The sequence below is a fragment of the Thamnophis elegans genome, chromosome 4, assembly GCF_009769535.1.
Source record: "Thamnophis elegans isolate rThaEle1 chromosome 4, rThaEle1.pri, whole genome shotgun sequence".
NCBI lineage: Eukaryota > Metazoa > Chordata > Lepidosauria > Squamata > Colubridae > Thamnophis > Thamnophis elegans.
In genome coordinates, this window is record NC_045544.1 from 75,199,552 (window position 1) to 75,271,640 (window position 72,089).

A 72,089-nucleotide genomic window follows, 5' to 3' on the forward strand; every position below is an offset into this window, starting at 1 on the left:
TTGCCCTTTCCTACAACATGCTCCTTTTATGCTGGGTTTAGAAGCAAAATTATCACAGTGAAGAAATGTGTGCTGTTCTAAGAGGTCAACTTCAAACAAAGTACCTTGGTGATTTCTTATCTTACTCTTGACCCCAAACCCAAGCTTATTTGATAAAAAAGCAGATTTATGTAAAACAGATATTCTTTGCAATGTTATGCTGACTACATAAACTGAAAGAGGAAAAATTATGGATAACTGACTCAAGCGGATGGAAGCAGATTACCAACATCCCTAGTTCTATGAAACTTTCAATTGGAGAACAATTATGAAAGCTAGTGATGAATATGGATACAATATATAGTGCATCAGAAGGCATTTCCTATTTCCCCTGTGAGCATTTCCACAGCATATTTTAGGATTGCTATTTTTGTGAGATCTAAGCAGATGTTCTCCTCTTGTGGAAAATATTAAATTAAGTCACTTCTAAGCATCAATTCACCTAATGAAAAACCTTTCCTAATGCAGTTTGGGCAACCAGCAGCTCATAGATACATATAACTACACAATGCTTTTTTGCAGTTCCAGAATACCTCTCATAGTGTGTTGCCAAACTTCATCGGAAGCCAGGTTTAACCTGAAGAAAACATTTACTTTCAACTTTTATTGCACAGCAAATGCAAAAACAAAACTCTTACAGCAAACCAGGTTTACAGAAAGCAAATCATTTATCCAAGTGCCTCTTTGAATCATGGAACTGAACTCACGAACAAACGAACGACGTTGACTTCTGCAACCAAGGCGTGGCACCATCAGTCCTTTTATCCGTAGAAGACTCTAACGAGCCCCAGCTGCATTGTAATCCTGCATCCTGAAATAACTACAGGATTCTGCTGAGTCACAACACTATCCCCACCCCAGGGCCCTTCCCCCGGTTCCGACGCTCGGAATGTGGCCCGGAAGGGTTAGTGACGGCCTCCATGGAACACAGTCCAAGACACTGGTACCCCCGCCGGGAACCTAGAAATGAAGTCGATGGTTTAAACCCCACACACAAACCCAATAGTGCGGAGGCTGAGGAAAATGAGAGCAGAGAATCAAGCTGCTCATTTTTCCACAACCTGGAAGGACAGAGGAAACGAGGCGAGGCGGCCTCAGGTGACAGCCTTTTGGAGGCGTCGCTTCTCGGGTCGAGCCCAGATATGTCTGTAACAAAGCCCATGGTAACATGGTTGCCACCGCAGCGCCAACTGCCTGGTAACCGGATCCTGCCCCTTTAAGCCACCAGAGGGTGGAACGGAGGCAAAGAAATCCTTTCCACCCCAACCTCTGGCCAGTTCCTCCGGCACTCCGCGGGTTGCTGGGTCCTGGAGCCGTTGCCCTTTCCTTTTCCTCCTTTCGCGTGCTCACTCCCCATCCCATGCGGGCGGCGGAGGGGAAGGAGTCTTTGGTGGCTGCAGCAGCAGCAGAAGCAGCGCCGGTGGCTGGAGCACAATCCAGGCAGCTGGCTCTGGCTCTCCCTTCCCCGAGCATGTCCCGTTGCTGCTGGCACTGGTTTTGGTGAATCCGGCTGGGCAGCGGGGCTCTTGCCATCGCTGCTGCTGCTACCGCTGCCGGCACCATCACCACCGGAGAGCTCGCCGTTCCAAGCCGCACTCATGAGTATGGCATTCAATACCATCATTCAGGTCCCGCTGAATGGCCGGCCCGGAAGGCATGCCGGCCCTTTAAAGTGCATACCACCTCGGCCGCCATACAGCAAAACATGTCCTGGTTTGTGGCCACGAGGCATGCACTTTAAAGTGCCAGTGTGCCACCCAGCCACAAACCAGGACATGTTTCGCTCTATGGCGCGCCGAGGCGGCATGGCTTTAAAATAATAAAAATAAAAAAATAAAAATGAAAAATAAAATAAATGTGCCAGCCAGCACACCAGCAGAGGTGAGTAAAACACACACATACACAAACACACTCTAAAAACAAATTACAATTACTTACATTACAAATAAATTGAATTCCTCTCCCCTGCCCCTTCCCTCTGACCCACATACCTTCCAGCTGCGTCAAAAATGCAAGATTTGGTCTAGCCAGGGCCAGGCAGGCTAGGATAGTTGCTGCTAGAGTCACCACGTGGATGGCTGTGCTTAAATGTTTTTAAAAAGCCTCTAAACAAAGTGCCCTCTGCAGGAGGAGGCGAGAGAATCACGTGCCTCATTTGCATAAGGAATTTTTCGCTTTTTAACCCTTGCTTAACTCTTAAAAGGTGAAAAATCCTTATGCAAAGGAGGCCCATAGTTCTCTCGCCTCCCCTACAGTTAGCACTAAGCAGACTCAGAGTCACTGTGACTTGGAGTCTGGCAGCAACTATCTTGGCCTTTTTAATTATTTTAAAAATTCTTTCCTTTTCCTCATGAGACTGGTGAGGCCCCGCCTCCCCTGCCTCCAGTGACTGCACGTCACTGAGCTACAGTATATTTCAAACATAAGAGTCAAGTAAAGAAATGTGTGTATACGTGGGGAAAATACTGTTTCACATCTGAGGTAAAAGAAGTTACGTGTATTTATTCCTGATGCTTGCACTTAGCATGAATATGTTATGTGGAAATGTTTCTTTTTTAAAATCTCTTAGTGTAAATAAGACTTGCAGCGTATTTTATATTTTCAATCCATTACCATTTGGCACTGGATTGCCAGTGCCAAAGGTAACATATTTTGAAAAATGAAACTTAAATAAAACTGTCAAAGTGTGAAGTCTAGGTGTTTGCCAACAGAAATTTCTGAGAGTATGTCATTGGAATAAATTAAACAATGTTAGCTAAGTATTTACGTATTTATAAAAATTTCTAACCCTTTTTATGCATTTCTATCCAGTAACCTGCTAGAAATATCTAGGAAGAAATATCTATTCCTTCCTTCCTTCTTTTTTCTTTCTTTCTTTCCATTTTGGTGAAGCTAATGTTATTCCTCTTAAATTGGCACTATTTCCTTTGCCATTTCAAAAATGACCAGGCCATATTTAAAACAGATCCATATGAATGCCAATGTTTATGAAATTGCATGTGTCAAAAGCTTGATTCAGCATTAGCTATGGTGAATGTTTCTCCATGAAGTGTGTCTCCAATAAATACAAAGTTTGTTTTTTACAAAAACCCAACTGTTACTGAATATTTTCCAGGCGTACCATCAGGGAGCCAAAACTATCATAATGTAAGCCTTAAACACACTACGTTTTAAAGAAAACATGTAGAAAGAACATTTGTATGTAAGAATTGATTTACTTGCTTGGATGATATATGTGCACCTGCCAAAATCATAGAGGGTATGGGAGAGCTTTAACATTAAAATAAATTTAAGGTAACAGTCAATGTTCCCTCTAATTTTTTTTCAGTGTGAGCAGAAAAGTATAGTGTTTGAGCGGCATATTTTCATGCCTGAGCACCTGATTTTTTTTCATAGATGTCACCTAAGACAACAACGAAATCAGTATTTGAAACTCAAAGTTATGTTTATTCAAGGTACCCGCTTAATTAAAAGTGTTATAATATCAGTATCACTTAGCAACGGTCCTGCTTAGCAACCAAAATGTTGGCTCAGAAAGTCTGGCATTTGAAACACGCAAATCTTAAAGCTGTTGTTACAAGACCCTCGCACCCCTAACCCTTTAGAAAAAAAACCCAGGGGTCTTCAAACCTGACAGCTTTAAAACTTGTGGACTTCAACTCCCAGAATTCGTCCTCCAGTCATGTTGCGGCGACGCTGAAGATGCCGACGAGCCCCACCACCACCAGAATAACTGCTGCTGCCTCCCCCTCCTCCTCCAACAGCACCACCACATTTGCTGCCCGGCGCTGCGGCTGAGGTGAAGCCGCCAAAGCTCCCGCTGGCACCCCTCCACTCGGAGCACCTGAGCTGGGCACCGCATTTACCCCTGCCGCCACTCATCCTCTGCCGTGCTTTTGAGAAGACATGAGGCCTTTTTTTCCCTGCTCCCGCCCCCTCTGCCGCCTTCCTACTGGCTCCCGCGGCTCATGGCTCCGCAAAAGCATGGCAGAGGAGGAAGGGGGAGGGATAACGTGGGGGCCAGCTCAGGTGCTCTGCGTGGAGGGGGAGGCACCATTTCCACGGGCGGGGGTGCTGACGGGAGCTTTGGCAGCTTCACCTCAGCCGCGGTGTCGGGCGGCAAATCCGGCAGGGCTGTTGGAGGAGGAAGAGGCAGCAGATATTCCGGTGGCGGCAGGGGCTTTGGGGGGTTACTTTAGCTGCAGTGCCAGGCACAAGCGGCTAGGATTGGCCACCCACAAAGGACCTCCCCGGGCTTGCTTTGCTGAACACAAGGGTGACTGACGCTAGTTTGAGCGGCCACAGCCGGCACAAACTACCGTCAGTCGCTCCGTGCTCATCAAAACAAGTCTGGGGAAGTCCTTTGCGGGCGGCCAGTTCTAGCTGCCTGCAAAGGACTTCCCCACGTTTGCTTTGACAGAAATCACTGCGCGGCAGTTAGAAACTGCTGCATGGGGTTTTTTGCCACGTGCGCGGCCGCGCAGCCGCGCACCTTAGAGGGAACAGTGGTAACAGTGACTACTGAAACTGGAAGTACAAAAAAGACCAGAATTTTGGATTTTGAAGTAGTTATATACCTATTACAAAAGACTCCCAAAAGAGTGATAGTCTTCATGAATCAAAGAGAGGTTGTTTTGCTTGTTTCCAAAGGAAGGTGAAATTGAAGAACTATTTGTTGAGGAAGTTGAAACACTGTATAGCAGGGCTGTTCGTCAAACATACGAACTGCGGACCGGATGTGTCACGCATTGGTCACGCCCATGCCTGGTTAGCAAAGGGGAAAAGTCACAATACATCACGTGAGTTTGACACCCTTGCTATATAGGCTCTAGACTGTTAGTTGGAATGTTTCCCATTGAAAGCAATGAAGTTAAAGATGTTAGATTTCAAATCCAATACCATGAGTGGAATATGTGTGACTAACATATGAGGTCAATCCAACTCATATTGACTAAAACAACTAAGGTATAATTGATTGAGGAAGAGGAGTATGAACAGTAACAACAATTTAGAGGGAACACAGTATTCAAATGGTTTTTTCTCAAGCATAATTTACATTGGGAATAGGTAGCATTCTGGACAGGTGAACACATGTGGAATTTTGAGAATATATACAAGCTTCCCCACAAAATGGCATCCTAAGAGTTCATGATCATGCTTGCTAGTTGTTTGTGACAAATAAAAAAAGGACATATACGACTGATTTTTCAGACTGTAAAACAAACCATCTACTACCATCAGGAGTATGATTGTTTATTGAACTCTTCAACAACTTATTACAAAACAAAATGAATGATGAAACATACAGACATTCTTGGATAGTGCTTGCTTTTGTATTCTACAAGGTGAGATTAACTGTGTTTATCAATACTTGGTCTGTGAAAACTATGAATATGACCCAATTGTTTATCTCAACCAACTAGCCAAGAATGTTGTCAAGTGCCTGGAGGCTACTAGGGGTTGGAAACTGAGGGGGCCAGGAGAGAAATAGGCTCGTGCTACTCTGCTTAGGGTTGGGGCTACCTTTGGGGCTGAATGGACTGCACTTTTTTTCTTAAGGCCTGGTCCCCAATGTGTGAGGGTTCCTAGTCTCTCAGGTTCTGCTTAAGAAACAAGAAGCATTTATATTTAGGGAAGTCTGCACAGATCCATCCTGTGCGCCAGCTGTGCCCATTCTTGACCCTCTGGACCCTCTTGACAGTAATTCATGCCTTAGTCATCACATCTGTAGACTATTCCAAAGATATTGAGTTGCCTTTGAATATCCCTTGGAAGCTTACAGGTGTGGCAATGCAAGTAGTGATGGACAAATATTGTTATGTTCATCTCTTTCAGGTTTTGTCAAGTGCAAGCTGCACTGGTTACTTCTAGGTGTAACTCAAGGTACTTATTAACATACAGCATTTCATTACATAGGGCCTAATTATCTAAGAGAACATGTATTCCCATAGTTCTTTTCCACTAGATACAATCAGAGATTTGCAAGCTTTGGATTCCATCAATTAAATTGTCATTGAGCAGGATTCGGGAAATGTGCCTTCTCTGTTGTAGCACTTGCCCTTTGCAAAAGCAACCCAGCTGAGATTTGAATTGCTCTTATTCTGCTTGTCTTAAAAGATCTTCAAAACATGGCTCTTTTTCCAGGTCTTAAGCTAGAGTGATTGTCAGACCGCTTTAAGTTGGGTGCTAAGTGAGAAAGGGGTGTTTCCTCTGGATGACTAGTGCCATTTTTTATGTTATGATGTTGCTTCCTTTATAATTTATAAACAACCCAGAGGAAGTCAGGTGACCCTTGAATTGTATTTGGTTAAAAAAATGTATTTTTCTATATATAATATATATATATATATATATATATATATATATATATTCATGTGTGTGTGTATATATACACACATACATACATAGATCCAAAATACATAGTTGATGTATTTGCATTATAAATATGAACAATTGAGAATTATTAATTGCTATTAAAGTACTATTCAAGTTTCATTTTGTGAATTGATTCAAAAATATGAAAGAGTTTTCTTCAACTATTTTTTAAAAAATCAAGCGCAAGCAAACTATCAATAAATACAGTTGGTTGGAGTCATACCTACATTATTTGTAACTTACTTTAACTGGATGTTTGCATCAAAATCATGCCAATAATTATTGATGCATTGAGATCTTTTCATAATGTAAAGGCAAGACGTGAAACAGATCATAAGATGGAAAGCAGGGTGGTTGTGTGAATGTGATTAAATCTAGCAATTCTATTGTATCACCATCACTACACCAGTGGTGTCAAACTCATGTCGTCACTCTGGTGTCACATGACATATTGAGACTTTCCTCCCCTTCGCTAAACTGAGTGGCGGGGTTGTGACCAGCACGTGATGCATCCGGCCCACGGCCTGGAGTTTGACAGCCCTGCACTACACAGTGGTGGCTGCATGCATCAGAATCCAACCAAAACCTTATGTTCACGGAATGTGTTTGAAATTCCTTCCTCTGCTTTTAAATATTACTTAGGTTTAGATTGTGAGTCTTTCCCCAAAAGAAGGCATGACAGAGCAAGTCAAGAACATTACCGGAATATTGGTAATTGCTTCCAACTGCTACTGAGTTGAGAACTTTTAAAATAAGGAGAGGTTGGCCAACACTACATTCCATTCCATGTCAATTACCAAGGGGAAAGATAAAACCTTTGAAGGACTGGCCTCTTGGGTATGTCTAGTTTAATGAACAGAAGGAGTAAGAGTGACAATATAGCAGTGTTCCAATATCTCAGGGGCTGCTGCAAAGAAGAGGGAGTCAAGCTATTCTCCAAAGTACCTGAAGGCAGGACAAGAAGCAATGGATGGAAACTAATCAAGGAGAGAAGCAACCTAGAACTAAGGAGAAATGTCCTGTTAGTTAGAACAATTAATCAGCGGAACAACTTGCCTCCCAAATGCTCCACACTGGATGTTTTTAAGAAGATGTTGGATAACCATTTGTCTGAAATGGTATACCGTATCCTGCCTGAGCAGTGGGTTGGACCAGAAGATGTCCAAGGTGCCTTCCAACTCAGTTATTCCATACCATACCATTCCATTCTCATTTTCTCAAACTTGGAGGTGTGAAAGTTTCTAATAGTGTAGAAGTAGTTAAAGGCAATTTCCAACGTGATTAGAAGCTGCTATTCTATTTACTCTCCCTAGCCTAGTAGGATTCTCAAACTCTCCTACCGCCCATTCTTCCAGAAGTAAAGACTTCACTAGCCCAGAACCCAGTGACCTCACTCCATCTCTGGCCACTCAGTCCTGTAGTAGCGCGGCCTCGGGTTGTCTTCCTCTGCCTCCACACAACCCCTAGCCCACGCCGCTCGCTCATCAGACAGGCGGAGGCAGCGCCTCGCCTGCTGCCATCTGAGCCGGCCTGCCTCTCTCAGACCGGCACCTCGGTTCCTTCTGCATTCTTTCAGCGGCGCTACTCTTGCTGACGAGGCGAGAAGAGGCAACTGCCTTCGCAAACCTGCCGCCGACGCCTCGTCTCCCATTCCCTCTTCTGGCGAAGGCTGGCGCCGAGACCGAACAGTTTTCCCCGTCAGGGGGCGACGCAGCTTCTAGAGAGTGAAGGGGAGGAGACAGAAAGAGAGAGAGGAGGAGGAGGAGGAGGAGAAAGCGCCGCTGAAGGCGGGCGCTCCTAGGTGACAAGCGGTCACAGGTGCTGCGGCCGCCTTGAAACACAGGAGAGGCGCCTCCGTGCTCCAACCAGCTGCTGCTGCTGCCGCCGCCACCGCCGTTTCTGCCTGCCTTCGGGTGGCAGCTGCCGCCGCCGCCGCTGTTGCAGTTCCTGCTGCTGTTGAGCCGGCGCGTGCAGAAGTGTTAGCGCGAGCTCGGCATCTTGTGCGCGCGGGCGCGCGCTCTCGAGAAAGCGAGAGATCGAAGGAGAGCGAAGCGGAATCCTGTAAGTTGCTTGGTGCTCCCGCCGTTACCGCTGGAGTTGCTGCTCTCGCTGGACTGGTGCAATTGGCTCTCTTTGCAAGGCGCGACTGTCCCTTGGATGTGTAGATATATATATATATTTGCCCGCCGATTTGCTGTTGCCGCACGGCTGTAGCTCAACCGGCAGAGAGAGAGAGAACGGGTTGGGGCTTCGCAGGTCGCGCGCGCCCACCGCAAACGGGTTCAAGACATGGCAAGGCGCTGAACTGACTGGCTAGGAGGGACGAGGACCAGGCGGGTTCTCTCTCGTCCGCCCCTCACCCCTCAATCCGGCCTGGTGGTAGGATATGATTTTTTTTGACAACCCACATTTCTTTTGGCTCGTGCAACTGGGAACGAGGAGGGCGGGGAGCCGCCCAGTGCTTGTAAGGATGGAGGTTGCTTTGTGTGCGAGATCGGTGGATTCCGACGTTGGGGATAACGGGAGGGGGGGGAACGGGACTCGGCAGGTGGGGGGGACGGGACGGGGAGACACCAGAGCAAAGGGAGGGGGAGGCTGGGGTGTGGAAAGAGAGTGGCAGAATAAGCACGGATTTTGCCTAGAGAGCTATGGACAGATGTATTGTCAGAATGGCCTTCCTCGTTTGGGGTTTTTTTTTTAGCCGTATTTGATTTTTAGCCGTAGAGGGCACGTGGTTGTGAATGGCTACGCTATCTGTTCACAGCCTGATGGGGAGATCTGATATTGTGCCTATGTGTGTAGTTTTCCAAACCGCACTTCCCTTCCTTTTGTGGAGCTAATGTGCATGCCCTTTTCACATCCAGATTTATAATGTAATAATATAAACAGCCGATGGTATCCAGAAAAAGAAAATATAATCAGTGACTAACTACTAGGAGATAAAGAGCCTGAGGCAATATGTATTGTCCACTCTATCTTATTTGGAAATTCCGGGAGCTAGTTAGGAGTTTAATCTGAAAGAGATTGATTAAAATCATCTAGGGTGGCTTTCAGCTGGGGAAAGATATATTACATTGAGCCATAATAAGATGAGCTTTATTTTTGCCTCTCATGATGCATGAGCTCAATAATAATGTTGAACAAGAAATTGATGTTTAGAATTCTGTGTGAACCCAGCCATAGCTCAGCAAACCTTGATTGGGGAATGACACTTAGCTTAGTAATATATCTGCAAATTAGTTACCAGCCACTATGCTGGGAAGTGCTGGAGATCAGCATTTATGCTCTACAGAGAAACATGCTTACTATGGATGACAGGTCCCACTGCAGCACAATTGCTTTTCTGTAATAAAACAAAGAGCGAATATGAGAGAATGTTATAACAAAGTTTACTAAGAGCCCCAAGTGAACATCTTCATCCCCGTTTTGGACATTTTAATCATCTTCCAATGGACAAAGCTGTTGTTGTGTTTGAAAGATACCAGGCATGAGGCCACTGTTGTACAGTGCTGCAGTTTCTTGGAATATTATACTTTTTTCCTAGACTTGTTCCATTCTCACAGCATGGAAATATTGGATTGATGTGAAATTCTTATTTTTTAAGCATCTGGGTAGGGTGAAAAATAACAGGATTAGCTTTGTCCCCGGACCTCAGTTTTGCCAACTAGATATTCCTTACAAATCTACATTATAATTCTTTCCTTCAAAAATATGTTGTTATTATTTTTTAAAATCCACACTGTAACTTTTGAAAGAGTGTTCTTTTTGCCATCTTTCTTTTTTTAACTCTGGATTTCTGGGTGGACAAGTTTAAAAATAAATGTCTGCTCAAACACTGGATTATTGTATAGCCAAGCAGCTGCCTCAAAGGAAAGGACAGAGAGCACAGAAAACTGAAAGTGAGCACATGGTCCAAATCCTGTAAGATAAAACTCAGATCTCATAAACCTAGAGAGATACCATATTTCTTCAGCTAAAGGAGCTGCCATATTTTTTTCAACCCTGCTGTGAAGGTGGTTAGCAATTTGAAAGGAAGTTTGAAATTAAAGAAAGGAGGTGTTATCTGAGTTCTGCTCACTGTTATTTTCATGAGCGTCTTGGTTAGAATATTTCGCCGTATTTTCAATTGTTACTAATGGCCATTTCAAAAAGTGACTCTTGGATTCATTTGTCCTTAAATCAATGTAAAATCTCCATGAGCTAAGATGAAGGCTATTTTGCTCTCTATCCTGCATTAACATTTACAAATGGAACGAATGGTCAAGAGTGGCTCATGAAACAGAAGTGTCTTTTGGGCCCAACATTCTGTCTTCAGCCTAAGTCAGCCAGATAGTCCTGGAAAGCTCCTGAATAGCTAGCTATTCTGCTTCTAGACAAAGAGAGAATAGATAGTTATTCTAGGGATCATGCAAATGCCGCCCAGAGTTGCTTCTTTTGGGATGGAGGGTCATAAATGTGATTAATAAAATAAATAAAAATAAATAGCTGTAAAAGAGCTATAAAGCCTATCCTCCGAGGTATTTGTGCTACTGCCAGAAGATACCTGATTTGAAATTTTGGAAAGTTTCTTGAGAAATATAATCCACAGGTGAAAGTTGAGTATTAGAGGCGTGACCTTGGTAACTTTGTATTACCAATGTGGTAAATAAAGGGTGTGTTTGAACCCCATAATTGGACTGGTGTAAGAATGAAAATGGTCTTACAGCAAGTACAACAACCTAGAGGTAGCTTGGACAGTAATGGGTTTCTAATTCAGCAACATTTAGGAGGTCACAAGTTTCTTATCACTGTTATATAAGAATGCTGGGCCCTAAACATTAAGGGTAGGGTCTTCTGACACTCCAGAGAGAGGCATCCACAGAATCCAGTGGTTTTGTCAGAATAACCAAATTAGAGTTGTGCCCTTATGAACATTAAAGACAATGCATATACAAAAGACTGAGGCTGAGCTTGTATCACAATGTTGCACCGTCCACCATGTACCTCCTAATGGATACCTATGTCTTCAGCAGTTTTCAATCATTTTGTCCTCAGAACTCCTTTACATACTTAACAATGATTGGGTTATGGTGTTTATGGGTTATATTGACCACTATTGTGCTACTGAACTAGAAATTAAAATTGAGAAATGTTAACATTTATTTGATTTTGTAGACCCCCTAAAAGATGATATCCCCCAGGGATCCCCAAGAGAAATTTTGCTGTACTAGTCCTTAGCTGAGGCTTTGGGGAACTGGAATTCAGGAACCTCTGAGAGTCACAGGATCTTCATTCCCAGTTTATTGACTCTCATACATTAATTGAGTTGGAACATACAGTACTTCATTTTATCTGTAGTATTTAATTTGTGTCATCTGAAAAATAATGATGTGTGTTCTTAAAGCTATTTGTGATTTTCTTGCATCTAGGTTTAGCCCTATTTTTTCCAACTTCGTAGCTGCTTTTAGATGCAGTATTTAATTATAGATGGGATGCAGCAATTAAATTGTCAGAGTGTCATCCTGTCAGAGTATGGGTTAATTTTATTCAATCGCCTATGGCAATTTCCCTATATTCACTCTCTGTTCTTGACAATTTAGTAGCTAGGCTTGCATTTATAGAGATGGCAAACACATTCATACAAATGACTCTGAATTGGAGGCTGTCAGTTAAAACAGAGGGTAGGAACAATAATGCATCTGGTAGATGGATCATTCTGTGCTCTTAAAGGAACATGTCAATTCAATTGTATATGTGGGTCAAGACCTGATCTGTTTATTAGTTTTATCTACTCTTCCATAATCCATCATTGTCCATCAGAAAGGGCAAAATCAAATTTTAGCTTGATGTTCAAGCAAAAGAATAAGTTTCAAAAATAACTTTAAAAAAATATTTGGCAGAATTTCATTGTCCATACTCATCTGAACTGATTACAATTATTCATCTTTATAGACTTCTAGCCATTTAAAATATGCTTCTAACCATTTTATATGCTGAGTTTAACTAAGTTTGCTTGGTGTAAAAATTGTCAAGTGTTCACAAGATACTGTGTCATAGTTCTCAATACAATAGGTTTGAAGAAAACCAGTAGATTAATACATTAATCAGTTAAGGCAGGAATGTCAAACTTGCGATATCACATTGTCGTCATGTGATGTATCATAACTTTCCCCTTTCGCTAAAATGGGGATGGGCGTCAACAGCGCATGACGCATCTTGCCTGTGGGCCGCAAGTTTCACACCCCTGAGTTAGGCCTCAGAAAGAGAGGAATGGCAGCTGTGAAGATAGGAAAGCATTATTAATGACTCATAGTAGTCTTCCTCAGCTTATGCCTGCTGTATAGGTTGAGGCCTATATCTCCAAAAATCCCCAATTAGTATGGCCAGTGGTTGTAATTCTGAAAATGTGAGTCCCATAAATGATAGCAGTTTGGAGAATGCTATCCTATGATAGTATACTCTGTGAACCCTAGCAAAGAACAGATGTTTGGGACAAATGTACATGATTTTTGTACATGACTATCACCAGAATTATTAAAGGAACAAAATTTGTGATAAAGCATTTTTTTTTAAAAAAAATTGGCCTGCATCAGGAAATAATTCATTAAAATAAAGGAAATTGTATATGGATGATCACAAAGTATCAAGGGTGTTCACAGGAAGGCAGAGACTGTGGTCTGAAAGATGACGTGTTAGTATCACAATAGAAGACTTGCCCCTTTTGTATGTGCAGGTGACATTAATACAGGTAGAAAAATGTTGGCGTTTAGATTGTGCCATTGCATTTATCTCCCTTCTGAAGATTTTAACAACCCTCACCTCCGCAGAGGCCACTACAAACTATACATTGGCTATATTCATGCTGAATCCTTAATAACCTTTTTATTTGAATATGAGAGATGAACTTCCTCTATGTACCCTGTTTCCCCGAAAATTAGGTTTCCAAGGATAATAAGCCCAATCAGACTTTTGAGCACATGCGCTAAAATAATCCCTTCCCCAAAAATATTGCAACACAACAGCAGCCACGAGGTAAGCACGCTTGCCGCCTCCTGCACCTCAAAAATAATACGACCTCCCTGAAAATAGGGCCAAGCGCTTATTTCGGAGAAACACGGTTGTTAATTTTTGGCTTGCATTGCACAAATCTAGAAAATTGGATTAATTGAGTACTTACTGTAAACCATGGTTTGTTTAATTATGGGTTAATATGTTTCAGGAAACAACTTATACTATATCATTCTGCTAGATTCTACTGTCTTGGAAGCCTAACAAATAGTAAGAATAGTCTAAGAAAAGGGATTGAGGGCTGTATGAGGGCTTATCTCGGGAGCAACGAGTGGTCCTAACTTTCATGCCCTAACTCATATTGGAGCCGAGTTCAAACTGAGATGAAGAGGATGACTTGCAGCATCAGAATGGAAAAAATAAGCCTAATGTACTCAATGGGCCTTTTTAACTCAATCAAATTTGCTGCTGTCTCAATAGCAATTGCAATAGTAGCACTTAGACTCATATACCACTTCATAGTGCATTCCAGCCCTATCTAAGTGGTTTATAGAGTCAGCATATTGCCCCAACAATCTGGGTCCTCATTTAATTGACCTTGGAAGTATAGAAGGCTGAGGCAACCTTGAGCCCCATCAGGATCAAACTCCAGGATGTGGGCAGAGTTTTCCTAAAATACTGTACTTTAACCAGGGTTCAAGGTTATGTTCTACTACAGTCTAACTGTAGTAGAATACATTTCATAAATAAATGCTGTAAAAGCTTTAATATGCAAACTAACTACAGCACATGTCAAAAATCCAAAATAAATTTATTAGTTTTGAAAAAATGAAAGTGCTTTTCTTTCCTTCTTTGAGTTGCTTATTTGGTGGTAGGAAACAATAATTCATTCCATGGTTCCTCAACATTTGTCAATAACAATAGGAGATGAAAGCGTAAAGCAATTTATAATTGTTTTCATGTTTAGGAAGTACTGGAATACAACAGTGATGAAAGCAAGAAAATTAAAATGAACCTACTAAACACATTAACTTAAGAACTCTGGCCTTACTAATTAAAACCAACAAAATTAAACTGTGTTTAGGGAGGCAACTTTTTTCTTGTTCCAAGTGTGCCTATATTTCTTTTGTTTTTCTAAACTCTTCCTGCTTTAGATAAGGTACTATATTGTCTTCTAAAATTAAGACTTCTCAGCTAGGTCTGATAAGGCTATATCTGTTTCACTTGTGTATATAAAGCACAATAGTCTATATTTTAGCCTAACAAGTTGTGAAAATATATTCCTTGTGATTACCTTATGGTTTTATATATGATGTAAATCTAGAAAGCTGAGTTGAATAACCATGGTTGAGTTAATTCTGCAAACAGATTCTACTTGGGAGCTACTATAAAATGTTTTTCTTCCTCTTTATAATTAATTGCTTCAATATAATACATGGAACAATTCTACCATTATTTCTAGAATGTAGAAGTGCCCATTTTAAATGTGATTAAAGTGAATGAAATCAACTCTTTGCCAACTTTATTGCTATCTTTGTATTTTCAAAGATTAAAAAAGGAGCTTGATTCAAGGAAAGTGTCAAAAGAATTCCCAAAATTGCAGGCGTGGATATTTTAAACATGATTAATCAAATCAGTAAAGAAATACAAAGAATCTCAGTAAGCAATGGATATGAAAACAATATTAGGGTTTTCCTTTGATAGTTTTTAGTAAACTATTTAGTATAGGAATTTTTTTTTTTTTGCAATGTCATGTCTAATATGGAACAAATAAATCCCTTTGATTTTGGAGTACTTGGATTTTGGATTTTGGTGCTAGTTTCTATTTTGCGTGAGTGTGTTCAAATCAATGTTGACTCTTGGAGATTTCCTAGAGGAGTCCCTGCAATTTCCTTGGCAAGATATCAGAAGTGGTTTGCCATTGCCTGCTTCCTATGGTTGAGAGTATGTCATTGACCCAAAATCATCTAGATAGTTTCATGCCTAAAGAAGGACTAGAACTCAGTCTCCTCATTTCTAGCCTTGTACCTTAACTTTTACATCAAACTCACTCTTAGTTCTATTATGGTGGGATCATAATCATATTTATAAAATGTGAACCTCTTTAATTATAATATAAATTATGTATTGTCTGCTTAGGTTTGTAGCTATCCTGATATTTAGGAAATAACTATTTTAACATTCATTAGTCTTTAAGTAAAACTATTCTGTTTAGGGTAATGTGATATAAATGACCAAGCTTTTTGCTAAGAAAACTTACCGTACTTCAGGATATTCTCACTGTTGCTGTAAGAGAAAACTGAGAGATATTAGTAACAGACGGAATATCAAAAGGCAAGGGCTGTGTTGCGTTGCCAAGAAAGTATCTCTTTTGGGAGCATAGTTTTACATGCATACCATATGAAACATAATTTCATATTTTACCCCTATAATTATAGAGGCAATAGCAGTTATAAACACTTAATTTCAGTGTGTGAATTGGTACCATACTGAAATCTAATTACCTTTTACTCATTTCATGTCATGAATTTTGTCAGCTGTGAAAACTTCAGACCAAAAGTATTACCATCTCTTTAAAAGGCTTTTATGGAATCTTAAATAATTTCTACACCAAGGTTTCTTCAAGGAAGAGAGGTGATATGTGATCTATTTTGGAGAGACCCACTTTTTGCTTCTTGATTCCTCTGAGAGCTATTCTAGTGTGAATTGCAAGCCTCTGTTGTGACCAGTGTAGTGGCCAGAGTGGGATCTGCTTAGCTCCAGCAAGAATGGTTGGGGGACTACAAAGGAAACTTATTGCCATCACCATTTTCAGCTGAGGTGTGGCAAGAGGAGCAATGCTACAAGCAGGGATGAGAGACTGCCAGGCAATTCTTGAACCTAGATCAGGTAACATTGGTGGAATTAATTGTGACAGGGTTATGGACTGAGAATTACGGTTACTGAAGGAAACAATTGACTATGGATAACTGCACAGGGAAGAACTGGGGGGGTCACCATCATAGATTTGGTCAGTAAATTCCATCATGGACAAGCTGGATCAGGAATTACAGAGTAACTGACCAAGAAAAAAGTAGCAGACGAGATAAGATTATGCGAGATAATGTGCTTCTGGGTGAAATCCAGAAAAATGCTCTGCAACTTTGGAAGTGAAAGGGGATGATCTCCTAGGGTGGAAGACTTTGATTGGTGATGGTTCTGGATGGCTTGAAAGCCCCGGAAGAAAAGTTTGTGAGGAATACTAGGGAGGGAAGGATAAATGGGAATAGTACAGCAAATTGTTTGGGGTATTAGCACAACAGTGTTAGCTGAGTCAATGTATTGATGGCTTGTACCAGGCTAGTCTGGTTAGTGGTTAAGGTGCTGATCTACAAATTATACAGACTGTGAGTTCTTAGTCCCATTTTAGGCATAAAAACCAGCTGGGTGATTCTGGACCAGTCACTCTCTGTCAGCCCAACCTACCTAACAGGGTTGTTGTGATGAAAACAGGTGGAAGAAGAGTACAATGTATGTTTGCCCCCTTGAGTTACTTACAAAGTAATAAAAGTGAGATTAAAATTGATAGATAAATAATAAAAAATTCTAGGAGCTGAAGTGCACACATTTTAAAAGTGTTGAGATTGAGAAACACTATTCTAGAAAAGTCATAACTCATTAATAGGGATTCTGCATTACCATTTTTTTCTTTAGTGCATTGTGGACTTCTCAAGTCAACCAGTACAGGTAGCATCATCTGTGTTCTAATTAAATCAGGAAGAACACTAGAAGTGGCATTATAAGTGGCAGCTCTACAGTTTCAGATTCTCTTCCCGTAATGATCTGTCAAATTTCAAGTGAAATCACTGAAAGAATCAATTATGGAATGGCATTGTACTGTGGTTAAGGAAAGGGAAGCAATTAAAAAGTAATACATTTTCCCAATCCCTTTCATGGTACAAAGCTATGTACAACTTTAAAGACAAAATTAAGTGGAATCTTTATTATGACATTTACAATAAAAGCACTTTTTTCTTAATAACATATGTGCAATATCCAGTTTTGTAATGATAAGGGGAAAGCATTTAGTACTTGCCCTTAATAAGTATCTCAGATATTGCTTGGCCACTGTTAAAAATATATTCCTCTATTGAGCCTTAAGCCCATATCTGCATATTAGAAAATAGTTCAGCTATGTCACTATATGTTTTTCCCTCTGTTGCTGGTAGGCATGGAAAAATGCACTTCAGTTTAATGAGTTATGCTGTCTGAATTTCAAAATCAAATCACCACTGACTTTCTGACTTTGGAACACAGCTTGACATGCATCCGATATACATATCCAGACACATCTGGACATTCAGCTCTTAAAAAGAATTCTCAGATGCCATTCTCTGTTATTGATCCTTAGCAAGATTGGCATTTTACATGCATTTTATAAACTCTACCATATACTGCAAAAGAGGTAAATTGCTGTCTGTATACACATTTCACATATTGTCTGAGAATCTATGAGAGAATTAGATGAAAATTATAGCTAAATTGACGTTATCATTTTCTCTAGCTCTATATGTCCCTTAGCCCCACAAGAAAAACATTTTCGAACAGTATAGGCAGTAGAAGGTGACTCCTCATGTTGTGGTGGTTTCTCTCTCAGTTGTTCCCTCTCCATCCTTCTTCTTGACTCTTCCAACAGTCGTGCAGTTATATCAGTCAATGTTAGTTCATTTCGGGTTAAGACTTCAAGAGAAGATACAAAAACATCATAAATCTCATGCAATGAGGAGAGTATGATATAAACTTGATGTAGCTCAGAAAAAAATAGTTCTTTTTCATGTAGCTTCTGGAAAACCCCTTTCATAAAGGTTAAATGAGCTAACATATCTCCACCTTTCAGAAGACGTGCCCTAAACAGTTTGCGTGTGAGATGTATGTGTGCACCTTCAATGTCATGTACATAAATCCTCTTCAAATTCTCCCAACATCTTGCAGCAGAATTTTCTCCACGAATATGTACTAACTGTTGGTCATTCAATGTTAGACCAATTATGCACAACACCCGTTCGTTGCATCGCTGAAAATCTGCTATCTTCTGGGCATCATCATCGTTATCTGGATTCCAAGCAGTTACATCCAGTGGATTCTGTACAGCATCCCATAAACCTCCCCTACGCAGAAGTAGACTGCATTTCATGGACCAGGAAACATAGTTTGTTTCATCCAACCGGGTTATCATAGATAGGCTTGTTGATGGGTGGTACGCCATCTTCTCCAGGATAGTAACAATCACTACAATAAACAGCTGTCTGTATACGGTATTGCATATCAACACCAACTCTCCTTTAGCTACGTCTGGTACACTCTGGGCCCATAACCAGTGTTAGGTAAGCTCCCTGTTGGGAGAGCGAGTATGTTCAGAGAAGCGTTGTGAGTATGTTCAGAGAAGTGTTGTGACACAAACCAGCATACAGAGACTCTGCAGTTTAAATAGGCTTTTACTTTCGTGGAAATAGTGGTATCAGAGTCCATCAAACAGTCCAAGTCATACACAGTTAAGATAGTCAGTCATCAATGTCTTTCAGTTAAGGGATAATCCAAATAACATAGTCCATAATCCTACAAACAGTCCGGTACTCAAAGTTTGCTAGCAGTTGCAAAACTTACAATAGCTCACGGCACTTTCTAACAGCCAGCTTCCAAAACACTCAGATCAGATCAGCCCAGCATCTAACAAACAGAAAACTAACAGTTATTCTGGCTCCCTCTTATGGCTGATTGAGGAAAACAGCAACCAATCACATTTTACAGTATGATTTAAAGAATTTAAAGAAATGATTTAAAGAAACAGGTACAATATTGTTACATGATTTATATATTGCCAACCCAACCGTTAGATTATATTCCTAACAAAAACCATTCCAAATTTAATTCCACTGCTTGATTCTTCTATTCTCCAATTTAGATTAATTTTAAGTTTTTATAGGCAGTCTCTTTTTAAAACAGTAAAAGTTCCTCACCAGCTGGAAACACTTTCTCTTTCCTTATCCTTCCGTTTTGGAGCCGCCCCGACTTTGTCAGCCATGGCTGGATTTTTGTTGCCGGCTTGAAGAACTTCTCTTGCTTCTTTCAGGGATTTTGTGATATCAGCAAGACGTATTCTTCCTGTTCACCGTCTCTTTGGGACGGTTTAGGTCCGTTTGGACCAGCCAGCGGCAAAAGTATTGGCTGCGGTCTCAGAGCATCAAGACCGCAAGACCATCTTGTCGTGACATTGGCTCTTCCCCCAAAAAATTATTTTAAATTCTTACTGCAGTTAGTTGTTTATTATCATTTTGTATTTAGTATAAATCCCCTACTTTTGCCAATAGCTCAAATTAAGTTCAATAGATAATGTGATTTAACTTTGAATCCCAACTGCCTTTAATTCAATTTATTCTCTGAGTAAACAACCTAGGGGTGGATGTTTTAGAAGACAGAAACATATACTATTATTTTGTCTAATGTTTTCAGGATACACATTCCATACACTCTGTGAAGTGTCTGTTTTACTTACAGATATCCAGAAACTAGATAATAGTATGATTCTACAGCTTGCTGCCAGTACTATCATGTTTCCCTGAAAATAAGACAAGGTCTTATTTTCTTTTGAACCCCAAAATAAGCGCTTGGCTTTATTTTTGGGGAAGTCTTATTATTTTTGAGGTGCAGGAGGGGTGAGCCTGGTCACCTTACGGCTGATGCTGTGTTGCAATATTTTTGGGGAGAGCTTATTTTTGGGGAGGGCTTATTTTAGTGCACGCGCTCAAAAGCCCGATTGGGCTTATTAACTGGGAAGGTCTTATTTTCGGGGAAACAGGGTACCAATAATAAATTAAATTCCCAATTGGAAATGGTTTTTATTATTATTAAATTCAAATTATAATACTAACAGGAAGTTTTCCATTGGAAAGCAATGTAGGACTTCAATAAGAATTCTTCCTTCTGATGAACTTTTATTTTCATTCAGTTGCTAATTTTTAGTTAGCAATTATAAGATCTTCATTATTTCAAACATTTATCCCTCAGCCCTGCTCCAGCTAAATTTGTTGGGTCTATAACGTTCTGAGGTTCCTGGTGTTATTCATATTGGCCAAGAATTCTGAACAGTGCCGTTCCAACACATATGGAGTGTGCATAAGTTGTCTTCTGTGCACAGTGCTGGTCATGCATAAGACATAGATTCCTCCTTGTTGACACTTGGGTATGCATTAACACTGTCACCTAATATGACTTTCTCATTGCCCAGAGTAGTATTTGAAAAAGCTAGAGTTTTTGGGTGCATAGCATTGGTTTCTGGTTCATGTGCTGCTGTGGAAGCTCAGCTGTGCTCTGGTTAATGACCACAGGCAGTTGAGCTTTCCATAGGTGGCTGTGGCTTACATTTCTACAAAAATACATGGAAATTCAGAGCTACATGGAGGTATTTATGTTCACGAATACGTAGGTTCTCCAATAATTAAGAAATTAAATGCTGGAACATTCTTTGGGTGCAGTGGACCAGATATTGAGAACCATCATTTTACACACCACGGAAGGATGGAAGGCTGAGTCAACCTTGAGCCTGGTGAGATTCGAACTGCCAAACTGCTGGCAGCTGGCAGTCAGCAGAAGTAGCCTGCAACACTGCACTCTAACCACTGTGCCACCAAGGCACCAATACTATCTGATGAAATTAATAAGTCTCCTTGAAAAATGGAAAAAGCTCAAATATATTTTTGAGCTAAATATATGGGAAAGTGACCATTAACATAAATTACAGATCCATAGAGGTCACTGGAAGAGATTTAATTTCAACTTACTTAACCTCAGCTAATTTAAAATGCATTTAAAATGTTTAAATCATATACTTTCATTCAGCCTGTTTCCAGCAGTTTTAATGGGTAGTCAACAAAACAAGCATGTAAAAACAAAACAAGACGGGAACTTTTTCTTAGTTTACCCTGATAAATTGACTCAGTTAAATAACATAAATCTAGTCCTGAAAAGGTTAGCTACATGAATTACATGCCAAAAAAATTCAGTGCTTTGTCAGTTGTCAATGTCAATTCCTGAAAATACTCAGTGTTTTTGGCCTAGTTTATTTTGGCTTGAAAGTAAAGGAAAATCCTTTTGTATTTGGGAATCTACCAAAATTACTAGTATATCTAATTGCCTGATGTGATATATTCAAGATCAAATATTTACTTAATTGGAAATACCTTATTACTTTTCTGAAAGACAAGTATTATCAGTACTATAACAGAAGTCAAATATTATATGTACTGAATATTAAAAATGAAATGAATTTTTAAGAAAATAATATGAAGTTAGGAAAAAAATTGTTTCTTTCTAAAAAAGAAAACCCTCCTAAAAAGATTTCTCACATTTGTCTGCATTGTCACTTCATTAAAACGCCTGGGAAAATTCCCATTTGCCATGGTATCTTTTGTTTAATCAGCTTTTAACATTAACATACAGGCCAATCAAATGCATGTTTGCTTACAAATTAATCTCACTGTGCTCATGGCTCCTATTCACAGTAATTATACTCAGAACAGCAGTAGAGTCTTTAAACTGCAATCTTCTGGTGGGAATGGAATGTTGTATGATGTGTAATTTTATTCTGTTCACTTAACCAAGTTATTCTCAAATTTTATGGTGCTGTGATCCCTCTAAAATAATAAATGAATTTATATGGGTCCCCCTTTTCCCAAGAATACAATTTACCAATACACTGGATATCACATAGCAATCAGCACAGCCCTAGTCAATTTAAGTCGACCACTCCTTAAAAGGAAGAGTTGACAAGGGAGGAGAGATCACAGACAAAATTATTGTGCAACATCCACTTTCCTAACTCCAGCTGCAACAAGAACTGGAGGTATTTCTTCCCCAAACTGGGTGCATATTTACAGAATCCTCATTCCAAAAAAAGGGCAATCTCAGGACATCCATCCCTCCCATTCAGGGTAACTGAAATAACAGCATGAACAGTTTCTCTATTTAGGGATACAGGAGTTGGAAGAAAATCAACGTATCTGCCCATTGGGGATGGTAATGTGACAGCTGTGCCAAAGGACAAATGGTCTGGCGAGGGCCAGCTGAGATGGGTTAAAGTGTTTAGAGTTTTCCCCCCAATATACTGTATAGTGTTTTCATTGGTGTCACATAGGAAAGCGCACTAGCAACAATAGCAATAATAGCATTAATATATAAAATAATATTTAAATAGTAATGAATAATGCTACAGTGATGATGTTGAAGAAAAAAAATAAATGCAAAATAAACTCATTCTCTAAATGTTCACATCTTTCCTCACACCCCATTTCAGTTTTCCACTAATAATCCTTCTGCAGGACTCAGTTAAATGTGGGGAGGAGGGGACTTTCCAGTGCCTGTTTCTTTTTATACAACCTCATTATCTTGTGCGTTGTCATCATCCTCACCCTTTCTAGAATTCTATTGCATAAGAGGTGGAAAAATTTAACAAAGAAATGCAGAGTTCCTCCACTCACTGTCCTCAGATTTACCATTTCCTATTTAGCCATTATATCCCTAGGATATTGTATGACCAAATGCACAAGTCCAAGCAACATGGGTGTGGTGTGCATACATGATAACGTGGGCTTATGTGCAATCTCATCCTTGGATGGAGGCAGGCTTAGCCTCCCTACTAACCTTTCCTGAGTGATGTTGCTAAGACTGTTTCTAGCCCAACTTAGCTGAGGAAGAAGCGAAAATCACTCAGCATCAGTGGGCAGAAGGACAGCTGAGCCAACAGCTGAACAATGGTGAAGCACATTCCCCTATTGGCTCTGGCAGCTGCATTCCCACCCACTGAATTTGCTCACAAACTCTCAGGGGTCATGGCTCACAGTTTGGGAACCTGTGGATTAATTTTACAAGGTTTGGATATATTTGTGGCTTTGATCGCCAAATAGGCTACAAGGTTGGAGATATGGCTCTCATGTACAGCCATCAGAGGTGGTATTCAGCCAGTTCTGATCGGTTCTGGCGAACTGGTAGCAGAAATTTTGGGTAGTTCAGAGAACCGGCAAATACCACCTCTGCCTGGCCTTGCCTTACCCCCCCCCCCAATCTATTTGCTGCCTCCCGAGTCCCAGTTGATCAGAGTCCCAGCTGATCAGCTGGATCTTCTGTTGCCCTGCACAGGAGAACGGATCTGGAAATCAGGTTAGTGGGTGGGGAGAGAATGTGGATTTTATAATATCCTTCCCCCAGGAATGGGGAGGGAATGGTGATTTTGCAGTATCCTTCCACTGCCATGGCACTAAGCAATACCATGCCCACCAAGCCACGCCCATAGAACCGGTAGTAAAAAATTTTGAATCCCACCACTGACAGCCATGCACACATACCTTTTTATACTCTCTGTGTTTCACTCACAGACAAATCTTAACCTCCTCTCTCTCCCCACAGAAACCCATCACCAAATTTTAATTTCTTGTGAACACTATCTGTACAGGGGGAAAAGAAGACAGAGCTCTTCTAGCCACAACTATCAACAACACTTTTTGAGGTGCTGAGACCAGTAGTTTGTAATTTTACCTTGTGATATGTGTGAGATGTAAGCACTGGGTTTCAGCTATAAGCATAAAAGCTCCACTTGAAAATATTACGCAAAAACAAGGCAGAGTTTACAGGATTTGCAATTTATTTTCCAAGAACTGTAAAGTTTAAAAACTTTAAACTTAAAATTGCACACATTTGGGATGGTCTCCCAAAAGAGAATGTTAGACTAGGGATGTTAGGAAATGTAATACAACATATAATAACTATCAGGTTTAGAAAAGCATTATTACTACTATCTTTAGGTTGTTGAAAGATTTTTTTGAAAACACATTCCATAACTCCCCTTTATAAAATAATTTAACTCTGTAAAAGCATGAAATTAAGATATGTATTTCAATCAACTGAAACCACCCCCACCAAAAAAACCCAACCTTGAATATATGTCAGTGTCTAAATATCTATTTTCATTCTATTTTATTTGGCTACTTCTCCAGCTAACAAAAAGGTAATAAAGATCTTCCATGCCCCTTCCAACACAACCTTGCTTGTGTTCTTTGGTTGACTTCTTTGTGGAAGGGAGAAATGGAAAAGCAAAATAGTTACAGATTGTTTCTTTTTCTCCCATTAGAAGTTTTCACTGGATCTCAGACACTTCCATGAATGGAAGCAGCACCTATGTTCATAAGAACATATTTCCCTTAATTTATACTAAAAGCATAAATGTGTATACTTAAAATGTCTGCTCCATCTCTTTTCATTACCCTAGATTAGTAGGATAAGAGAATGGCTAGTGGTTAAAGATATCCAACACAGTTTTGAAATGTTTTATAAGTTTTAATAATCTTTAAAGTGTGGCATTTCTGTGTTTCAAAGATGCAACACCTTCCTTTGAAAATATATACAATATTATGGTGAGAAAGAACCAATTATTCAAGTCTGTGCTCAAATTATAGTGAGCGCTTATCTTGCTCCATGTAATTCAAGCAGAGTTTTAAAACCAAATACATTATTATGGGCAATTACTTATTCACAAAGGTCATAAGGGACAAGTCATTTTTCAGTCTAATGTGCTGTATTGGGCTGTTGGAAGGATCAAATACTGTGTGGTAGAAAACAGGAAAAGACATTCATACATGCCTGAGTTTCTTGGAAGCAAAAATAAATAAAACATTGTTACTAAATATTGTCAACTATGTATTAATTTCACAAAAAAGTGTTTGCTTTTTATTTTAAAAGAATGCTTTAAAAGCAGTGGCAATATATTCATCATCTGTGCATTGATTAAATCCAGGCAAACATAGAAACTATTGGTGAATAGGGATTAAAGTTCAACCTGTTTTAGATAGGTTGCCTTTCCACAAGAAAGCAGATCTGCAGCCTTGGAATATATACCAATCCTCAGCTGTCACTAGACTCACAGCTATAACAAGCAATGGCCAGGAATACTTTTAACACAAATCTGCCAAGTGCATCAGCTACATCTGTTTCCGAGCTGGTTAAACTGAGTGGTTACCCACACCTTCATTGCCTGCTTTCACTACAACACATGCTGTTTTGAAGGTATCCTTCAAAAGTGTCCAGAGGTTGCTGTTGATAAAAAAATGCATTAACTAATCTGCCAATCAATACAAAGCATAAGGTCATACTGCAGAGGCATCTGCAGAATCCTTTTTTTTCCAGGATGATTTTAAAAATGCGCTGCAATGTCACAAAGCAAACTCTTATGTATATCCATGCAATGTCACAGCACGCACACAAAAAAGGACACAATGCTGCAATGCTTATTTTGTCATTTGCCTCCCTTTCTCTGATAATATGATGCAGGTTGTTAATTACTTACCAGGGACAATTTAAGTTGTTTGTACTGAGTGTTAAAGCTCTTAAACAGGTTAGGGCAGGGCCTAAACTCAAGGCTCGGGTGATGCTTACGCCAGGCCTGTGGGGCTGTCCTGGAAACAGTGAAGGATCGGCCCACAGTGCCTTTGCCAGTGAAAACAGCTCGGGAGGGCTATGCGAAGCCCTCCCTCCCCCAGCTTCGTTTTTGCTGGCAGAGCACTGCAGGAGGCTGTTGCAGCCAAAAATGACAGGAGTGACATCGAGCTGCCCCCCCACCCCCCCAAGGTCAAACACAATTCTGATGCGGCCCTGGATGAAATAGTGTTTGACACCCTTGGTTTAGGATCTGACTGACTAAGGGACTACCTCTCTGTTAAGTTCTCATTTGGCTGGTAAGATCTGATTTTTCAAAGATGTCCATTTTTCTGGTCCATTTTCCTGCAGAATTGCTTCCAGGCATAACCCATGCTTCTGCAGGAGTTTAATTGGACTCTCTACTTTCTATGTTTAGGAAAACTGCAAAGAAGCTTATCTTTTGCTAAGCTTTAATAGTTAGACGATTTTAGCATTTGTCATTAAATTTTGACTTTATAGGTAGTCCTCATTCAGCGACCTTTCCAAGTTATCACAGCACTAAACAAGGGGGACTTCTGGATTTTTCTCATAGTTGTGGCTGTTGCAGTATCCCCACATTCATGCAATCGCAATTCAGGTACTTGGCAGCTGACTCACAATTACAACAGCTGCCATACCCTGTAGTCAAGTAACCATTTGCAACCTTCATTGCTGATTTCAGTGGGAAGCTGGCAGGAGGTTTCAAATGGCAAGATCACATAACCTGCAACTGCATAAGATTCACCTAGCAATAGCAACCAGGACTGTTGCAGCTGCTGTTTTGGTTGGCAATGTCACGTAACATCATGTTTTATGACTGCATCACTTAATTACAGAATTGCTGGCCCCAATTACCATTTTTAAGTGAGGGTTACCTGTAATTTTTACTGTTTACATTCTTAATTTTATTTTGTGTCTTGAGTACTCCCCGAGTAGAAAGCTTCTTTCTTCTGGACCAAGCCACAATTTTGATTTGTAATATCTCAGCACATGGGCAATATAAGCGGCTTATTTTATTCTCCTGCTATTTGCATTTTGTCACCGTTCTGCTTCAGTAATATCTGGAAGTCAGCAGTTTTGACTCACATTGAGAAATTGCCAGTGGTTATAAGCTGCTTTCACACACAATGCTAAGATTTTGGTTTAGTGGGTGAGTGAAGCCAGGCAATTAAGATTTTAAACTAATTTTAACCTAACATGCTGTATAAATCCAGTTAATGTGGGTTATTTAGCAAACCATATTACTGAAAGCAATGTGTAATGCCAGCCAAATTGTAATGTCTTATTTAACTTCTAAAAATTAATCTTGAGGACAAATAGCTAAAATTATGCTGGAAAATATGTTAGTTTACATTTATTCTTTTCAATATCTGTGCTAGGATGGAACATTTTTGTGTTTCTTTGCTAGACTTCTACCCACCTTTCTTGAGCTCAAGTCAGATCCTCATTTTAATCCTTCCACAGTTCTAACAAATTTCTCTGGCTATAGTAAAAGTCAGGGGATTAAAACTTTGTGAATAGTATGAGAAATAATAATGGTGTTTTGGTAAGAAAAAGAAGAGTTTCACATGTATTAGGATGAAGTTCTCAAACTGCAATATCAAATTCCCTAAAATAGCACAGATTTGCAATGAATAAAACAAATGATGTAACTGGGGTCAGGTTTGGGCCTTTTTAATAAAATTTAATCTATAAAGCAGATAATACAATGTAGTATTTTATAACTTGATAAAATAAACAAAAGGAATTTGTCCCCCCCCGCGCCTTTTGTCATTTCCGTTTTGCCGCATGCTCCCCTGCTCCCTCTTCCTTTGTAGAGGGAGCATCAGATCAGCTAGTCAAGAGCTTTGCATAGGCTCTGCATGTCTTCTCCGCATTAAAATGAGAGAGACAGAGATGTTTTAAAAAACCAGAAACAAAAGAACACTCCCTCCTAGATGGCTTTGTAACCTTAGCATAGTGTTGTATTTAGCCCATTTCTACGTCAGGACCAGGAAACCTCTTTGAAATAGAATAGATTAGGATTGCTCTTGTCACATATTGGCCAAAACACACAACAATGGCCAGTATTATTCTTATTGCTAGGTTGGATGACACACACTGTAAATTGTACATATGATACAGGGGTGAGATTCAAAATTTGTTACTACTGATTCTGTGGGCGTGGCATGGCATGGCTTGGTGGGCATGGCAGGGGAAGGATACTGTAAAATCTCCACTCCCTCCCCACTCCAGGGGAAGGTTACTGCAAAATCCCCATTTCCTCCCAATCAGCTGGGGCTCAGGAGGCAGATGGGGGCGAGGTCAGTCAGAAATGGTATTTACCGGTTCTCCGAACTACTCAAAATTTCCACTGTTGGTTCTCCAGAATTGGTCAGAACCAGCTGAATACACCTCTGATATGATATCCAGACTGGTAATTCGGTCTATAACTTCTGAACCTTATTAAAAAGCAGCATGTGAAAGCCTTGAACAATCAAAGCCGTAAAGGGCAGTGGAAGGGAATATCCAAGAGAATATTGACAATCATAGGAAAAGCTCTTTACTGGCACTGAACAATTAATAGGCTTCCCCCAATTAATTTTGCTTGCTAGAGGTCAGCTGGGAAGGTTGCAAAATATCACATGGCAGCAAAGATACTGCAACGGTCATAATGCAAGCTAGTTGCCAGGTACCCAATTGCAATCATGTTGTAACTTAAGAACAAGTCATATGTCACTTTCTGGGGCTTCATAACTTTGAACTGACATAAATGAACTATTAAAATCGAAGACTACCTATAATGATGTAATATGATCAATGAACACAACTTAAAATATTACAACAAACAGAACCTCAAATCCCTATAATTGACTAAACACTGACTTGTAAATAACCACTCACTTGATTCCCTATTGCAAATAATATTGCTTTACCACAGTAATTATATCACATGGATAAAGTTGATAGGAAGGTACAATTTTGGTAGGCAGTATGGGGTGCTGTGATTATGGATAGAGTTGTTTACTTGCCATTCTAAGTTCACTTACTTAAAAATATTTTCAACTGATTCAGTGGGATGTGTTTCTAAATGAATGTCTTGTGATCCACATTTTTAAGAGGAATGTTGATATATAAGAGCTCTTCAGTTCATACTCTGCATTTTATACAAATACATGACTCAAAGCTATTCAGTTCATAAACATCCACAAATTTCATAAAATATCCTGTTTATACCTAGAATTGATTTATTTTCTCCAACAGCAGATCATTGGCTATTATTGAAAACCTAACATTAAAATAAACACAATTCTAAATATATCTCATTTTAAAGATGAGCAGCCAATAAATGTGATAAATAATACATTTGATAAATAATAATAAAGTTGACTTTAAAAAAGGCAACGACTGAGGACAGGGCTTTAGAATAGCAGCCAGAGGATCCCATGTTGATTCCTAGGTAAACAGATATTTGGACCATATTAAAAAAAAAACAATAAATACAAATAAGTGTTGCCTTGTAGATTTATAAGCCTTGTTAATTTCTCAGGTTCTTCTTCCCACCAAAGGCATGCACAGTGCTGCATAAAATGGAGTCAGTCTTTTTCTATTATAGCAGCCAGAATCCAGGTAATAGCTTACAATTGGCAATGGTCAGATGACCTCAAGGAGGATTAAAAGAGGAGGAGCTTGAGTCTAGAAATGCTTCTTGCTGCTCTTCCTTTGTGTCTTATCCTAGCCAAAGGTGATAACTCGACATAAGACTGTAGATGTTACTATCACGCCTTTCACCAGTGACTGGAAAATGTCAGTAGAAAATAAAACAGATCTAATGAGGAATTGTTTGGTGACAGTAAACATAACTGTAAAAGAGATACAGGTATCTCTTTACCACCACAATGAGACCCAATTTTTTTGTTGCTAGTGTGACATTTGTTAAGTGAGTTTGCCCATTTTACTTTTTACCACAGTTAAGTGAATCACTGCAGTTCTTAATTTAGTAACAGTTGTTTAAGTGGATCTGGCTTCCCCTTTGCTTGTCAGGTTGCGTCAAAAGTGATCTCATGACCCCTAGACACTGTAACGGTCATAAATATGAGTCTGTTACCAAGTATCTGAATTTTGATCATGTGACCATGGGGATGCTGCAATGGCCGTAAGAATGAAAAAACGGTCATAAATCACTTTTTTCAAGGCTGCTGTAACTTCAAACGGTCACTAAATGAACTGTTGTAAGTCAAGAACTACCTGTAGTGAAGCAAGCTTAAATGCTCAGCTGATTCATACCAGCAAGGTTTAATGCATTTAATTTCTTACAAGTTAAACCTTTCTGTTTGCTTGATTCCAGTTGAAAGGGGAGTTTGGGGCTACTGAGTCCAGTCTGCTACTTCATTGAGAGGATGTCAGCTGCAGCATTTCTGGCAATCCAACCTGAGCTTCTATACCAGTTATGGCTAACCTTTTTGTCATCGCATAGCCCACATCCATAATGCAATGCGTGTGTGACACCCCCATGCGCCCTGCCACCTTGTGCATGCGCGCACAACTCCCCATGACCTGTTTTGGACCTAGCAGGCCACCCTGAAGCCTCCTGGACAAAAAAGGGGCGCATAGGGTGCCCCCCACTGCCGCATGTACCCCATCCCCCGTGCATGCATGGCAGAGACCTGAAAATCAGCTGACCAGCGAGAGACGCACACGCATGCATGGCGGATCTGAGCTGGGGCGACAGCTTGCGTGCGCGCAGAGAAGGCTCTGCATGCCACAAGTTCACCATCCGGTTCTATTCTTTCAATAAGGGGGGGATGCATTCATTTCTTATCTTATTTGTTTTATTTATCTGTTTTCTGCCCTGTCCTGCTTACAGAAGTTGTCAATAGCTTATAGCAATATAAGTAGCCCTCGACTTATGACCATAATTGGTCTTGCAATTGCGGTTGAATGTCATGATGGTCATCATAAAGTGAGTCAGCACATGACCATTCATGATTTTATGTCCTTTCTTGCCATGGTCATTAAGTGAATCCATTGTTTGCTGTGGGGCATTTTTTTTTCTTTGCCGGAAACCAGAAATAGCCCCCAATTTTTGGAAAAAATATAAATCGCGACCAATGACTGTGGATGCTGCAAATGGCCATAAATGTGGGGCAGTTGCTGAGTGATCAAAATGTGGTCACGTGTCCGGTGGGGCAAATGTTGGAATTTGAATCCAGGAGATAGGTAGCTCTTTCGGGATCTGTTATAACTTTGACAGATTTCTATGTAACTGGTTCATTAGTTGAGATGAACTAAGGTAAATAAATGCCAGGAGAAAAAGGTAGTATGATGAACATAAAATCAGTGTAATTAAAATCAGTTCCATTATGGAATTTAACTTACTAATAAGATTTTCTTAGCATTCCTGAAATTGAATATCATTACTATGTGTTCTTTATAAAACAGAATTTGACCATTTTTTTCTGAGCCCTCCAAAACCGCAGATTTGAAAAGTACTGTCATTTCCTTTTTAATTCACTAGTATACTTATTTTTACCCATAAGAATTAGTTTCTGGTCTGTTTATCATCTTCGTTGGCTCTCGCTATGCTTGTTTCAATTTCTCTAAATGCTTCTTAAAGTATAATGTCCAGACAGGACATAATATATTATTAAAGCCCATAGTTAGGATTATATTGATAGTATATAATTTATTTTATTCTTGGGGAAAGTTCATCCATGACATATGCTGCGTCATATTCAACTTTTGATTAAATATAATTCAAAAATTCTTTTCTCATATATTCTCTCCAGCTAGAAATTAAGAGATGAGACTGGTTTCTCATCTTTGGCAACTTTAACATTCGTGGACTTCAACTCCCAGAATTCCACAGCAAACATTGAAGACCACACATCTCAAACTTGCCACGGTTGAGAAACATTCTAGAACACTGTTTCCTAAGTGTGGTCCTAGGACCCTTCATGGTCCCCCAAGACTTTGCATATTAAAATACTTTTGCCTATATTGAAAAATAATTGAAAAAATAATGCAATATTTAAATCACTTCAAATAATAGTAAGAAGTAGTAACAGCAAATGCATCAATTTTAATTTTTAGTATGGTAAATATAAATAAATATAATTCATAGAAAAACTATTGTGGAGCCCTTTATAATTTTTATAGGTAGAAAGAGTCCTCACCTCTTTGTTCACATCGTTACTATGTTCTTGAACTATCTTGGTCCTGCAGTTCATATATATATTCCAGTCTGGTGAAAAACTGTTAACAAATACTTTTTATCCTGCCCTTTTATTTCAATAGTATTGAAGAGAAAATTATGGGTTACTGTAATGGGTAAAAAGAATAGCCTTGAGGAAGAAGAGAAAGAAATGCAACATAACTAGGGTTAGGTTTAAAAAAAAACCTGAGACCCAGGCAGAATGTAATTTGAGTCAACATCTCAAGCAAGGATCTTAGTTTGCAAGAAGATAAAGAGGAGGGGGGGAGTTCATCTTAACGTGCAAGATTCTGTAACTACAGCCATAATAAAAGAAGTATTAGCTTGTATATTTTTGGTTTCCAAATTTGGTCTACCTTGGAAGACAGACATATACTTTGTCAAATATCAAGAAATAATGTGTCCACAGCATTTTCATTACCTCTGTTGGAATTATAAATAAACAATTAAGGTTTACTCTGACAAGGCTGGCCTTGACAAATTCGGTAGGTCCCCAGTTCCCCATTCCCTCCCTTTTCAAGAGATGAACATTTGCTCTTTTCCAAGCCATCTGGTTTTTCTCCTGTTCTGCAAAATTTCTCAAAGAGAATACATAAAGATTCTGCCAAACTATCTGTAACCTAAGTGCAACCCATTCCAATCCTGCATATTTAAACTCATTCATTTCCTGATTATATTTCTAATCATGCTTGAATTGGAATTCTGCCTTCCCAAATGCAGAGTCTCTTCACAGGGAGGCTGAACCAAAATAGAAGTAGGCTTCTCAGATTGAAGAAGACAACTCATGAAACACATGGAATAAATTCATTAGATTGCTACCTCATATTGTTACCTCCTATTGTTACATCACAGCATACAATTAATTTAGAAATCCCTTGTGATGTGTTGTATTTCAGCAGCCGTTCTGTCAAGCAACCGTGTGCTCTTGTAAACTGTTCTCAGGTTTAGTGAGTGCATATTGAAAGATTCGGGAAATCACATGGTCGTATCCCCTTAAGCATCCCTTTTGAAAGTGTACTTATGGAAATTTCTTAGTATAAAATTTATTTCTGCTTTGTACTAGGCTAGGAACTTAACCTATTTCCCTGAGAGCCAGAGCCTGAATCCATATCCATTGTGCCTCAGAATGGGCAGGGGGTGGAACTAAAAGGAGAGGAGCTACTATTATTTCCCTTTGAATCACAGGTGTGACTTACTCCTCCCACAACATCTACTGCTAATGAATACTTACAGTACTAATTAGTACTTATATAGCCGTTTCAGACTGATTTACATGTCAGGCCTCAAAGCTCAATGAGTGTGCCTATATTTTAAAAACATTTTGTTTCCTTTTCTTACTTGTATATGAACTGATGAAGAGCTTTGCAAAAATGGAATGCTTGTCTAACCTTTATTCAATTTTGACTGGTCCTCATTAATTGGTTTGGAAAATTATCATTCATGGAAAAGACAGAATCAGATGCCTTATATTTTGTGGAGGAGCTGTTCTTTGCATAGAAGCTTGTGATCCGGGAAATTCCTTCACAGTCACTCACACACAAAAGAGTGAGTTATGTGGCAAATGCTCATTACTAGCATGGAAATCAGAAGAAAGGATTATTTGGGATATTTAGGGTATTAACCTTTAATTATATAAAAGAGTAACATGGATAAATAGAGTTGCCAAGCGGCACCCAACCAAGAGAATGTTGAATCAGGCCTTCTGTGATTCATCCATACAATCTATTGTTGGATACATCATCCCCACCCATCTAATTGTTCTTTAATGGTGCAAAATAGAGGAGGGTTTCCTATTCTATTCCATCTCTATTCTGCTGCCATTATGTACATAAAAAAGATTAGACCTAACCAAAGGCCATTCCATTTGGGATTGTTGATGCTAATTCCCATACTATTATTATCCATACATTATTTGGTTTTTGCTGATGTTTAATAAACATGAAGCTATATTTACGGTACCTGTAGGGAGTGGTATGTGAGCTTGTGATCTGGATATGGGGATTGATTGGGAGTGTGATGGGCAAAGTAAAATGGAAATTATCTTTAGCAATTTACGAACACATGTAAGGATCAGTAATAATCAATGATGTCTAACAAAAATGTGTTGCTTGTTTATTTTGTGCTATATGAACATTGTGTTCTTTAGAAAAGTTTTAAATGTTATAACTGGAAATTTGGACATAACTTTACTGCTGAACTGTGGCATAAATAGTAAAGATTAATAGAGCAGATTTTTTTTTAAATTGGGTTACTAAACAAGAATATCCATTTTTCCAGTTTGTTTCATCTTATTATAGAAATATGGAATGAATAAGAAGGTTCATAGTTTTCATTTTAAAATTTTCATATATTGTGATCACAAATGACAACTCCATTTTCCATCCAATAATGGAAATCTAAAGTACATAATCCATCATTCAGGGACCAATTATATTTAAAACACAGAAAATACTAGTGCAAAATTAACAATTCAACAAAATGTTTTGAAGAATCCTTTACTCAACAATTGGTCAACTCATATTTAGCTTCCCTTGTTTAATTAATTATGGTAATAAGTTACCTCTGCTCTCGAGAATTTAAAATTCATACTACAGATGCATTTTTATATGTTCTCATGCTCTATATATTTTTTAAATATGGATTTTTGCTCATTTTACTTTCTTATTATGTTTTGTTAATTGTGATCATGTCATATATACACATATTGTACACACATACAAGAGACACATACACACATAAAAAGCTACATTAGGATTTTAAAGGCAATTCTGTGGTACAAAGGCTAACATAGATCAGTACAGCTGCATATGGCACGCAGAGGTAGAATTACTGAATTAAACCTCCAAGGCTAATATACAGAGTAATAATAAACATTGCCTTATGTCAAATATAAGAAATAACTAGCTTAAAGATAATGGTTTGCATGTATTTTCTTGCATTTTTTTCACTAATTCAATGCACATTAGCAATATTTTGACTTTACTGTGTTTTTATTTCTTGCTCTCTTTTTTTGAAGATATACAACTGCTTTCATGCTTTCTGCACAAGCCATTATTTGCACGGGTTTCTCAGATTTATATGCACATATGTTTCCACAATAGTCTTACAGCATTAGTGTCCTTTCCTGGCAGCTATTACACAAACATTTACACTAATCTCATAACATTTGAAGAATACTATGATATTGTGCAAAGAAACTCTACAAAACCATAATTTTCAGGCCTATCCAGTTTGTAATGGGGAAATGAAAAACTCACAAGTCTACTGAAAAAGTTCAGCTCTTATCATTTCAGCTTCATAACATTTATACCAATTTCTGCTCATGTTTACCTTAAATCCATCAACAAACAAATTTCCCACAGTAGGTTGAATGGCTGCTCACAATCATATAAGGGAACTCTAGCAAAAGAAAATCCAAGTGTAAACTACATTATTTATAATTTGTAAATTTTATTTATTGTTATATTCTGCAGTCTGACATATTTGGATTATATAGCAAAAAATTCTGGAGGTTGAAATCCTCACATACTCTAAATTTAATATCTAAATATTAAAAAGAAATTGGTTGTTTTTGAAATGAAGAATAAAAACATTAAATATGTGACATTTATACATTCTAATGACTGGTTGTTTATTTACTTGAGATAGAGAAAAAGACAGAGATAAAGACCTGCAAGTTCAATTATTTATTTAAAATAAAGCCTTGCAAATCTCCCAATACAGATGGTTTCATTGATGAAATAAACATTCAAGCCTATTGATTACAATAAAACACAAGCATAGCTGTCTTAAAATCCACAGATGTAACTGAGATTTACAAATGTTGCAGAAAAATACCATAAATACTTCTAAATGGTCAACATGACTAATTTCAAATTTAACTAGATCACACTAATACTTAAGGATTTTTTTCTTTTAGGGTCTTGGCTTATTCTAAATTCCCACATTCTGTTGCAAGCTTGGAAAATAATTGTGTAAAACTGAACAATGAGTAACATAGCTTTTATTATCTAGCTGTGTTCTAAATTGTCACTGTCACCATAATTTTGTAAGTGTGGATTTCATAACTGATTTTAGTATTTCAAATGAAATTTTCTCCTAATAAATTAGAGAACCTTATAAAATCTATAATATAATTAATAAACATATGCTCACAAATGAGAAATCAATGGAGTCAATGGAAAAACCACTAAAGAGACAGGAGAGGATTATAAAAATATAAAGGGACACGTATATTTAAATAATTTATAATATATTTTAATATGCTTTATCACATATATTATTATTGTTGTTTTTGTTATTTCAATTTTGCCTCTTCTTCTCTTTCAGATCTACCCTCTACTGCAACAACACAAGCTTTGCAACATTATAAAGACAACGAAAGGTGAGCATTTCACATAAGCCAATCTGTCACAAACAGTGGATTTGTTAATTAAATAGCAATGGTACTAGTCTTATATACTGGTCCATAGGCTTTACAGCACCTCTGTGCAGTTTATAGTATCAGCATATTGCCTCAACAATCTGGGCCTCATTTTATCATCCTCAGAAGGATAGTAGGCTGAGTCATTGTCTGCGCCAGTCAGCTCGAAACTTCGGGTTGTGGGCAGAGTTAGCCTGCATACTGTATTCTACCATTGTGCCCACTTGGCTTTAAATTAAATGCTTATTAAATACACACATTAAATGCAGGACATATCTTTCCAATAACATATTTGAGGGCACAGAGAGGCACCTTCAGGCGGAAGATGGAGATATGTGTATTATGTTATATTTAAGAAATCAAGGCAAATATATGTGTCCCAGGTTAATTTTATAGAATCCAAACTGGTTCAGTCACCGAATGAGAGGTTTAGTCTCCAAGCTTTCGATTCCTGACAAAGTCCCTGAGGATAGGCTCCAGTATGTGTCCGAAGCTCGAAAGACTACATGTCTGGTCCCGGTGACTGACTCAGATTAGATCCTGTGTTACACTTTTTTAAACTGTTGGGTTCTAATTCTCAGCATTTACATGTAGAGCCATGCTAGGATAGGTTGTACTGCTTCTAAATACATTTGTGCATTTTATTAGAAAGATTTATATTCCAAATATGTCTAGAAAACTATTTCTTTATCCTATAAATGATTTGTTAAAATCAAAAGGATTGGAACAAGGGAGGATTTTTGATTACTAAACTGTTGTCCCTTAAATAAGAATATGATTTAAGGTATTTTGATCAGCTATTTGGTTTTTTTTTTTACCCAAGGCTTCAAACAGTAGGGTAGTAGTTGGGTAGTAGTCTATAGTGCTGCCTACCTCTTAAATTGCAGAAATTAGCATAGAGTATGAGTTTTTAAACATTTTGAAAACAATAAAGTAAATCTTCACAGGAACAATGGAAGCACAATTTGTTCTTACACATTGAAAAACATTGTTTTTTTTAAAATAGAGTATGTTATCATGCACTTAGCTAAGAGCATATCAGAAAAAGGGACTAGCCTCTTCAACATACTATTCAATTAGCACATTTTTCAGCCTGAAGTTGCAGAAGCCAGAGAGCCACAGATTATGTTTCCTTCTATTTTCTATAGGCATTATTACCATCCCATGTTTTTCAAGAGGTGACATAATACCTGTGGTATATTTTAGATTTTTTTTTTTAGCTTTGTGGGACGCAAGGATAGAAAAAGCAACCATGTATTTTGTTTGTTTGTTTGTTTACTGCTTTTTAACTACAGGAATAATATTACAATCAGATCTGAGAACATGAAGAGTGCAGGCATACTCTTAACAAACCAGTCCAAGCAATCTTAAATATATCATGAGGGACCTTTGCATGATTGATTGATTCTTCTTAAAGTTTATTATTTTCAAATCCATAATTTAAATATTTTTTCTTCCCTTATTTTTCACAGTATTCATCTTTCACATATTACTACTAGAAAGACTATTGCCTACTGTTCCAGCTTTGCTGTTACAAAATAACCTATCCTCCATAATATTATCTAAATTTTTATTACATTCCTCCTTAATCTCCTATTTGCATTTTTAGTACATGTACATATTTATCTGTCCAACTTTCTCATTTTCTTCAATCTCAATTCATTCTATCAGATCATGATTATCTTGAGAGCATCCTGCTTCTACCTATATTTTCCCTGTGATTTGTCTTAAAAGAGCTCTCATTTCCGTTGTTCTGGTTATATTCCTCTGGTTATTGACATTCTTGATTTGCATATCTTTTCTTATTCTTTCTTGCTTGAAGATAAAGCTGTTTCCAGTCATGTGCATGCCTTTATCTCATTGCCCAAGCCTTTCATCCTCTCTCTGGTTATCATGATAGCTTGTTGTGAAAGCCACTGGATCTTTTCCTCATTTAACATTGGGAATATTTTCTGTTCTCTTGCTTTTCACAATACAGTTCCTTCTTGAAGGCACTTGGCTTCACACAATCCTGCAAAGTTTTGTTTTCTTTCTTATCCCCATGGTAGGTTGCTTTTAATTCCAGCATATTTTTCTTTCTTACGGTTCTAATATTTTAAAATGAGTTATTTACAATAATTCTGTCAAGAGCAACATTCTGAGAATTTGAAGAATAGTCTTTTAATTTTAAAGGGCTATAGTGCCGCAAAATGTAAGGACGTCTGATTTAGAATATTCAGTTATTTCCTTTTTTTCTATTGTATATAATTGGAATACATTTTGTATATTTCTAGCATTTTTTAATTTCTTTTTTTTAAGTGCCTCTCTTTACTTCTATTTATTATGGTAAGAGCCACTTATACTTTTGTATGTATTAGAATATCTATTACTTAGGTGTGTCCTTCCTTATGAAATATGTGAATTCAGAATAGGAAGTTAATTGAATCCTTGATTGAAATCGCTTTCACAGCTTAAAATGCATTTGTTTGTTGAGGAAGCAATTATTTAATGGTTACTATAACAAGGCAGGATTTCAAAGGGTGGGTCTTAACTGATAATTTAATCATGGTTTCACTTTGTTAAATTCTTTGCCGTAAAATTGGAAGCCAGCCACTAAAAGCAAATTTGGACAGGAACAAAACATGTCAATAAGGTTTGAATCTACAGTTATAATAGTACCATGTTTTCCCGAAAATAGAGAGGGTCTTATTTCTTTTGACCCACAAAATATAGCTTGGGCCTTATTGTCAGGGGAGGGCTTATTGTTTTGGGTTGCTGGGAGGCTGCTCTCTTGTGAGCAGGCGTCACAGCAGCAACACAGCAGCATGAGGTGACTACGCTTACGAGTAGCCACCCGCGTACAACCTAGAGTGTATTCCCAGAGCGGGAAAATTCCGCAAGACTCGGCATCATACTCTGTGCTTTGGAGCCGCAGAAAAAAGCCATCCGGCGGGTGGCGGCAGCAGCGGAGATGCCCTGGCTCTGCAGGGAGAGTTAGGCAAGTGCATCGTGAGCCTGCAGTCGCATGAGTGGGGAGTGGAAAAGCCCCTCACACAACCCCATCTCCAGCCATGCAGAGCACCATTCACTTGACCTAGGGGCATTCCAAAGGCCCTGAGCTGCAGGAGCCGGAGGGTGGTGAACAGGCGCTCCCGCAGCTTGGCAATACCCCTAGGTTCAGTGAATGGCACTGTATTTGGCTGGAAAGGGGGATTGCCAGGCAGCTGCTCATGAGCGTAGTCACCTCATGGCTGCTGTGTTGCTGCTGCAACAGCACAACACAGCTGTTCGACCCTGAGGCTGTGTCCGGCTCTTCGGGAGCCCTCTCACAAGAGCGCAACCCCCCTCTCCAGCTGGGCACAGTACCGCTGAACAACCTAGCGGTATCCTAATGGTGCCAAGCAATGAAAGCGCCTTTGCCCCCACCTCGTTCCCGCAGCTTGGCGCCTTCGGGATTCTGCTAAGTTAGCAAGTGGTGCTCTGTTCTGGCTGGAGGGGGGGATTGTCCAGGGGGCTGATTTTCAGGGGGCTTATATTTTTTTGCCCACCCGAAAAATGTGGCATGGCCTTAGTTTTAGGACAGTTCATATGTTTCGGGAAACACGGGTAAGATTATAATTTCAATATTTATATTTAATCTTCACATGCAACCTGAACTTTCTGCATCTGTACGTTGATGTGTATACACACACACCACACACAGGTACCATGATAACTATCCCCACTCATTTAACCTCCCTGTATGAAGTATTAAATTTGCCACATTATACAAATAGAAAGTTAGGCCACTATTTGAACTACTGGTAATCACCTGGATGAGTCATAATATTTGTAAACATTTATTTAAACAGTTTGGCTTTGACTTTTAAAACTTCAAATAGAACATATTTCAACTTTCAATTTCAAAGGCTAATAAACTTGAAGGTCCTTTTTGGCATAGATGTTTAAATGGAATATCCTTAAGTATAACCACTGAACATAAGAATTCTATTCCATGATAGAACAAGAAAAACGAGAAACCACAGTAGTAATTTATTAAGATAGTTGTGTTTGGCAATGTATACCAGGAGCCAAGTTAGAAAAAGGCTAGTTAGCTCATACTTAGATTATTTTTTTATCTTGCTTAACGAAGAAAAGCTATTTCACAGAGCTAATCAGGCCCAGAACTATAAAAGTACCATTCATTGTTTCTGCAATAGAGATTAAATGTATATAGAGGAGTAAATACTAAGCTATATTTTTTTTTCTTCTACAGGGTTGGGAGAGAAAACAACACAGCATTCTAGCTCTCTCAGGTCATCTTAAAGAAGCATACTATAATATAAAACAATTCAGCTTCCAAAATTTTGTTTCTGAGACGGAATCAGTGGTAGTATATGAATGTTTTTATAAATGATACTGCAATCAATAATGTAGCATAGACTTTACTAAGACAAATAATGGTTGGAGAAAAAGATTTTTGTACATCTATAGAGTATTTTGACACACACAACTTTTTTTTAACAAAGAAGACAAAGTCTTCTCTTTCACATATTGTCAAAAGATGCCAGCCAAAACGCCCATCTACTTGAAAGCTGACAATAATAAGAAAGGAAAGAAATTCAAGTTGAGAGACATTTTGTCTCCGGATATGATCAGTCCACCCTTGGGTGACTTCCGCCACACAATTCACATTGGGAAAGAAGGACAACACGATGTGTTTGGAGACATTTCTTTCTGAAGGAAATATGAGCTTCTACCTGGAAATGAGGGAGAAATAGCAGCCAGGCAATATGAAGGATGCAATGAATTCCTAAGGGCAAACAGCACTTCTGACTCTGTGTTTATTGAAACCCCTTCTCCCGTCCTTAAAAATGCCATATCACTTCCTGCCATCGGTGGTTCTCAAGCCCTCATGTTGCCCTTGTTGTCACCAGTGACATTTAATTCAAAGCGGGACTCGTTGGGACCCCTGAGGAATCCCAGGCATAGTTGTGAGCCCGTAATGGAAGAAAGTGCAGGAGAGAGCAATACACTTGGAGAATGGGAAATATACAAGATGACATCACATGGAAACAGAAAGCGCCAGCATCATATTATACTAATGGAACAGGCAGCCATTCAACTAGCCATTCAGAACAATACACCAAATGGCAAACAGAGGAGTTCCTTGACAACCCCATCTTCATGTGATCAACCAAGATGCAGCCTAAAGCAGACGACCCCTCTGTCAGATCTGGCAGAACCCCTCCTTTCTTTGCAGCTTGACCTCGGACCCTCACTTTTGGATGAAGTACTCAGTGTAATGGACAAAACAAATCCTAGAACTTGCTGCTTTGTGCCCTCTCAGTTTTCTTCAAATAAATATATTTGAAATGTGCAGACACCATCCATCCAATGTCAAGCGATTACAGTTGCAATCTAATGCATACTGACTTTTTGCAATCTCACAGTGTTTTTGCTTATTCATAAAAAGGTGCCAAACCTCAACTACTTTGAATGAGCAAAATTAAGTAAATATTTAAATCTCAGCTATTGAGAATAAATGGAAAAGAAAGAAATAGGCTTACCTTTGGATGGATTGTGCCTTCTGTGTGTATATAAAGAAATTGGTTCTTTTTTGCAATTGACATGTTTTCTAAAAACAAATGACTTTAAACTATTTTTTTACATATTTTTTAGCATGGCAAATGTTTTCAAATGAGTACATATTTTAATGACACAATTTTCAGCGGTATTAAAATGTTTCATTAAAACAAGAGATGTCAATGTAATATTTGAACTTATTCTGAAAATCAGAAAATGTTTGATTCTCAAATATTCTGTGTATGCCAGGCAGACATTTTATGAAATAAAAATAATTAGTTCAAAATTATTTGTAACTCCCCAGAATGATGAAATTCTTTTTACTAGTACTACTATAACTATTGTTGTTATTATATTAGAAATGTTTTTTTTTATTCTGGCTGCACTGTTATTGTTTAGTGTTAATGTATAGTTCTAAGCTGAAATGGGAATGGCTTTTTCTGTTTAACTATTAAGACTGTGTAGCCAACACAAACTGGTGCCCTGAAGTTAAGGGCGATTCCTGTGCAAGCTCTTACGCCAATACATTTTCAGTACTAGACAATCTGAAGAAATAAAGTGAAGTTAAAGCTGCATTATTTTATGAGCTGAAATCTATTTCTATGCACATTACACTTTTAACAACTTCTACAAACAGAAACTCTTGTGATTGCACCAGAGAACTGTTGCTTCTTCCCCTCCCCCCTTTTTTGGAGAATCTGAGTATAAACTGTATATTTGTGTGCATTCACATAAAATCCATATTTTGATCTTTTAACTTTGTCCTCTTGGTTATTAATATGACAAATGTTTAAAATTTTGTGATGGATTCTTTTTACATTTTAGAAGGAAGCATCAACTAGTTGCAATGCTCAGAAGAGGTTGTGCTAGAGCAATTGGTATTCAGGGACTCTTGCGATGGCCCTGAGTTGCGTAGATACTTTGTGCAATACAATAAAGAATAAATATGTAAAATCATGTTTGTGACTCCTTTATATATTATGAAAGAATGGGTTATTTCAAAATGTCGCTGGGTATCATTTAATGTATTCCCATTACCTAATTCTAACTAGTAGTAGTAGCACTATATAGCAATTGTTATGACTTACCCAGGTTAAGTAAAATATGTGAACAATGGATCTCTGTGTCATGAGCTGTGTACACTAGTGTTATCATTAAATAAAATAGTGTCTTCATTTTATTTCAGTTCAGATTTCCCTACTCAAGTTTTTCAATCAGTGTATGGAGCTCTTATATAAACTATACAGTACATAGAAAAGAAAAAAAACAATAACAGAGTGGAAGGGACCTTGGAGGTCTTCCAATCCAACGCCCTGCTTAGGGAGGAAACCCTACACCACTTCATACAAATGGTTATCCAATATCTTCTTAAAAACTTCCAGTGTTGGAGCATTCACAACTTCTGGAGGCAAGTTGTTCCACTGATTAATTGTTCTAACTGTCAGGAATTTCTCCTTAGTTCTAGGTTGCTTCTCTCCTTTCCACCCGTTGCTTCTCTTAGTTTCCACCCATTGCTTGTCCTGCTTTTGGGTGCTTTGGAGAATAGCTTGACTCCTTTGTGGCAGCCCCTGAGATATTGGAACACTGCTATATCACCCCTAGTCCTTTTGATTAAACTAGATATACCCAGTTCCTGCAGCTGTTCTTCATATGTTTTAGCCTCCAGTCCCCTAATCATCTTTGTTGCTCTTCTCTGCCCTCTTTTGAGAGTTTCCACATTTTTTTACATTGTGGCTACCAGAACTGAATGCAGTATTCCAAGTGTGGCCTTATCAAGGCATTATAAAGTGGTATTAGCACTACACGTGATCTTGATTCTATCCTTCTGTTTATGCAGCCTAGAACTGTGTTGGGTTTTTGGCAGTTGATGCACACTGCTGGCTCCTATTAAATGGTTGTCCACTAGGGACTCCAAGATCTCTCGCAGTTACTACTATTCAGCAAGGTATCACATATATTGTACCTGTGCATTTGTTTTCCTTGCCTAAATGTAGAACCTTACTTTTTTCACCACTGAATTTCATTTTGTTAGCACCCAATGTTCAAGTCTGTCAAGATCCTTCTGTATCTTAAGCTTATCTTCCAGAGTGTTGGCTATTCCTGCTAGCTTGGTGTCTACAAATTTGATGAGTTCCCCGTTTATCCCCTCGTCTAAATCATAGATGAAGATGTTGAAGAGTACTGGGCCTAAAACAGCCTTGGGGTACCCCACTGTATGCTTCCCTCCATGTAGATGCAGTTCTATTGAGGACTACATGTTGAGTGCAGTTCGTCAGCCAGTTACAAATCCATCTGGTGGTGATGCTGTCTAACTCACATTTTTCTATTTTATCTAGTAGTAGGTTATGGTCTACTTTGTCACATGCCTTACTGAAGTCCAAGTAAATTATATGGACAGCACCTCTGGTCCACTAATTTTGTCACTTTGTCAAGGAATGCAATAAGATTAATATGGCATGATCTGTTTTTGACAAACCCGTGTTGGCTTTTGGTTATTACTTTGTTTGCTTCTAGGTGTTCGCTGATTTGTTGCTTGATTATCTTTTCCAGAATCTTCCCTGGTATTGAGGTCAGGCTGATAGGTCTAGTTTCCTGGATCTATTTTGCCCCCTCTTTTTTGCAGATGGGAACTACATCAGCTCTTTTCCAGTCCTCTGGCAGTCCCTGTTACTCCAGGATCTTTGAAAAATATAGTTCAGTGGTTCTGAAATCTCATCTATCAGTTCCTTCAGAACCTTGGGATGTAATCCATCTGGTCCTGGTAATTTGAACTTGTCTAGGGGTAGATAGGTGCTCACTTATCATTTTCTTCTCTATTTCAACTTGTGTTCTTAATCTGTTTTTTGTGGTACTGTTTTTGATAGATTGGACTGTTCTTTTCTCTTTGTGTAAAGTCAGTTGCAAAAAAAAAACAAGTAGTTCCACTTTCTGTCTGTTGCTTGTCGTCTTCTTGCCATTTATTCCCAGCAATGGACCAATTGTTCCCTTGATTATTTTTTTTCTCTTGTTTTTAACATGTTGGAAGAAGCATTTTTGTTATTTTTTTACTTTTGTTGCAAGCCTTTATTCATTGGGAGCCTTAGCTTTCTTTACTTCATCTTTGCAGGCTCAGACTATTTGCTGATATTCTGCCTTAGTTATGTGTTCCTCTTTCCACTTTTCATAATTGTCCTTTTTGTCTTTCAATTTGTCAGAATTCTTTATGCAGCCATCCTGCTTTCTTTTGAGAGCTGTTATTTTTCTTTTTCATTGGTATTGTGCTAGACTGGGTTTTTTATCATCTCACTTTTCAAAATTTCCCAAGCTTCTTGAGTTGTTTTCCCCTTGAGGATTCTCATCCATGGAATCCTTCCCAAGCTCTCCCTAAATTTATTGAAATTATCTCTCTTAAAGTCCAAGACTGTAGTTTGACTTTGTTCTATTGCTTGTATTTGCATAATGTTGAATTCCAACACTGCATGATCACTCACCCCCAAGGTTCCTATAGCTTCAACACCTTCTATAATTTTACCTCTGTTAAAGAGAATTAAGTTCAATATGGCTGATCTCCTTGTTCCCTTCTCATAGATTTGTATACATGTGTAAGTAGATGTCTAAACATGGTTCTGCTACTGAACTATATAAGGTCTCTCTTCTAGGGCTTAATGCTCACATACTTAAAGTTATTAAAGTAGGAGCATACCAATGGTGGGTTCTGGATTCCGTACCGATTGGAACGGCCCTGGCGTCACCCACATGGACGCGTGCAGCGCGCCTCACATGTGCGTGGTGCACGCATGCATTGTACTTGCCTGCGATGCTTCCGCAAGCCTCCGCAACGCTCCAGATGCTTGGTGGAGCATCATGCAGGTGCCGTACGTGCCATGCACGTGCTCAGAAGTGCCAAAGGCTTAAAGCACAGATAAGGAGCTCAGGTGGGCGGGTGGGCCCGCCGGAGCACTGTACCAGAACAGTATCCGATGCTCTGGGCAGGCTCCGGTATGCCCGTACCAGGGCGTACCACCTGCAACCTACCACTGGAGCATACATACATTATTTCTTGAAAATCTGATATAAAATCTCTTTCATTATTTATCTTCACAAAGCTAGATTTTCATTCCATTTTAACCAAGATAGGGTGACCTATTTTCCCATAACATTTGTTACTTCTGCAGTGTTAGTCATTAAGATTTTGCCAGAGTTTGAACAATTAAGGAATTTTACCTAATGAGATTTCTGATGCATGTGATACATGAAGGCAATTATATTGGGCATTAAATCAAGAACAGTATGGGAGCTTTTACCCTGCATAATTGGAACCTTCCAAAGTCTAGTGCCTTGCAGATGTGAATAGCTTTGATTCCCCATAATCCCCAGCCTAAATGTAGGCTTCTTAATCTAAGGCTTCCTATCTCATTCCGATGGGACAAAATGTTACTTTAACAAGCTATATTGCACCTGGTGTACTGTATATATAGTTCTTTCTTATAATTAGTGACTTCATACAATACATTAACGGAATTGATTAAAAGAGGTAACAGGCTTGTATACTGCACATGCTAAATGGTTGATCTTGACCTTTTTGTGTCTTAGAACCTTAAGTGAATCAAGTCCACTTGTTTGGGTTACTCAACAAACCCAGAAAATCAGTTGTCAGGTTTGTGTGTTCTGCATATAATCTGCATGTTCACCTAGCAGGATAAGCTGCAGAAAAACTAATGTTTTGAAAGTAACAAAATGTATATGTATAATTGTATAGCAACTGCTGTGACTTTAACCAGGTTAACATGTTGTATGAATTGACCTGTATTTCCAAGGAGAAGAAGGCAAAGCCCAAACAAAACACAGATGAACTCAATAAATGTGAACTTTCTACCTTTCTGTCAAGTCAGTAAATCCATACTAGAAGTGTTGGAGGTTTGGGGGAGGGGGGGTCTGTGGGAATGGTTTCATCTTTGGCAGTCTTTCAGAGTAGCTATAATGGAATCAGAAAATACAATTTCCCAAGACCTGCACTGACCAGAAGTCTGATATTTTTGGATGTACTGCACGTTTGAGGCAATCTGTTATGTTGCCTTTAAGAAAGTGCTATTCTTTGGAAAGGAATCTCTCCCTAGGGAAATATATCAGGTGATCTTGCAATTAAGATAATACCTTTCTGTGTTTTGTATTCTTTGATTATTTCCCTTGCCACTTTACTGGAGAGAGAAAACAATTTGAACAAAATAAGAACTGTTTCTACCTGAGCTCATCAAATGAGAATGCTGGGACTGTTTTCACAGCAGTAGATCACTCGGGAGGCACTGCATGCACAAAAGAAAGAAGGCTGGTTTGAAGTGCATGGCAAAGACAAGCTTTCTAATATGGCTTCTTTTCTATTTTAAGCTTTAAAGTTTCCTGGCATGAAATAAGGAGTGTGATGTAAGATACCTACACCCTGTTACAACCCATTGGTATCATCCCAAATATTTAGTTAGTTAGTTAGTTTGTCACTCAGGTACAAGATAACAGGAATAAGAATAAACATGAATGAGAACACAGGAAATGGGGACAAATCAATGGGAATATTAGGACAGGGACATTAGGCACGCTGGTGCACTTATGCAGACCCCTACTGACTTCTTAGGAATGCGGTCAGGTCAACAGACAGTTTAAGGTTAAAGTTATGGGGGTTTGAGGATGTAACAACAGAGTCAGGTAGTACATTCCAGGCATTGACCACTCTATTGCTGAAGAAGTATTTTTTGCAATTGACTGGTGCAGTTTACCTTGAGTTTGTATCTATTGTGTGCTCATGTATTATTGCAGTTGACGCTGAAATAGTCATTGACAGGTAAGACGTAGCAGATAATTTTGTGTACTACACTTAGGTCAGACTGTAGGTGGTGTAGTTCTAGGTTGTCCAAGCCCAAAAATTTGAGCCTGGTGGCATAAGGTATTCTGTTGTGAGTAGAGGAGTACTCTTCTCATGAAATACCTCTGGACTCGCTCAGTTGTGTTAATGTCCAATATACATAATATATATGCTTAAATGCATTTCATTGGAACCGGTGATATTTTAATTTTCACCAATTTTATTTTATTTTGCTTTTAACTTCGAGGTAAAATAGATTGGAGTTGGTACCAAAGAAGTATTTAATAGGTTTCTTGGGAATAAAAATATTTTACCAGAGAAAGATACACCATTATTAGGACAAATTGTCACACTATAAAATTGGGAGCAAAATCAAAAGTTCTGCCGAAAACTTCTCGGTGATGAATCAAAAGTGTTGTATTTATCGCATGGGTGTCAAACTCACCAGATCACATTGCCATCACATATTGTGAAGTTTTTTTCCCTTCACGGAGCTGGGGTGGGCGTGGCCTGCACATGACGCATCCGATCCATGAGCTGCCAGTTTGACACCCCTGCTCTATCTATATGATGGACTGCACTATTTCAGCAAAAGAAATTGCAATGGCTAATTAGGAACTCATAGAGTTATAGTACCAAAACAATTGAAGAACACCAGTTTGGAGAAATAAATAATAGGAGGCAATTGTTTTACATTCCAAATGTTAAATTGGAATTTAACTTACCTTCTTTAACATTCTGAAGGTATTTGAGCTCTGTTGCTAAACTTGGTCCTGAGGCTCAGATTGCATTGGAAATTCCTGCTGCTTTCTCCATCTTGAAATTAATAAATAACCCACATATATAGCCCTATAGAGAGTGCTGAACAAAACTTTCTACAGTTTAATTAGAAAAGCGATGAAGCTGGATTATACATTCTTCATTGCAGTGAATTCTATTTTAATCTAATTCTCATTGGACCTATATTATTCATAATTTGAAATAATTGTTTTGCATGCACCTTTGACCAATAATATCAACCCAGATTTACAGATCTTGCTGGAGATAGACTGCATCTGGGGTACCTTTAATCAATATGCTATGGTTTTGCCCTATCCTTACCTTATTCTGGCAAGATGTAAAGCAATAAATTATCCTTGTTCTTGACTCAGCCTTAAAAATGGTCAGCTCTCGATTTGATCCTCGGCACATTCCATCAAAAACAGGAGGTTACAACAACATACTCAATATGACAGGTTTATGGGCTGCAGTGGGAGTTAAGATAAATTGTTCCTTAGTGAAAGAAGCATTGATCCAATAGTCTTTGAAATTTTAAATGAGGATCTTCTAGAACATGCTGTCAAAAAAACAACATTAAATAGCATGCTGCTATATCTAAGTTTCTTGAGTCTTGCTTCACTTCTTTCCAGTAATGTTTCCCATTTTACTCTTTAATTGTGTCAAAAGATAAGGCTATATATGATATTTGGGAGTGGTTTTGGTTCTTGTTTTCTATAAATAATATCAACATATTTTTTAAAAAACATGGGGTGCATTGGATTGTTTTGCAAATAATATAGATTAGCAATTCTCAGCCTTGGCAACTTTAAGATAGGTGAACTTCAACATCCTGAATTCCCTAATCAGCATTTTTGGCAGGGAGTTGAAATCCACTTCTCTTGAAGTTGCCAAAGTTAAGAAATGCTGATTTAGATGTTTAAAGATGTAAGAGACAGTCATGTTTTCACCTGCTTTACTGTTGGTTCAAAACAGGGCAGAGGCCAAGGGAGAATAGGGCAAAGATATTTAGAAACCATCTTCTAAGAATGGACAGAGATGCTAAATGTTGACCCTTTACCAGTGGTGGGATTAATTTTTTTTTTTTACTATCGGTTCTGTGGGCATGGCTTGATGGGCATGGTGTGGCTTGGTGGGCGTTGCTTGGTGAGCGTGGCAGCAGAAGGATACTGTAAAATCTCCATTCCCTCCCCATTCCAGGGGAAGGTTACTGCAAAATCCCCAATTGCTCCTGATCAGTTGGGACTCGGGAGGCAGAGAATAGATGGAGGGGAGGGGCCAGTCAAAGGTGGAGGGGAGGGGCCAGTCAAAGGTGGTGGGCCAGTCAAAGGGGGAGGGGAGGGGAGGGGCCAGTCAAAGGTGGTATTTACCAGTTCAACTACTCAAAATTTCTATTACCGGTTCTCCAGAACTGGTCAGAACCTGCTGACTACCACCTCTGCCCTTTATACAGTAATAAACTGAAAACCTTTCCTCACATGCGAGTAATTGTGGTATAAACATTTACCAACTTGTTGTAGCTGTGTCCTTGTGACATTTCCTTCACCTGACCCCCAGCCCATACCCGAGGCAGCCTTAAATCATCCATAGCTCTACCATTCTTAAATTGGTGTTTTTCCACTTTTGCCAGGGGTGTCAAACTTACATTGTCACAGCAATGTCATGTGATGTGTCAGGTCTTTTCCTCCCATCACTAAACTGGGTATGGGCGTGGCCAGCATATGACACTCCGCTCCTTGGGCCATGAGTTTGACAGTCCTGCCTTATGCCAACATAAGCTTTCCTTAGATATCAGTAACTGCATTCTGTCAGCCATTCCTCAGTTACCCTTGGTATGAGATCAGATGGCTTCCATAGGCCATTTTAGATTGGGGCAGGGATATATATATCCTTTCCAAGCAGACTTTGGGCATTATTCTCTCAAAATGGGATCTCTCTTTGATTCCTCTCCCCCAGGTTGTAAGCCTAGATTAGCCTAAGCAACAACTGAGCAGCAGTGGCAGATTCTCTCCTTGCTTCTTATTCAGCCCCACCTGTGCCTGTCAGCTATTTTTTTCGGCTGCTTTTGAACATTTTTGGAACATGTTAAGCCTATATTTAAAAAGAGCCCAGTTACCTAATAATGGAACTTTTTTTGAGTGCATCAACAACAAAAAATTGCAAAACCAGAGTAAGTTTTAAAAGATTATTACAACAGCCAGTCTAGTCATTGTCAAAACTTGTCTCCTTCCCCAAGCCCAGTTGCATCTCACATGTAAAAGAGTGGTTGGTGGATGTTTTCCAGCTGCCTGTTTGGTGGGAAAGCAGAGAATTAAAGTTGGGGGAATCCACCCAGTCCTGTTCTTAATGTGTCTCATTCACTGTTAAGGACTTGTATTGTAATATCCTTGCATATGTGACATATAAAGATGAAAACCAATGGAAACAGCAAGTTTTAGGCTAGTAATTTTCTGCTGGCTCAAGACCTATTGGATAGTATTAACTAACTATCAGAAAAATCTTTACGTTAATGTTAGAGAAAGAGAAGTTCACTTTCTCTAAATCTCAACACTCTTTCTTAGTTCCTTCAGAACAGAACTCTACTAAGGAGACACCTAAGCAAGCTGAACTCAAAGTGTGGTTAAAGAGAAGTAAATAAAGAGCTAGTGCTTAAAAGTAAACAATCTTTTCATGCCATTCATTATCTTTCTCTTTTCAGTGCCATGTACTTATTTTTCACATTTAATTGATAATTTAATATTGGCTGTCTCTGCCTCTCTCCTTCCAACCCCCCCCTCCACCATACACACTTCAGGATCCCTGATATAACAGGGTGGTAGGTTGAAATATAAGTATCCCATGTCAAATGTGAAATAATCTTAATCAAAACCATAATGTGTTTTATGCGCCAACTAAAAGTCCATTACTTTATATAACCATTTTATATTTGACTTTGGTAAGCTGGTTAAGAAATATGCATTTACTCATATGATTGATGAATAATTCGATTATTCATGTATAAATATATAACATAGAAATTATATATGAATATAAATATACTATTCAGATATTAATAAGCCATTTTGGCCTAGTAGTTAAGGCACCAGGCTAGAAAGGGGAGATCATGAGATTAATAGCAATAGCACTTAGACACATACTGCTTCACAGAACTTTACAGTCCTCTGTAAGCAGTTTACAGTGTCAGCATAATGCCCCAACAATCTGGCTCCTCATTTTACCGACCTCACAATGTTGGAAGGTTGAGTCAATCTTGAGCTGGGGAGAATCAAACTGCCAGTCAGCACAAATAGCCCGCAATACTGCATTCTAACCGCCGCGCCATCAGGGCATCAAATCCTGCTTTAGTCAGCTGGTTAACCTTTGACCAATCACTCTCAGCCCAACCACCATATAGATTATTGTTGTGGGGGAAATAAGAAGAGGAAGGTGTGTTGGACACGTTCACCACCTGAATTATTTGAAAAAGAAAGGTGGATACAAATATATTTTTAAAAATTATTTAAGGATCATACAGTTTATCACAGCGAACTCTTACATTACTTCCCAGTTGATCTGGGCTGTGGAAAACAATTTCTGGATTTCAGTGAATATTTAGTAATAATCAAATGACTCTTTATTTTAAGGTGAAAATTACTCCGATAGAAAGCAATCCTTTTGTTCATTGCAGAGACCAGGGGTATCAAACTTGCATCGTCATGGCGACGTGACGGTGATGTATTGGGACATTTTCTCCCTTTGCTAAACTGGGTGGGCACGGAACCAGTATGTGACACATCTAGCCCATGGGCCACGAGTTGACACCCCCTGGCATAGACTATTCTCTCCAGAAGAATAGCAAAGATAATTATGCTGCATGCATTTTCACTGTCTTTCGTTTTGCTTTCTCCACAAAGGTAGAGAACGGTGCATGGTTTTCATTAGACAATTAATTGGACAATATTCATGACACCACTTTCCATCATTTTATGGCCACAGGCTCTGCAGAAAATCCCCCGAGACAAGATGATGAATGGTGACTTTGGACTGCAAACTTATCTCCTCTTAGGGAAGAGAAGGAATGACAAGGCAGGATTCATTAAGAAAAAAAAGATTTAAGCTGTTCTTCTCTAGCCTACTGTCCTTCAGATCTCTGGGTCCAAAATTCCCTTTAACCCCCGCCCATCCATATCTGTCTGTAGTCTAAAATATCTGAAGGGTACCAGTTTGAGAAATTTTAGTTTAAATTATAGCCAACCAGACTGAATAGTGCAAACATACTACCAAGGCATTAAAATCCAGCCTTGTTCCAAAACCTTGTAGGCCTCATTCTCTGAGCTGCATTTCAAGAAAGCTCAAGAGCAGAAGTAGACATTTCCAGGAGATTTACTTGCACGAACAAAGATGTGAATTGACATTTGCTCCCAAAGAAATGTGCATAGAGCAGAACATGGTTTATTTCAATAAACTTCTCTTCCTCTCACAACCTGACTGAGTATCTTGATCTAGAAAGACCGAAACAGCCACATGGTAGCATCCAATCTTTTCAGCTGGAAACGTCAGTGCCAGGACTGTTTTATTAATGATCTTCGTTGGTTATTCTGCAAGTTCTGAGGCTAAAAAGCAGGATCTAAAAATTGATTTAAATAAATCAATACATATGTTATTTCAGTAGGGTATAATTTGCCTTAATGTCAAAGGTAATTCTCAAGTAATTGCTCCTCCACCAATTTTAAAGAGAATTGCTCTTGTTGCAGGGGTGCTACTGGGGCTATCAACAGTCAACACCCCTAATGCAGATCAAACCCAAACATTTATAAAATTGTCCGCAGCTGTGAACACTGGAAGGAACTGCCAGCATGGGTTCCAGGGAGACAGTTGTTTAAACTAGCTGCAAAGCTTTACTGAAATGAATAGTGCTTTTCTCGTTCATGAATCAAATATGTGTGCAGTGTATCCTCACTTATCTAAACAGCCTGGGGCCCTCCAAAGCAACCAGACAATTCACAAGCTGTGATAAATCTCAGAGTTATGTACACAGAGGTTATACAGCTGAGGAGGTACCTGGAACTCTTAAAATGTAACTTGCAACTGTTTCATCTACCCCTGTATGTATACCTCACAGAACTACAGCTGTATATCCATGGACACTCATGTAGCATCTATTCTGAAGACCATATCTCCAATCCTCCAATCCAATCCATTTCATTGGGGGGGGGACCCAAATTGATTGGTCTTCCCACCAAAATCAGAGACAGATAAAAACATACATGAAAGGCCAACTGAGATCTTATCTTTAGGATGCTTTTAACTAGGGCACTTATTAAATCCTATTTCATTCACAGCATTTAATGGCTGAGAAGATCTTCTTAACCATCTTCCCTCTTTTCTCCTCTTCAATGGAGAGAAGACAGAAGAGCTGCACAGGATTTATCAGACATCCATCTGGATCTATCCTGATAATGGAATTCTACCCCAGGCTTAATTAGTAAATCCAAATAGCTGCATTTGCACTTTTAACGTTGTATTGAATTTTATTTTTTAATTACAATGCATTGAGGGAAAAAGTAGCCAAACAAGATGAATTTATGCAACTGGTTTAGCTCATCCCCTCAAATCTAAATAAATAAGACAAAACAGGCCAAGGTTAACAATGCAACACATTTTAGCATGTTGTGAAGCAGTTCTTCTTACTAGCATTTGTCCTGCATGGTTGCAAAGTCAGTATGTTTTATAGTGTGTGGTTGCTTCAGTTCACACAACAAAGTTATCAAAGTGCACAATGTGATGAGGGGTTCGGGGTTTTCATTGGCCTGTGATGGAATCTGAGGCTCATGTTAAACAACTGAGCTGGTCAAATGTACTGTATGAATGGAGTTCAGTGTTTACACCTAGGTAAGTGGGCGCAGGATTGCCACTTTAATGTTCTTTTAAAAGACCTGATTTCATTGCAATATCAAAAGCACAAGTACACACCATGACCAACAATATTATGAACACCTAATTTTTTTCCTACAAAAATTCATTGAAACTTGATGTTATTAACTCTGTTTCATATTACCTATGTTCACTAACTTGCACATTCAGATCTTAGATTTGTCAGTCAATACCAAAGCATACAAGCATTAATAATATATACTTGTTTGTTCTTATTAACTGTTTCCCATCATGGATAGATTCTGAGTTGTAATTCCAGCACATCTGGAAGATACAAGATTTTTGAAGACTTTTCTGGCTCACACATTTTCTTATCAATTGAGCTTCTGAACCTTTCTTTTTCCCCAGCTCCAAGAGTGTGATTTCACCCCCCCCAAAAAAAAACTTGCAGTGCTGAATGTTGGTACACAACTGCACAAATCAACAGTGTAATGTCCCACAAATGAAGGCAAATGGTTGATTTCCTTCCATTTTTCAGAAGAAGGAATGGAACGTTTCAGTGAAAGCTTCCCAATAATTAAACTAGGCTTTAAATAAAACAAATTGCTGTATAAATTAAATAATAACCCCCAAAACCCTTTCCTCCTTTGTCTCCATGACCTAAAAAAAAAAGGGGGGGGGGAAATCTCAGTCCAGTACTCATCATCCAACCCACAGAACCCTTTGCACCCCCTTTAAGGGTGGCTCTTGCCTACCCAAAGTTAATCAACTTAATAGATCCTGCACTGGAAGTGCAAAGTCAGTGAACCCATTACTTGTACATCAGTAAGAATCAGATTTCAGCAGTGTCCATGGGTAGGTAAGCATGTTTAAACAGACAGGAGGAAATAGGAATGTCTGCATGGATAATACAATTACAAAAGTCAAGCTGGCAGATGCACGGACCATTATACATGAGACATAAAAAAAGAGGAAGAATTTTGATTGTGAGGTCAGAGTTGCTTTCTTGACTTCTTTGATTTCCCTGGACACCCTTGCAAGTTAACATATTTTAGGCTGCCATGAGCCCCATTATTTATATATTTCATCTTATGATTTGATTATAATGTAAAGCAACTTGTTTTAATTGATTTGATTGACTTTAACACAATCATCCTACTTTTGTACATTCCCCCCCTCCATGTGACTGCAGTCATACTATAGATCAAACAGCTCTGGGCAGTAAGCTCTTCTCTTCCCTCATTTCTTCTCTGTTTTATCTTATAAATCCTCTCGAATGTAAACCCATTTTGGAAGTCAGGAAATGAGGAGACTGCGGAATTGATGTTTTGGATCATGCCCAGCATCTCCACAGTACCCTTTTTCGGAGGCTAATTTTGCTTTTAAATTCCATCAGACAAGATGAGTATATTGAACTTGGAGAAAGTTACTATTTTCTTAAACTATGGCTTCCAAAGTATGCATATCCCTTCCTTTGTTTCTTTTCTCAGATAATCTATTGCTGGGGATGGGGGAATGGAGAAGAGCAGATCACCTTTCCATGTTTGGACAGTAGTGAGCACAAGGAAGCAACTACTGACGCAATCTCTAATAAATAATAAAATAACAGGTGCCAGGCACTGGTCTATTTGAAGCACTGTCATACTTAACTTGGCTGTTGCACAAAAACAGATGTCCAAGGAAGGTCAAATTTAGGGCAGCTCAATGAAGTGTGAACAGGTGCCTCTAGACCACCATGAAATGCATTGCATGGTTAGGTAGGATCCAGAGGTCTTTAACCATGGTGGGGATTAGAGAATCTAAAATTTTAGGAAACCTCAATTTCACTCTCTTTGAACCTTTCTTGGAGGAAAGTAAGTTGTTTGGAATAAATCTTTGTTCTCATGAATTTTCATGTGAGATGAATCTGTCTAGCAAAACACCTTGGCTATGAGAAGAATTAACTGGCAACAGAGATCCCATTCCTTTTTTCTCTAAAAGCCACTGCAAATGTCAAAGCCAAAAGCTTAGCAGTCGGCATTTTTGGAATTAGACCCTTTTCACATTGACACTAACCATGGTTACTTGTTGCTGTAGCATCAGGAATGGAGCAACAGTCAAGTTTGACCAGGAGTGTTGTAGCAGTTTGCAGATCCCTGAGCACAATAATCCAGAGAAAGAAAATAGGAATGAAATTGAGCAGGAAACCAGTTGGCTACAAAGGTTAGGATGTTGTGCTTGGTTATCATGCATGTAGAGATATGTGAATTTCTATGTGTTTGAAAAATGGCCTTGAAATGGAAAGTCCCTTGAGTGATATTCCAAAGTGAACCTGTATGCTGGATTAGAGAACACAGTATAAATTCAGAAGCCAATATGTAGGCTGTGAGAAGAGTTCCTGCCAATGGGGACACCATGCCCCCAACAAACCATTGCCAATTATTCTCTGAAATTCACTTGTTTACTTCAGTTTCAAAGTTGGAAGGAAATCAGCTCAGCAGTTGTACACAGCTGGCACTGTGTGAAGTCTGCCACAGATCTTGAATAGGCAAAGAATGGTTGTGGAGAGGTTCCTGGAAACTTTTCCCTATACTAGTTGTGCTTCTCAAATGGGAACAAAAATGCAAAGCTTGAAGTAAGATGAGTAACAACCCAAAACAGCATTCCTGAACTTGGGGCTGTTTAGATCAATTTTCTATGTGGCTGAAAATCTGGTGAGACCTGCTGTTGCCACAGATTTCTGAGGGTATACCTGGTGGAAGGATATCAAATGAAACACTAGTTGTCCCTGCTAATTGTGAGCTCAGCAGCTAGTAGGAAAAATATCAAATAATATAATAAGCACAAAAACAAGTCATTTTTGTTAAACAAATAGCAATGGCAATCTTCCTAAATAAAAAATAAACATTGTAGGAATGGCAATACTGTTTTATTTATTGCTCCTTTACAAAATCCAATAAAAAAATCTTCCAGGGTACACAAAATATAAAACTGCATAGAATAAAGCAATATATAAACAGTATAGAAACCTCCCACAAGATCAAAGTCAGGACAGCAGTTATAAATAGAGCGTAAAGTAACAACAACAATAATAGCACGACAATAGAAGCTATAAATATAAAACCCAGTTCTTAAAATAGAAGTGGGAAATGAGTTTGTAGCTTCATCTAGCGCCCCATGGCTCCTCATAGAGGTGCCTTATATCTCTCTCTTAGTCACTTGTTCCATGGATGGGCACTCCAACAGGAAAAGCACTTTCCTTTGAGGTTACTGATTGCCTCATGTAGTGAAGGACCTTAGGGAAACGATCCTAAGGTCCCTGTAGGTAAATAACTTGCTTATCTCATTCCACAGTATGCAGTAGTAGCATCATTGGTATTTCAATTTTGGAAAATGTTGCAGGCTGTTTTTCTGGTTGATTGTTGTCCATATCAGGAAGGGTTGGAATAGCATATGCAGAAGGTTGGGATAGCGTGTGCAGGAATCTGGTTGGGATAGCACATGTAGAAGGTTGCAGGTTCAGTTCTTGGCATGTCAAGTAAATTTTAAAAGCCCTCAAGCCTAACATTTGAAAAACCACATCCAGTTGGTTTCAATCTTGCAAATTTAGAAGGAAGTGTGGTTTGATTTGGCACAAGGCAGCATCCTTTGGTTTGTGTGCCTTTGTTCTTCACTTTCTTCTGATCAGGATGTGGGATCAGAACAAACATAAAGAAGCCAGGATTATCCATTGGTTTAAATGTGATTACTATAGTTTGCCATTTTTTTTAAGAATTGGAGAAAACAAACGGGGAGATTATTTAAAAAAGGTTCCTCATTCTTTTGAATCTTCCATCCATGGACCCAGTCATATTCATCCTCAGGCCAGAAATAGGTAATTGTTCCTCAACCAAATCATAGGATTGGTATAAAGAGAAAATATATCACTCTAAATGCCTTTGAAATCAGGATGCGTTTATTAAATATTTAATCGTAAACTGTCAAGAGACTTTTCTGGTCAGTAATGTAACATAATGGCTGGCTGCTGGCTGGCTGGCTGGCTGGATAGATGGGTGGATACCAACTCTAAATCAGGAGTCCCAAACTATTAAACTCATCTACTCCTTCATGCAGTTTCAGATGGTTCATTGGCATCCAAACATTTATTATATGGAAATAATTTTTAACACATACTATTTAACTAATAATCAACAACAATAATGGATAGTCCCATTGACCATTGGAGGCTATATCTAAATAGTTTTGGAAGGATTACCTCCTATTCTTCTTATCAATTGGTAAAGAAGAATAGGCAATTTATTGGCTTGGCTATCCATCTTCTACCACTTCCTTCAACTTGCAAAGCAGGCTCTAAATTTATGGTACTGCATAAAATCCTGAAAAGACAATAGACGTGACTGGCATAGTAAGAATAGAACCACTTTTTAAAGTATTATTTACCGGTACATCTGCCAAGAGTAATTACAACAGTCCAAAATGCCACAGTTGATATATTATTAGAGAAAAAGTTAAGGCCATTGATTGGTTTCAGAACTGTTGTTGGATTCAAGCTAAGCAGTCTGAGCAACAGGCCATTACTGTACAGGTAATCCTCAATTTACGACAATTTGTTCAAAGTTATAGCTGCACTGAAAAAAAAGTGACATGATCATTTTTCACATTTACAACCATTGCAGCATCCCTGTGGTCACATGATCAAAATTTGGTTGCTTAGGTAGAAAGGCGGGGCCTGACAATCGCTACAACACGACATGCAATCTTGAAACTCCAGAATTGCTGTCAAATCTCTGTTGCTGGACAGTTCTTTTTAGACCTAAACCGTCCCGAAGATATGGTGATAGAGACGAGCATGTCCTGCTAATCTCAGGAACATCACAAAGTCCCTGATTGATCCAGGAAGAAGCTTTTTTTGCTAGATACAAGAGAAGCAGCCATTTTAAACTGCATAAGGTTGGGACAGACCCCTGAACGGAAGCTGAGTAGGAGAGAGAGTGTGTTGAAAGTGGTGAGATAAACTATTTATATTTACTATTACAGAAGAGAATACCCAAAAAGACTTAAAGTAAATTAAAATTGAACACAGAAGACAGCAAGTGGCAGATTAAGCCTGTATTAAAATTAGAGTGTTATCTTTCTTTCTTTAACTCCATTTTTTGCACATTTAACTTTATATTGAATTTTATTTTTTATTTACAATGCATTGAGGGAAATTCTTACAAATACCTCTTACTTTTTAAATTGGACTGGTTTTCTTTTTTCCTTCTTCTATTTTCCTCACTTTTTCTATCTGTGGAGCAAGAATCTCTTCCTTTTTGTAACGTTCAGGTGGATTTTACCTTTTAAGCATTTTTTCTTAAACCTCGTAATAAAGAGAAGGGTTAAAAGCAGAAGAAAATGAAGTAACACTGCCATCTAGAGGCTAGAATAAAGAGAAAGCCTGGACTTGAAAGACTATAGTGAATTCGTTTGACATCTAGCAATAAGCCTTGGATGTTTTAGTGGCAGTGTTTACAACCTGGGGAATGGTGCAACATGACGAAGAAAAAGAATTAATTTTGCAAAAAATTATGCTAGGAATCCAAAAAATGCTAATAAGTACAGAGAACATTGAAAAGAATCTTAGGATTATAGAGCAAAGAGTAGAAACAATGGAAAAAACTGAGTATATCCACAAAACAATGATGAAATTTGAGGATAGAGTTCAAAAAACTGCAGAAAACATGAACAAAGTGATAAGAAAACTGTGATATTGGAGAGGTTGATTAACTGGAACTCTATCTTAGGACCTCAACACATGGAAGAAGAAAGGGGAGAAAATTTGGCAGGAACAATAAGAGTACTTTTGGCAGAAGCACCAGTGATAACCAAAGACAAGCTGATGGAAAAAAACAGATGGAGGGTTTCAAGTCTTTAAAAGATATGCAATGAACAACTAGAGAAGTTCACATAAGATTTACCAAGAAAACAACTAGAATACAGATTTTACAAATGGCAAGAGATATTGGATGGCACTATTTCAGGAAGGATACAGGATGATGAAATGAAATGTTACAATGAAAATTAAGTTAAACTTAGTTAAATTTTGAGTATTATGTATAAGACAAAGTAATAATAGTTATAGTTGAAAAATGATTAATGATAATAATGTATCGATATATACTAGAGGGATAATATGGAATTTATGTAAACTGTAAGTGAGAATATAAAGATGTAATACCATTGGATGATTCCAGGATGATGTAATGAAATGCCATAATGCATAATTTATTTTAAATTTAGCATGCTTCACATAAAAAGGAGGTAATAATAGTTATACACAATGAATGTTTCAGAATCATAATAATTGTATATCTATATATTTGATTGATGATATGAACAATGGAATGTGCTGAAATGAGTAAGTTGACATATGAAATTAGAGAACAAGAAGATAAACAATTTTATAGGATATGGGATTTATCTTATCTCTGGTTAGATTAAAAAAAATACACATGGAATTGAATAATTATTAGAGAATGTTACCAATAATGAATCAGAATAGGATATAAAATATTTTATTATTGGATATATTTAAGATGATGTAATGAACTACGACAATATAAATGAACCTATATTTAGAATATTTCGTTTAAAATGAGGAAATAATAGTGAAAGTCAAATAAATGAAGTACTATAATAACAATGTATATAAACATATTTGATTGACAATATGTGATTTTATATAAAGTTTAAGTGATGACTACGGAAAGGATGCACAAAAACCTTGTAACCAACTGACACACTGTACGTAATGGAAGATATTTTTATCTTATATGTTTTGTCTATCTATGTTTGTTTAAAAATAAAAAAAAACTTTTTTATAAAAAAAATTCGGATGCTTGGCAACTGTTTCATACTTATGACCATTGCAGTGTCCCGGGATCATGTGATCACCTTTGCAAACTTCTGACAAGCAAAGTCAACGGGGAAGCCAGATTCATTAACAACTGTGACACTAATTTACAACTGCAGTGATTCACATAACAGCTGCAGCAAGAATGGTTATAAGACTGGGCAAAACTCACTTAACAACTGTCTCGCTTAGCATGGAAATTTTGGGCTCAATTGTGGTCGTAAGTTGAGGAGTATGCGTATACGGCAGGATTCTTGAAAGTGCTCATCTATGGCTATGCTATTAACCCAATATGCAGATGAAATATTTGTAGATTGTAGATTGTAGAAGTTATTTATATGCCGCCCTTTTCCCTGGGGGGACTCAGGGCGGCTCACAACCCAAGGGGGAGGGGGAGACAAACTTTTAACATATAAGACAATACATAATTAAAACACAACATTCATACCATTCGGGCGGGTTACAGTCTTAGCCCCAGGCCTGACGGGATAGCCAGATTCTGAGGGCTGTGCGAAGGTCTGGGGGTGGTGAGGGTATGAATCTCCACGGGGAGATCGTTCCATAGGGTTGGAGCTGCCACCGAGAAGGCTCTCCTCCGCGTAGTTGCAGTCGGCATTGACCGGCAGATGGAACTCGGAGGAGGCCTAATCGATGAGATCTAATAGGTCGCGTGGAGGTAATTGGTAGTAGGCGGTCTCTCAAGTAACCCAATGTAGAGCACATTGCAGTACTCCAGCCTAGAGGTCACAAGGGCACGAGTGTGACTGTTGTGAGAGCCTCCCGGTTCAGGTAGGGGCGCCAACTCGTGCACCAGGCGCCCCCCCTGGTCACAGCTGACAAATGGTGTTCGAAAGTCAGCTGTGGGTCCAGGAGGACTCCCAAGTTGCAGACCCTTTCTGAGGGGTATAATGTTTGACCCCCCAGCCTGAGAGGTGGAATACTTGCCGAATTGGTGGGAGGGAAACACAACAGCCACTTGGTCTTATCTGGGATGAGCACGAGTTTGTTAGCCTCATCCAGTCCCTAACAGCTTCAAGTCCCTGGTTCATCACGTCCACCGCTTCATTGAGTTGGCACGGGGCGGACAGATACAACTGAGTATCGTCCGCATACTGGTGGTATTTTATCCCGTGCCGCCGAATGATCTCGCCCAGCGGTTTCATGTAGATGTTGAAAAGTAGGGGCTGAAAGGCCACCACCTTCTCAACAACCTTCCCCACAAAGGGGAGGTTGGAGACTGGACGATAATTGTTAAGAACGGCTGGATCCAAAGATGGTTTCTTCAGGAGGGGTCTCACCACTGCCGCTTTAAGTGCGGGGGAAAGACCCCATCCCGAAGGGAGGCGGTAACAACCGCCTGGATCCAGCCCCGTGTCACCTCCCTGCTGTTAGCAACCAGCCAGGAGGGGCACGGGTCCAGTACACATGTGGAGGCACTCACAGCTCTCATGGCCTTGTCCACGTCCCCAGGGGCAACATCCTGAAACTCAACCCAGCGATGGTCTACCAGATTATCCCCTGTGCCTTGGCTGGATCTGCAGAATTGGAGTCCAACTCCGACCGAAACCGAGCAACTTTGTCCGCTAAAAACTGGATGTAGTCCTCAGCCCTACCCTGCAGGGGATCCCCCATGTCCCTCCTGTTTAGGAGGGAACGGGTTATCCTAAACAGGGCGGCTGGGGCGCGACTCAGCGGAGGCGATTAAGGTGGCAATATAAGCTCTTTTGGCCGTCCTAATTGCCCTGATGTATTCCTTGATGCACGATGTTAGAAGTGCTCAGCTCGATTCGGATTTGTTGGACCTCCATAGGTGCTCTAGGCGTCTCTTCCGGCGCTTCCTCTCCCGGAGTTCCTTGGTAAACCAAGGAGGCCTCCTGGATCCACTGCCTCGGAGCGGCCGTAGTGGCGCAATCCGGTCAAGAGACTCCGACGCTGCCGAGTTCCAGGCAGCAACCAGAGTCTCCATCGGACGTGGGCGAGAGTATCAGGAATAACCCCAAGCTCCGTCTGGAACCTCAAGGGGCCCATAAGTCGCCTGGGGTGGAACCACCTGGTCGGTTCCTCCTCCCTACAGTGGAGGTTTGGTCTCCGAAAGTCAAGCCTCAGTAGGCAGTGGTCTGACCACGACAGGGGTATGATCTCACTACCCCTCAGACCAAGATCACAAGTCCACTGCTCCGAGAGAAATACGAGGTCGTGCGTGTGACCCGCTAAGTGGGTTGGGCCCCGAATTACCTGGGTCAAGCCCATGGCTGTCATGGAAGCCATGAACTCCTGCGCTCCATCAGAGTGTTCACCGAGCGAAGGCAAATTGAAATCCCCCAGAACCATAAGCCTGGGGAACTCAATTGCCAGCTCGGCTACCAACTCGAGGAGCGAGGGGAGGGCTGCTGCAACGCTGTGGGAGGCAGGTACATTAACAGCAAACCCACTTGACCCTTGAGGTCCAGCTTCACCAGCAGGGACTCACACCCGACAAGCTCCGGAGCAGGGATCCTACGAGGTACTAGAGACTCTCGGATAACAATAGCCACACCTCCACCCCTTCCCTGGGCTCTCGGCTGATGGAGCACCTGAAAACCTTCTGGGCACATCTCTACAAGGGGGACTCCTCCTTCCAGGCCCATCCAGGTTTCAGTAATACATGCCAGGTCTGCCCTCTCGTCTAAAATTAAGTCCCGGACGAGGGGAGCCTTGTGAACTACAGACCTGGCATTTAGCGACAACAGCCTGAGACCAGGGTCCTGATTACTCGCGCCATCTGGCCTTGGAGTGGGACTCATAGGGCCGGAAGGAGGGATCTCTGTGATGTAGCAAGCCCTCCTTCCCCGGTAATGGCCAGCCCTAAAGTCCCCCGCCATATTTGCCCCTCCCTGTTACGACCGTAATGCTCCGGCCCACTCCCGTGTCCGTGGTTCCCTCAACCACCCCTATGGCTCCCGCATTCCTTGACAGGCCCTCCGAATCAAACACACTCATTTGTTCACTCAGGCAGTCCCCACGTAGTAATTAAAACACATAAAATACAATAATAATGGGATAATAAAAGTGGGCTCATCATTCAATCACAAGCAAATCCCATACACTCACCATACCAGTTAAAAATTGCGCAGTCGTGCGAGGTTCGTAAAGGCTTATGTAGAAGGTCATAAAGATCTTGGCTTTCTCCTCTACAAAGTCCAGTGAGGAGTCCAGTAAAGAATATTATAGTCCAGAGAGGGGTTCCACCCCTCTCCCTTCCTCCAGCTCCAAAGACATACCCAAGGCCAAAGTCATTCTTTTGAAGGCTGAGATGGCATCCCTGAGCATCCACGGGTGGTAATGGTCACGCCAAGTGGGACCAGGTTGTAACTCTAAAAGTCCAGCAGCCGTGAGCAGAGCGAGCCAGATGGTAAAACCAAGCCCCGTGGCCGGAGTGCAAGCCGAGGAAGGCCACACCGTAGGAAGACCAAGTTGGGTGGGGCGAGGGGGGGCACCCAGAAGGGTCGTGACGGCAGCAAAACCAGCTGCCAGATCTCACCCAGCGCCCTGCTAGGCCGAACCATCCCCTCTCTGGAACAGTCCAATGCAGTCCGGAGATCACAAAGATCACAGAAGCGGGAGCAAAAGATGTTAGAAAATGTCGGGAGCGACGCGTTTTGCAAGCCAACGGAGCAGAGAGAGGGGGAGGGGCGCCTAAGGAGGCCACAGCAGCGGCAAACGAGCCGACTGCCCGGCCTCGTCCAGCGCCGTTCTAAATCATACGCCTCCCCTTTGAGTGTAAAAACGCTCCGGCAGTTGCTCCGGCAGTCGGGGTAGCCTCCAGAGTTCTTCTTCTTCTTCTTCCCGGTCAAAGAAAGAAGCGGGGCTAGAATCATAAAAGTCACCAGGAACGACGCCGTCAGCACACCGCCGCCATAATCGTCAGTTTCGCCGCCAAGCGTTAGAGGAGTTGCTACAGGCGGTCGCACGGACCAGGGGCCACCCAGTAGCGGCGACCTCCAAATAGCTGCCCATTCGGGTACCCCAGGTAACGCTCTACCGCTGGGACCCCTTCCTGCATGGTCTCATCACCTAATAATTTGCACCACCTAATAAAAGTGTTAATACCTGCACCAATTTACAAAAGCATTAGTACCATTAAGGACTACCAGGTATAGGAATCTGGAAAACTACAAGATGAAATGCACCCTGCTGACCACAAAGGGCTTTCCTTGGTTATTAAGTACCGTATTTTTCGGAGTATAAGATGCACCTTTTTCCCTAGAAAAAGAGGGTGAAAATCTGGGTGCATCTTATACACTGAATACAGCATTTGTGGCCTACCAAAACCCTGCCCCCTTTGCAAAAATGGACATGAAGAGGGTTTGAGAGGCTTGCATAGTGCTCCTGGGGGTTGAGGAGGGCAAAAACAAGCAAAAAATGGGCCATTTTGGCTTGTTTTTGCCCCCCTCCAGCCCCCAGGATCCCTCTACAAGCCTCCCAAATCCTCTGCATGCCCCCTTTTTTTGCAAAAACGCCCGTTTTTATGAAACATGGGTTGTTTTTTGCTTGTTTTTGCCCCCCCAACCCCCAGAAGTACTCTACAAGCCTCCCAAAGCTCTGCATACCTTTTTGCAAAAAGCGAGTCGTGCAGAGAGTTTGAGAAGCCTGCAGAATGCAAAAAAATTTTTTAAAAAAAAATTACCTCTTCAAAATCATGGTGCATCTTATACTCTGGTGCTTCTTATAGTTGGAAAAAAATGGTAACTTTCACTTTATATAGCAAAGCATTTATTCTGTGCTTTCATTTTCTGACTTTTCATCAGTGGTGTGATTCAACTGGTCTAACAACCAATTTGCTGAACATGCGCACAGTGGGTTAAAACAAAGCTAAAAAACTTACCTTCTACTGCAGCTGAGGCATGCCGAAACAGCTGGGCTAAAAAATCAAGGAAATACAGGTGAGTATAGCCCAAGGGAGAGAGGGCGGGTCCAGCTGAAGGTCAAAGAGAATCAGTTGCTCTCACCTGATCGTCGAAGATGCCTGTACACCCGAACTGGGCCGAACTGGTAGAATCCCACCCCTGCTCTTCATGTATATCAGTGGGTCTCAACCTTCCTAATGCCGCGACCCTTTAATACAGTTCCTCATGTTGTGGTGACCCCCAACCATAAAGTTATTTTACGTTTTCCATATTTTTTCAAAAATATGTGTTTTCCGATGGTCTTAGGCGACCCCTGTGAAAGGGTCATTCGACCCCCAAAGGGGTCCTGACCCACAGGTTGAGAACCACTGATGTATATGAACATATCCTTGACCAATTCTTGCTGGCAGGCAGTAGGTAGGAAAGAAATTTCACCACTGTGCATTCCAGCAAGCATAGAAAGCAGCTGGCACTTCAAAGGTCTATGCAAGTGTCTATTTCCAAAAGGCATCTTTGATGAATGATAACAGTTCTCAGAGTTTCTAACAAGAGTTGCATCTGCCGTACCACTTAGACCAACCTATTACAAAACCATCAGGACTAATCATCAAATAACTGCCAAATACAGTAATAAAAGGGGGGAAGTTTGTCGTCTGATTTTTTAGTGTTACGTGTCAATCAAGTTCATTTTTCCACTCTTGAACAAAACAGATAGTGCAAGCCCTAAAATAGATAGAATGTGAAAGGTTTTAAACCATTACCCAAAACACTGGGAAATCCCAATTCTGCCCGCTTCACTTCATCACTCAGCATTCCATTAACTAATTCCCCATAAAATATTGCATGGCCTACCTGTAATTTGGTTGGCATCCCATCATTACTCTGAATTATTTTTTAATCCCATGTTTCAATCCCATTTCAAGAAGTGATTTGTTGCATCTAACTGAAATAACAGACACATAAGCAGCATCTTCATGGAACTGTAAAAACATACATGTCAGAATTCTGGTTATTGGTTAAATCCTAGATGATGTACTGCATACTAGTCTATAAATTACAATGCCTGTCAGAAAAATCAAAATGGTGGTTGCAACTGCCTGATCAAAACATGCATGCAATTTTTTTAAAAGAGGTTTGACTTTGATTATATGATCGTGATTGTCATCTTGCCTTTTCTTATCCTCCCTGCTCTTATGGGTTCACCAGATTCTTTCTCCTGTCTGGTCAACTAAATCCCTTCCCTTCCTTCCTTCCTTCCTCCTTCCTTCCTTCCTTCCCTTCCTTCTTCCTTCCTCCCTCCCTCCCTCCCTCCCTCCCTCCCTTCCTTTGTCACCTTCCTTCCTTCCTTCCTTCCTTCCTTTCTTTCCTTCTTTCTTTCTGCCACAGACTCTGATTCACCAGGTCAAGATATTCAGAAATCAAGAACAAAGAGCAACTTTAGATTTTAAGTTTTTTTAAACAAATAATTTAAAGTAGGTGAACATTTTTTTAAAAATTCTAGCAGAATGGCTGCCTAGAAAATAAAACTTCAGAGGGATGCCTTTGCTTGCAGTAATCTGTTCAGGGGAACTGGAATGGTTTGCTTAAGAAGCAATTGCACCAAGTTGTCACGCAAGTTTCTGGTCCCCGCTGTTTCAGGGTTCAGCTTTCTTTGGGAAATTACCCGTGGGATATATGACCCCTCCCAGCCTTCAGAGTTAGAACTTTCTGCCTTGTGATGCTGTAAAAGGTAACACATGGGGAAAGAACAGCTAAGTATTAATTTATTGCAGTGATTTTTGCCAGGTTTCAAGAACTGCTATAGGCACACAATCTCAGTTCTGGCGCAGCCTGTGAATGCTCAACCTGTGTATGCTTTGTGTTCAGCTAGTTTGGTAGTGGATTCCATATGTTGTATGAGTTGTCATACAGGAAACTAAATCTGGAAGCTCAACTCAAATCCTGGTTTCCTAAGAATTACACATATCCCTATCGCAAACATTGAGATTTTAGCTCACCTAGCTTAGCTATCTGCTGGTTCATACAGATCTAATGATTTTAGCAGGATGGCTTATTGAATAGATCAGTTAGGTCATTCATACACCCACACTGCGCTATAACCACATTATAGCTCCATGTGCTGTGTGGCTAGTCAGAGCAGCCTTGAATAGCACATGTTTTGGGATTGGCTGACAATTGAACCATAGATAGGCAAGCTTTGCCCCCCCCCAAAGCAAACAATTGTTCTTTTTACGAACTAGATGGGATTCACAATTAAGTGAAAATGTGTCTAGTAAATGCTTCCTAACCTTTCTGACAGTTTCAGTGGCAAAACTCTAGCTTTGTGGTAATGTGAGCTGAAAGCCTGTCAGTTGAGTTCGACTTGAGTTCTAGTGGTGTGCAAGTGACTTGTGATAGAGCCATGCCACGTGAAATAGAGCTGTCGTGTGCAGGATAAGCTCATGTGTCCTCACATTTCTAATATAGAGTCTGAAGCATAACAGCAGCTGTAAAAACAACTCCACGGAGCTTACATATCAGTGAGAAGTACATTATCTTGACTCCAAAATATCCTACACTATATGATATTATTTCTAAGGCTGCGTATATAATGATTGACTTCATTATAGGCAATTAACCATTCGGTCATTTCCTCAAATTGCACAATTTTGCCAAATCTCAGCTTCAATAATGATCACATTAGCTACTTTCGATTTTCCTATAGAAATTCTAAGGAACAGTGGACTCCCCATCTTGCAGAGACTTAAAATAAATGACTGGCTATCTTTAAAAATAAAGTAGCATCAGTTTCCTGGGCTCATGCCCTGGGAGGGGGGGGGGATCACAGCAGGCAATGTATTATCACAATTTGCCTTAGTCCAATAAGCGTGTCTGTATTCTGCTTCTGGTAAAAAAAATAAGCTTTGCCCACTTTGACAACTGTCAATAAAAATGAATGAGTGAATATTTTCCAAAACTGGGCTTCCCAGTTTTCAGCAATTTGGGTACAATTGATCATGCCTGGATGGGGAAAGAAAGAAACCTCCAGCACTCTTGGCTGAGCTCCCATAAAGACAAATTCTATTGTACATCGAAATTAGAAATATAGGTAAGGCGGTCCTCTGGCTGTCCAAACCTATGCAAATTATAGAAATATTGTTCAATTTTCTTGCTAAGAAAATCTTCATTTATTTATTGTAAAGAGATAAAGGACATAAAATTCATGTTTTACACTGCAAGGAGCTGAAAGAGATTCTCTGTTTTATTCTCTTTTTCTCAATTGAACAAGATGTCGTTCAAAGAGCTATCCATTTTAAACCCACTAATTCTTAAAATCAAATTATTTCAGAAGAGCTTCTTGAGCAAAGATTATGCTTCTATTTCTCATAAGATTCAACAGAGGCTGCAGGGAACATTGAATTAAAATGACAAGACTTCCTTTTCTCCCCCGATTGTAAGAAGCAAATGTAGCAAGGAAAAAAAAAGTGGGAGGCAGACCTGTGGCTGACTATTATTTTTTATGCTCTCTTGGTCATCTGGAGAGTGTGTTGGGCAATACATTACTGATAGTATAAAACTGCTGCTAAGGATTAGAGCAGTGTTTCTCAACCTTGGAGACTTTAAGTCCTGTGAACTTCATTCCCAGAATCCCCCAGCCAGCACAGCTGGGATTCTGGGAGTTGAAGTCCACAGGACTAAAGTCGCCAAGGTTGAGAAACACTGGATTAGAGACTGGCAGTTGTTTGGAAGTGTCATCTATTTGTCATAAGCCATTTCCTTTCATTCATCCCACTGCCTCTTCTTCTTTCATTTGTAGGAGGAATCATTGTAATCATGTACATTGTAATCATTGTAAAATCCCTTTGCCATTGGAATTATTCTTTGGCTCTATTTTCTCTTTTATCAAACTCTTGTGTTCTATCTACTTATTGGACCAAGAAAGCAGAGTGCAAATTCTCTTAAAAGTATTTATTTAGGAGGTTTATATTGCCAGCTATTTAGACATGGCGACAAAAGGCGGCTTACAAAAATATAAAAACCTCATATAAAAATGATAAAACTAATAAAGAATCATATATAATAAAATAACCCACCACCTACCATCCTGGTGACAACACATCATATGAGCCATTTAATGGGCTCCATCCAGGGGTGGGTTCCTGCCAGTTCTAACCAGTTTGGTAGAAGAGGTTTGTCAAATCTACCGTACCGATTAGAAGAGGTTCCACCGGTAGACGCGGAAGTAAGTTCCGGAACACCTGTTGCTCGCCCTGTTGCTCGCTCGCTCCGCCTGTTCCATCGCAACTTGCTCGCTCCCCCGCCTGTCTGCAGTAAACTAGCCCAGCCCACCGCTCACTGATTGGCTGGAATCCAGCCAATCAGTGAGCGGCTGAAGTCGACCTGCCCACCTCTAATACACATTTAAAAGTGCGGCACCAATGGCCAACATTCCTCTTTTGAAAAGAGTCTTTCTTGTTCTCGAGCAGCTTTCGCATCCCGCTTGCTGAACGGGTCCTATCTTCACTTCGCTTTGCTTCACCTTCCAGCAACTTGCTGCTTCCCTCAGGTAAGCCACTAAGCGCGAGGCTGAAAGGAGGTGGGCAGCGGCGGTGGTGGCAGGAAGCTACCATACACCAGCTCACGGCTCTCGCCTGGGAAGGCCTTCAGGCCTTCCCTTGTGAAAGCCACGGTCTGGCATACACCACATGTCTGAAAGGGGTGGGCGGCGGTTGGAGGCTAGTGTACGCCAGCTCACGGCTTTCTCAAGGGAAGGCCTGAAGGCCTTCCTTCACAAAAGCACAAGTTGGTGCATGCCGCGTGGCTGAAAGGGGGTTTCCTGCTACCCCCCCCCCCCAGCCCCAGCCTCGCCTGGCTGACCCAGTTGTCCCTTGTCCCTTCAGTCCAGCTTACCTGCTGCCTCGTCGCCTGCCTGCTCCCTGCTGCATCCATCGCATCGGAGAGCTGCTGATTCTGCCTGCTGGTAAGTGACCCGGGTTTTTTTCTTTTATGCTTTTAATGTTTTTTTTTGAAGAATATTTTATTTATTGTGTATAGAATTTTTTAAAATTGTTTTATTTAAAAGTATTGAGTATAAAATTTTTAAAATGGTTATTTTAATTTATTGTTTGTAGAATACTTTAAAATTAAATTATTGTGTGTACAATATTTTAAAATGGTTTTATTTTAAATTATTGGGTGTTGAATACTTTAAAATGGTTTTATTTTAATTATTGTTGGTAGAATCTTTTTTTCAAATTGCCTTAGACTATTTAAAAAAATATTCTATCAACAATAAATTAAAATAAACCATTTAAAAATATTCTATACTCAATACTTTTAAATAAAACAATTTAAAAATATTCTATCCACAGTATTGTGTATAAAATATTTTTAAATGGATTATTTTAATTTATTGTATATAAAATATTTTTAATGGTTTTATTTTAATTTATTGTTGTATAGAATATTTTTAATGGTTTTATTTTGATTTATTGTGTATAGAATATTTTTAATGGTTTTTAAGGATTTTTTTTATTATTTATAGAATATTTTTTAAAATATTATTTTTAGGGAATTTTTTATTTATTTATTGTTTATAGAATATGTTTATTACGAGAAATGTTATTCCTTTTTGCAAATGTTTTATTTGTGATGCAATATGTTGGTTTTAAGTGTGCAGGTTGGTGCATGGTTTATGTGTCTCAAAGTGGCTGCTTTTCTATGGGCAGGCCAGGTTGGTGCAAGGCAGCTTTGCCAGATTTTGTGTGTTTTTGTGTGAAACCTGGTTATTTAGGTAATTGTGAGGTGGTTGCCAGTGACGTGCAGTGAAGCTTATGGCTGGTGAGGCA

The 72,089-nt window shown here is 39.5% G+C and overlaps 1 protein-coding gene across 1 annotated transcript; it reads left to right on the forward strand.

Annotated features, from left to right (window-relative positions):
- Positions 1 to 8,244: 8,244 nt before the first annotated feature.
- On the forward strand, positions 8,245 to 42,998 carry CDC42EP3 (CDC42 effector protein 3). Its single transcript, XM_032214957.1, is given in 5 exon segments — positions 8,245 to 8,790; positions 36,404 to 36,458; positions 40,732 to 41,497; positions 41,500 to 41,633; positions 41,635 to 42,998. Coding segments are annotated over 3 exon segments (807 nt in total). The 5' UTR covers positions 8,245 to 8,790; positions 36,404 to 36,458; positions 40,732 to 41,019; the 3' UTR covers positions 41,830 to 42,998.
- The last annotated feature ends 29,091 nt before the right edge of the window (positions 42,999 to 72,089 follow it).